Below are 72,089 nucleotides of genomic sequence, written 5' to 3' on the forward strand. Positions count from 1 at the left end.
AATACTTGGCCAATGACAAATTATATTTAATGCTTGATAGTAGCTTTACTAATTGGTAATAAATTTAAGGTTGTGCGAATTTCCATCATTATAGATTAGAGCTTCCATTTGCTTACTAATTAAAAAGAAAAATAATACATGGGAAAAATTATTAATAGATAAGACATACAAATACCAATCTAGTAAATCCTTACTTCTCTATGTACTATGGCCACTTTCACTTTATATTAAGAAAATACAAGTAATGAAAATATGGATGTATTAAACAATTAAGAGAAGCAATCCATCCTTTCTATATTATGAAATTTCAAATATCATGCAGTATGTGTAATCCTAAAATCAATTGTTTGAGCTTTAATATTGTTTTTGTCTTTCTTATGCTCAATTGTTTCTATCAATCTCAAATATGAAGCCTATGAGACCACATCACACATTCAGAGCAACAACACAAATAACTATAACAACAAATGAGCGTACATCTTCATCAAATTTCATCTTAGCTAAAAGTAATTAGGAACACATTCTTATCAAATACTAACATTCACATTCCTTTTAGCCAATTAATAGAGCCAATAAAATCGCATACATAATATTGCATTATTTTGAAAAACCATATGCTAGTATCTTTGCACAATACAAAAATTACAACATTGCTAGTATCATTGCACAAGTAAATACTACAAAAAAATATCTAACATGGTTAGACTAATCCTTGAACAATCACATTCTCAACAAAAGTAGATAATACAAAATAAATATCTAACATCAAGTTATCTTGAACAACCATGTGGTAGCATCCTTGTACTATACAAAAATTACATAATTAGATATTACTAATAACATTTAAGTATTATGTCAATTTAGAATTGATCCTTTTCAATATTTCCAAACGGCGTGGACAAATATATTCTTTTTGCTCGAAATCCATGTTACTTATATCTTTCTTAATAATTTCGTCTTCCACTTTCACCTTTTCTAATTTATTCTTTTCTTCCTTGATATCAATTAACTCTCTTTTTTCTTTTGATTCAATATGCATTAGATTTCGTTGTTCTTCTAGTGCAATACGTATACTTTCATTTTTCTCATCATACATTCTCCTCCTTTATTTCTTAATTTCATCCAATGGGGAGGAAAGTCTTGGGACCACATCATCGCTAGTTTTTCTTTTCTTCAATTTCTTCTTTTTCACCTTCTTGCCTATTGGTCTCTCCAAGTCTACAAATGAATTTATTTCATCACTGTCTTCATCTAGATTTATTGACCCTAGAAATGTAGGATAGGATGTTGCGACTAGATGACTTGCATAGACCTTCACATTATTTCTTAGATTCAATCATCCAGCTTCATACCCTAAAATATTCCAACTGAAATGAGGTTTCCTTCTACTTTTATACATAGTATTTGCATCATCAATCTACAAAATTAACAAATTGAAAATAATGAGTGCATTAAAAATTTTACTGCATTAATGTATAATACATAACAGATGCTGAATAGATATGTATTGTCGTGTTTAATTTTACCACTTTCATTCTGATTCTTAATTTGGGCCAAGAATCAACAAAACTTGTTGGTCTCTCGCTGAATCTTTGACCACCAGCTATTTAAAAAGTTATTTGAGTAGTTAAAGTTATTGTCATTGTGGAAATTGGACCAAATTCTATTCCAAAATGTTGTGTTTTTGGTCAATTAAGATCATGACATCTGAGCTAACATAGAGCCTCACCGACACTACCTTAATGTCTTCTTCTACGTTGAAGTTATTTTTCCGTTGACCTTTCATAATAGGTAATTGATATTGTTTCAATGTGGGGTGTAGATTATCCCATTTCAGCGTGGGGTGGAGATTGATGGAAATTTACGTTTGAATGTGGAGTGACTATCAAAAAATCATTGCAAAAACCTTGTTCCTCCTCCTATAAAATGTCCAAGAAGAAGGGATTTTGCAAGTCCATCACCTAAAAAAATCCAATTATACTAACAAATACATAGTACAATCATTAATCCAAATAAAGAACTCTTATAGGTGACTCTTACAATAGTACAATCAGTAACACAACTCTAACACTAACAAAAACTAATAATACTAACAACTATTAATAGTACCAAATTCGATACCATATGATATCCATTCATTTTATATAGTCAAAATATGTCAGTTGGAAAATTATAGTTTGAGAAAAGTTGTAAACTGTAATACCTATAAATTGGGGCGGAGCCACATGGCTAATTTTTTTTTTTTAGTGTACATAGAAAAAAGACATGGGACCCTCAAAAATAAATATCCAGCGCCCATATTATTCCCAAGACTTCTCTTAGTCCAATAAACATCTATTGTACTCAAATAAAATAAAAAAACTTGGCCCATTATATTACCTAAATATTTCAAAACAAAACTTCACTTTATCTACTTCATTCCCAATCTCAAGAAAGCTACGTTACTTTTTCTTTTCTTCTCTAAAGCACTACCAGATCAACCCTAAATCCCAACTCAAATAAAACATAAGTCTCATCAATCTCATGCCTCCCCACAGTTTGGAAAAGGAAAAAAAAAAATCTGACCTATTTTTTTTTTCTTCTCACGCAATCTACAGACTCAACACAATTGCACTGTGGTTCAATTTTATTGCCATTGCAATCGCCAGATTTTAGAATTGGAATTTGGTGAGTTTTTTTTTTTTTCTTCCTCTCTAGCTCAAAAACATTCATCATCCTTTAATATTGTTATTTGTTAACTCTTAATTAATCAATCAATCTTAGTGTCTTTTGTTGATTTTCTCAACTATCTAAAACCTAATATTCACATGCTCCTTAGTTTTTCATATATTTTTGGAAGAATATATGATTGAAACTTGAAAGCATGAGATTGTTTGTGGATTGTGGTGAATCTTGAAGAGATGATCTATATTTGTAGGTATTGTAGTACCCATCTTTGCACTTTGTGAAGACATTGTTTCCAAGGTAGAATTGTTTTGATCTCTTACCTACTTTTGATTAGTTAGACATCATGATTGTGAGTCAACACAATTGTCTTCAACCTCCATTTTCGATTTCTGTTTAATATAGTAGTGATATGGGTAGGACACCTTGTTTTTGAAGTCCTGTGCACGTGTCCATCATCTTCCTCAACACCATATGACCTCCCTCTATTACAGGCTAGGTTAATGTATATTACCAGTTTCATCATTCCCTAAAGTTCTCAATGTCCGAGCAAACCCTTTCATGTATGATTACCTAATGTAGAAATTTATTATGTGATCAGCTGAATCAAATTCCATCCCTTCTGCTGGGATGAAATCAACATTATCCTTGTCCTCAATTGTTTCCTCAATAACATTATTTACAGGTGTATGGAATTCGGTTGCCACAACCTCATTAACAATAATTTGCATATCAATTTCCATTTCACCATGCACACAAACTTGGAAATCAAATAACAAGGTAATAACAATCTCTTCAATTTCACATTCTATAATTACAAGCGCATAACACTATACAAATCAGGGGTCATATAAGCAATGTCCACATTATTCAGCAAAATTCAAATTTAACCTTCACAAATATATGTCCATGTATTGTTAAATTTCTCTACTCCAACATAAGTAAACAAAATTGCATTCACAGGTTCAGCCATTATAAATGACATATGAACTGCCAAAATCTATAACGGAATATTTGTATGCAATCCACACAAAGGATGTCCATATAAAGAATGACCAAAATTAACCATACAAGTCCGATGTAGAAGGGGTAGGAAGACCAATATGAACGATATAAGAAACAACATTTGTTTCACAACATCTCAGACTTAGAATTACCACATTAACCTTAACTAAATGACCACATTTTTTGCAAAACTAAATGCATAGACAACAATTTCTCATACAAGTAACAACAACTCATACAAAGAATTACAACATTTACCATAACTAAGTGACCATATTTTGCAAAACTAAATAACCATACAACGATTTCTCTTACAAGTAATAACATGTCATACATAGAATGACAACATTTTGCATAATTAAAGAACCATATTTACACAACTAAATAATCACATTTTCACTATACATTACCTCTGTAACCAGAGTATTTCTTCAATTGAAACCTAAACCACTAATCTAATAGAATCACACCGACCAAACTAAATATAAATCAGCACATTTTTCAATGGGTATCAGTCAGCTTCCATTTCAACGGGTGCCGGGAGCACCTTCTTCATTTGGAGCAGTATACAACAGAGTACATTCTTCTTAAAAAGCAAATTACAATAGAGTTCCTTCTCCTTCAAGAGAAAATCACAATAGAGTACCTTCTCCTTCAGCTATGCAGAGTAGAGCAGAGCAAAAAGTATATGCTTGAAGTGGATATGCTTTAAATTCTTCTTCCCACCAGCATGCGGTTCCCTATGTTTGGCCCATTTGGATACAAGTATTAGGGTAGCTGTAGTTGATTGGCTGAGAGGATAACACATTATTGACTTGGATGCCGCCTCATTGCACAAGCCAACTGGGTAAGCTCATTAATTCACTAGCACCCTCGCGCAAGCCGTGTCATAAGACACAACAAATTGATATAAACTTACATAAAAAAATATGATGTAAAGTAAACTTTTCCGTTAATTTTTTTTATTGTCCTAAAGGATCATTATTTGATTAAAGGTGTATTTATAATTCATGTAAGAATGAATTTTATATGATAATTTATTATATCTCTCTCCCAAGTTAGTTATCATTTTTTGAGTTTTTTTATTGGGGTTTGAAATTAGGTGACAAATAATGAGCAAATGATAAACAATTGAAGCATTATTTTAGAAAAAAGATATTAGTCATTTAGATCTTAGGACATCTATAGAAATAAATATTGATACTTCAATGCCCGATGAGCGTCCCTCCAAATGTTTAAGAATTCAATCTGAAGAGATAGACAGTGATGTAGGATCACATCAACAAACAAGATGAAATCTAACTTGCTTATCTCATAGACAATCTATATTAACCTAAAGATATAGAGTACTCATTCAAATTCCCAAATAATCATCATCATAGTTTCAAGCTTCATGGTTTGAATCACATTCGAATTGGTTGGAATACTCACCTTCAAAGGATGCAATTTATTGTCCGCCTTGCTACATTTTTGGTAAGAAACCAACATGTTGTCCTAGATCGGATGCATTCACTATAAAAGGTTCTAATAATTGGAAAATGTGAATGATGGAATGAATTATCTTTTAATTGGTCATGAGGGGAAAGATCCAAATTCACCACATAAAATTGTTGTGAAATGTTGTGAGGATTTAAAGAATTATTCACAACATATTGACAAGCTAGTTGAGAAACAAACATCAAAATAAATAGAGAATAATTGATTGCGGCTCAAGACCTTTCATAGTGTGCTCGATGGCTAGCATTCCCAGTTTTTGCTTTTAGAGGTCAAGATGAAAGCCTTGACTCAAAAAATAGAGGTAAATTTATTAAATTGATAAAACACACATCAACTTTCAATGACAAAGTAGCTAAAGTTGTTTTAGAAAATGCTCCATGGAATGCCAAATATACATCACCCAAAATTAAAAGGAGATCTTGCATATTCTTGCTAGTAAAGTGCAAAATGCTATTCGTAAAGAAATTGGGAATGCAAAATTTTGCATTCTAGTTGATGAAGCTCGGGATGAGTTGAAGAGAGAGCAAATGACCATTATTTTGTGGTTTGTTGATAAAGAAGGTTTCATTAATGAATATTTCTTTCATGTTGTATACGGTAGAGATATTACTGCATTGATCTTAAAGAAGAAGATATTTGTTGTTATTTCTCTTTACAATCTTCACATTAAAATAATCGAGGTAAAGGATATGATGGAGCTAGTAATATGTGTGGTGAATGGAATGGATTACAAGCTTTGTTCCTTAAAAATTTCTCATATGCTTATTATATACATTGCATGGCTCAAAGGTTGCAATTAGCTCTAGTTACAGCATCTAGAGAAGTAAAAGTTGTTCATTAATTCTTTGACTAATATTATCAATATTGTGGTTGGTTCTAGTAAGCGTAATGATGGATTACAATATGCTCAAACGGAACTAGTTGAGAATATGATCGCTTCTAATGAAATTAAGACAAGAAGAGGAGTAAACCAAATTGGTACTTTGCAACGAGCTAGAGAAACTAGGTGGAGATCTTATTTTCAATCTATTTGTAGTTTGATAAAAATGATTGATGCACTTGCAAATTTATCAACACTATCTATGAGGAAGGGGCTAACTATAAACAACATGGTGATGTCGAGGGAGCCTATCATGTATTAATATCATTTGAGTTTATTTTAATCTTGCATTAAATGAAAGATATAATGAGAATTATTAATATCCTTTGTCAAACTTTACAACAACATTCTCATGACCTTTAAAATGCCATGTATTTAGTTTCAACCATAAAATCACTTATTCATAAGTTGGGAAATAATGGATGGGAGCCTTTACTTGCTAGTGTTATATCATTTTATGAACAACACGAAATTGATATTCCTTATATGAATGCTAGTTGTGGGTGCAAGCACCCGCACCACACTTCCTTTTGGGTGAATACGCCTTGGCCTAGGATGGACCATGGTAAAGGGGTGTAAATGGAGTTGCCACCTAATTTAGGACTAGGAATTATAAATATAGCGTCCTTCGTGGAAGGACTGATCTTTACTAGAACACGTGGTCGGAGTTTAGGTATGGGAATGGAAAGGTGTTAGACACTCAACCCTACCCAACCTGTAGGTCGGCTTCCACTCATTATGTTAAAAATCTTAATGATAGACCACAAACTGAATGACCCCTTGTGATAGAAATTAATTAATTAATTAGTCAAGTTGTTAATTAATCAATTTATCATGCAAATGTGTGGTAGCACAAACAAATCACCAATAAACTAATAATGCAGCGGAAAATAAATAACACGGTGATTTGTTTACGAATGGGGAAAACCTAATGGCAAAAACCCCATCGGGTGATTTTCAGGTCACTACTCCCGAAACTCCACTATTATCACAATAAGCAATTACAAGTAAAGGAATCCAAGTACCTTACCAACCTACAGTTGAACCCTTATCCCAATACCCAATTGGACTTGTTCTGTAGTGACAGTTCCCCTTTCAGATGCACAACTCCCAGTATGTGACTAACCAATTGTGCGGATCCCAGTACGCGACTTCAATCACCAACTAAGAAGGTTGTTGGTTGCAAAGTTCTTCAGTCCATCCAAACGACGAAGATCAAGAAGATGCTTGGTCACAAAACCTTATGGTGCACATACACAGCAACTTCTTCTAAGAGAAAGAGATGAACTAGGGCAAGAACTTCGTCTCCAGTCACAATTTGCTTGAACAGAGTTTACTCAAAACTTGTGCAACTTGTGAACCATTTGACGGCCCTTAAATTGATCCTTTTATATGTCTAGGTTTTGGAGAAAAGAAGACCCAAAGACATATTCACGGATCCCAAGAAAATCATATTGAAATTCTGAAAATCTTAAATCTCAACAGGTAGCAGGTGTCGAGAAGTTGTCGAGCAGGTGTTGAGCACACCGAATGAAGAACAGCTTCCTTAAGCTCGATAGATGCAGTTGTCGACCAGCTATCGAGCTTTAATGATTTTGCACTTTGAACTTATTTTCTTGAACAGACTTGAAAGCTTCAATATGTGATCTTGAAATAAGGTTTCTTGAAGTATTTAAAACATCCTAAATCTACCCAAATACAAGTAAAGTGCGTTTTGTCAAAGGATAAGTTAATTACATAAAATCAAGACATATGTTCTTAACATGTGAAACACATATGTCCTAACACTTAATATCATTAAAGGCATATTTAATATGTTATTCTAACTCACACACACTCTAACATGCATCTAAAAACAAACAAACATGGCATAATCATCCCAAGCCTAGCATTCATCTATCATGGCATTTAGCATATATTACCAAGGGCAGAAACATCACAAGGTAGATCTAGATAACACATCTAAACATTAAAAAATCATGGGACTCAACCAAACATATTCATGTTCATCAACTATATCATACTCATTTTTGAAATTAAATGCATATTCATGTGATTATGCATGACCAGGGGCAGAGCCACTTGGCTCCTTGGCCCCCCAAAAAATTTCAAATTTCCACTAAACTATGTAAAAAAATTACATTGGCGCCCCCAAAATTTAAGATCCGGCCCCCCCATATTTTCCTCAAAAATTTTTCTAGAGTTCTAGACTTATAATCCAATACAACTTCAAGCCCCACCAGAAAACTTGGCCCATATCCAGCCCCACCAGTCAGCCCCAATTCCTTAAGCAAACAACTGAAACAAGTTATTCTTTTCTAAACCATAACACTTTTAGCCCAGCTTGAACCAAAATCTAAAATACCTAATTAAACACAAACAAAAGGCATTCAATCCTCACCGTCTGAACAATCTAAAAGAGAGAACAAATGAACAATCTTCATTCACGCTTATCACGCCTCATCTCATGCCTCTGCTTTGCCTTACGCCCTGTTGAGGTCTAAAAAAGATCACAGTGCCCAAGCCCAAAGAAGAGAGCCAAGCCTAAAAGAAAATAAGCCAAGCCCAAGGAAGCAGGTGCAAGGGGACCACGAAAGAGAAGAAGTGGCAGGCCTAAGAGGCTTGAAGCCTAAAAGAAGCATCAAGAAGGAAGAGAAGCCCACGTCAAGAGAATGAAGAAGAAATAGCCAGGATCCTTAACGACCACCAAGAGGCGCGGATCCTCCTAGGCGAATAAGCAAAGTCAAAGAAAGATTAAGATAGTTCGAAAGAAATGACAAAAAGAAAAATAAGAAACCGAGTAGAAACCACAAGCGCCAAGCGACGCAGCAAGAAAAGAAGAAAGAATCAGCGACCTCTCATGGTGTAAGTGAGAAGCACCTCAGGGAACCAGAATGGAGAAGTACGAAAAAGGGAATGGCAATAGACGACTTTCAAATCGGTAGAATGAGATTCCGCCTGGCTGGGAAAAAAGGCAAAAAGGAAGAACTGCAAAACGAAGGGATCGAGAAAGGCGTGACCTCAGCATATCCCGAAATAGGTAACCAGCCATGGACTTTCAAAGAAATTGAAGCTGAAAAGAAGGGAAGGATGAAAAACAGGGAATAGAACCTGTTGAGTGATGGGCACGGTACATGCCCTGTTAACTAGAGGACAAAACAGGGGAACCAATGGTTCGCCTGGGACTCCAAAATATCACTATAAAAGAGAGGGAAAGGTTGCGAAGAAGGCAGAGAGATTTTTAGAAGTGAAAGAGCTATTGATAAAATTCTGTAAAAGGAGAAAAAACTCAGGGAAAGTTAATAACATTACTTCCCGATATCCTATAAAAGCCACTATTGCACGTACTCGGATTCAAAAAGAATCAAACTTTGCAAGTCTTGAAGGTTGGAATAGCCATTCAAGACTATAATTTTTGAGCTTGCTTGAACCTTGTATCACGTCTTAGTGAGCGTACTGTAACCATAACAAAGAAAATTTCAATGAAATATTTCTCACTGATTTAAGGATCCTTATAACATTATTTTGTGCTTTTGTTATTCTGATCTTTGCATTTACTTTGCTGTTTTGATTTGTCTTTCAATACAAATATCCTTACTTGTCAGTTTACATGCTTCCTACAGTTTACATGTACTGTAGGAAGCATGCCCTGTGCACTACTTGATTCTTAAACAACTTGTTAGTTGCGGTGAATCAAAACCCGGTCCATCAAACCACAAACTACTCAGCTCGGGATCCTTGGGCCTGAGTGTCACAAAAAAAGGCACTCTCACACGCCCTTACGCCCCTGCTTAGTTTTTTACCTTCTTGCTTCTTAGTTCACGCCTCTGCCTGAGTCAGCCTGACTGCCTCACAGCCTCAGAAACCCCGCCAGCTCACCGTGACACCACTGCCTCCACCAGCTCACCGGGACGCCGCTGCCTCCTCAAGGTATCTCATTCATTCTTTACTTGACTTCTCTCCCTTTTTCTCTACTACTGAAGTGCTGAAGCTGAACTAAATATTGATACAATGATACTTGAATAGAAATATGAAAATATCAAATATGAAATATGTGTATGTCAGTATGTGATTAAAGTGATTTCTCTTTGCTGGCAATTTATACTTTGTCTTTTGTCTTTTGTCTTTTGTCTTTTTGTGTTTGTTGTTACTTGTTATTGTATTCTTTATTATTTGCATTGACTTTGAGACTCATACCACTAAGACCAATGGCCAGCCTTTTCCCTTTTGGCTTTTGTTTTGTGTTGTTTGTCTAATTGTCTTGTGACTCTTGTCCCTTGAGTGGGGGCCGAGTGGGGCTTGCCGACCTGCATTGTCATTGTGTAAGTAAATTAAAAAAATAAAAAAAAGATCTATGGAAGGAAATTGGAGTAGTGGGCCGTGAGTCAGAGTCTAGGTATTTGGTTTATGTTGTTTGTTTATGCTTTTGAGTGATTTGTTTATTTAGTTTTTTTTATCCTAAATGGTCATTAGTCATTACTTAACTACAAGTGTATTTTTTTTATTTAGTTGAATTGATTTTTTTTTTTTCTGGGATTGAAATTAGGTGTCAAACAATGAGCGCAAACGACAAACAATTGATGCATTCTTTAAGAAAAAAGATATTAGTCATTCAGAACTTAAGACTTCTGTAGAAACAAATGTTGATACTTCAATGCCCAACGAGCGTCCCTCCAAATGTTCAAGAATTGAATTTAAAGGGATAGACCGTGATCCATGATCACATAAACAAATATATGAATTCCTTGTCAATGAACAAGATGAAATTCGACGTACTTATCTCATAGCCGGTCCATATCAACCTAGAGACATAAAGTATCCATACAAAGGACCGAAAAATCATCGCCGTAGTTTTCAATCTTCGTGGTTTGATTCACATTGAAATTGGTTGGAATACTCACCTTCAACAGATTCAATCTATTGTCTACCTTGTTACCTTTTTTGTAAGAAACCAACAGGTCGTCCTGAATCAGATGCATTCACTAAAAAAGGTTTTAATAATTGGAAAAAGGTGAAGGATGGGATGAATTGTTCTTTAATTGGTCATGAGGGGAAAAAACCTAATACACCACATAAAATTGCTGAGAAATGTTGTGAGGATCTATTGAATTATTCAGGACATATTGACAAACTAGTTGAGAAACAAACATCAAAAGAAATGGAGAATAATCGATTGCGGCTCAAGACCTCAATAGAGTGTGCTCGATGGCTAGCATTCCAAGCTTGTGCTTTTAGAGGTTATAATGAAAGCCTTGATTCAAAAGATCGAGGTAACTTTATTGAATTGATAAAACACACATCAACTTTCAATGAAAATGTAGCTAGAGTTGTCTTGGAAAATGCTTCACGTAACGCCAAATATACGTCACCCACAATTCAAAAGAAGATTTTGCATATTCTAGCTAGTAAAGTGTGAAATGCTATTCGTGAAGAAATTGGGGATGCAAAATTTTGCATTCTAGTTGATGAGGCTCGAGATAAGTCGAAAAGAGAGCAAATGACCATCATTTTGAGGTTTGTTGATAAATAAGGTTTCATTAGGGAGCGTTTCTTTCATGTTGTGCATGCTAGAGACACTACTGCATTAACTTTAAAGAATGAGATATGTGCTGTCCTTTCTCATTACAACCTCCACATTGAAAATATTCGAGGTCAAGGATATGATGGGGCTAGTAACATGCATGGTGAATGGAATGGATTACAAGCTCTTTTTCTTAAAGATTGTCCATATGCTTATTATGTACATTGCATGGCTCATAGGTTGCAATTAGCTCTAGTTACAGCATCTAGAGAAGTAAAAAATGTTCATCAGTTCTTTGATCATTTGGTTAATATTATCAATATTGTTGTTGGTTCTAGTAAGCGTAATGATGAATTGCAACATGCTCAAGCAGAACAAGTTGAGAATATGATTGCTTTTAATGAAATTGAGACTGGAAGAGGTGCAAACTAGATTGGTACTTTGCAACGAGCTAGAGATACTAGGTGGGGATCTCATTTTCAATCTATTTGTAGTTTGATTAAAATGTTTGATGCTACTTGCAAAGTTATCAACACTATTTCTGAGGAAGGGACTAACTATAAACAACGCGGTGATGCCGAGGGAGCTTATCAAGTATTAACATCATTTGAATTTATTTTAAACTTGCATTTGATGAAAGAGATGATGAGAATTACTAATATGCTTTGTCAAGCTTTGCAACAACATTCTCAAGACCTTTTAAATGCCACGCATTTAGTTTTAACTACAGAATCACTTATTCAAAAGTTGAGAGATGATGGATGGGAGCCTTTACTTGCTAGAGTTATATAATTTTGTGAGTAACATGAAATTAATATTCCTGATATGAATGCTCATTACACTAAAGCTCGAGGTAGATATCTTCGTCAAGATGAAGATTTAACATGGAACATCATTTTAGAATTGGCATATTTACAGTTGCAATAGACTTTCAATTCCAAGAATTGAAAAGTAGATTTTGTGAGCTAACAACGGAACTTGTCATTCTTAGTTTAGCTTTAAATCCCAAGGATACTTTTAGATTATTCAAAATTGTTGATATATGCAATTTGGTTAAGAAATATTATCCTCAAGATTTCACTGAATAAGAACAAGAACTTTTGGAGTCTCAATTGCAACATTATGAGCTTGATGTGATAAAACATCCAGATTTTTAGAATATGAGTACAATTTCCGAGCTATGTAGGGGATTAAAAATTTTAGGAAAGTCTAAAATCTATTTTTTGATTAATAGACTTATTCATCTTGTGTTGACCCTTCTAGTTTCTACAGCAACTATAGAACGAGCTTTCTCAGCTATGAAGTTGTTGAAAACAAGACTTCGTAATAGAATGGAGGATGAGCTTTTGGCAAATAATATGATAGTTTATATAGAGAAGGAAATTGTAGGGAATTTCACTGTAGAGATGATAATGGATGAATTTTATTCCATGAACTTCAAGCATGATTTGATGTGAGTGTTCTTTTTTGTATGTCTATATTGAACTAGACAATTTTTCATGTTTATTAATGTTAAAGTATATGATGATATATGAAAGTTGATAATTTTGTATCCAACAAACTTAAAAATTATATTTAGTATATCTCTATTATAACTCGGCCCCCCCAAGTATTTATTCCTGGCTACACCCCTGTGCATGACTTGGCTCATTACATCACAACACTTATGCATCAATGCATGTTCATTGGTATATACATGCTCATGGTATTCAAATAATCTAAAACCCTAATAATCATCAAAGAGATAAAACAAACAAAGAAAAACCAAAACAAAGAAACAGAGACTTAAAAAAGGTAAACTAAGTTAAATAGAGACTAAAACACATAAAGAAAACAAAAGAAGAACAAACCAAAAAGTATTAGGGTTTCTAGGCACAAATGTGCATGCACATACATAGATCATGCATGAATAGCCCAACTGTATGCATACATACATCACGAGCATGCACACAACATGCGCACGCATACACTCCTAGAACACAAAACCCAGCAAACAGAAAGAAAACTACCAAACCAAAGAGCAAACAACCTAACATGCTTTATAACATGAACAAAAAATAAACCTAGACTATATAGGTATGTTATAAACACATAAACACATATATATGCACAAGAAAACAAAGAAAAGTGAAGAGCCAAAGTTAGAACCTTTACCTTAACACTAGAACTCTTTAGAGCTTGATTTTAATTGTTCCCCCCAATCAATCTATTCACAACCAAATCAACATGGGTTAGCAAACTATAGAACTCAAAGATCAAGACTAGAAAAATTTTCAATCAAACAAAACTTGGCTTGGGGAGGTTTTGTGAAAAACTCCCCATTTAATTCACTATTTTCTAGTGAATCTTATGTGTTTTTCCACCGTTTTCATCATTTCTTGAAAAAGTGCCTTTTATGGCTTTATATAGTTGAAAAATAGGGGTTTGGGGTAGCTCCCAGACGATGTAGAATTCGTTCCAAATCAAGTTTAATGCAGAAAAAGTTTTCCTCACATAGTTTTTGGAACCCCAGTTGTGTATGCATTCCCGTGCATGCAATAAGCATGCAAAAACATGGCTTGAGTGTGCGTACACATACGTGTGTATGCATGCGCACACTTAGAGTTTCCCACGGCCTTTCTTTTCCAAAAATAAGTTATATTTTCCATAAATACTTTCCTCAAGTCAATTTTCATCTAATTGGGCCCTAAACTAACCTTGGGCTTTAAAGTACTACCATCATTGGGGAACGAGGGTCTGAGTTGTAAGGGGTACAAGATGTAGTGTCTACACTAATTACACTAAAACTCAAGGTAGATACCGTTGTTAAGATGAAGATTTAATAATAGAATATCATTTTAAAATTGGCATATTTACAGTTGCGATAGACTTTCAATTGCAAGAATTGAAAAGTAGATTTTGTGAGCTAACAACGGAACTTGTCATTCTTAGTTAAGCTTTAAATCCCAAAAATGTTTTTAGATTATTCAACATTGTTGATATATGCAATTTGGTTCAAAAATATTATCCTCAAGATTTCACTGAGCAAGAACAAAACCGTTTAAAGTTTCAATTGCAACAATATGAGTTTGATTTGATAAAACATCTAGATTGTTTGAAGTTAAGCATGATTTGATGTCAAATGTTCTTTTTTGGATATTTTTGTATATGTTTACAATGAACTAGATAGTTTTTGTATGTTCATTAATGTTAAAGAAAATGATAATATATCAAAGTTGATAATTATGAATTATATTTATTATATCACTAGTACAAATCAACCCCTAGTGATAATTCCTAGCTAGCCCCTGTGTATAAGAAAACAAAATATACAAAAAATAAAAACCTAAAGAAAAAAAGAAAGAAAGAACGCACTTGTACAGTTACATACAACAAAAACAAAACAAAAAAGTCATGGTGAAAAAACTGAGAGTGAAAAGTGGAGAAGAAAAGCTGATAGTCTACTGGTACTAGGTTGAATACGCAAACAAAAAGGAAGACATAACATAGATTATTTATAAAAAAGAAAAATGAAGACAATATAAAATAACAAAAGTGAAGATAAAGATGAGAAGAAATTCAGAAGTGAGAAGTGTAGAAATCGAAGAGTTGGAGACTAAAAGTCGTGTGGCTAAGAAAATACAAAATAAAAGGGAAAGGAAGTGGTGGTATGAAACTAAAATATCGAAAAAGAGGCAAAGAGAGAAGTGGGAGGTAGGTAGGGATATTTAATGAAGTGCCATGTTTCACTTTTCCATTGGTTGATAGACTTTTTAAATATTTTTTCCATTCAATGTGTGTTGTCCTTATGGTGCCATGTTCTTTTCTTTTTTTTTGAAACAAACATACTGTTAAACATACACTTACTGTGCCACGTTGATTGCATCCAAGACAAGTTGTATTTAACTATTTATATGGTTATACTCTTTACCCGTTTGAATAAAAAAAAAAATCATTGGTATTATTTTTTTTTTTAAAACAAACATTAGCAATTTAGCATTTCATTTCATAAATTTATATATAGTTATAAATAACCAAATAATTATATCTTATATGGAAAATACATTTAATTGGATTATCTTAATCAATTTTTTTTAAATTTTTACTAATTTAATATATTTATTTATATTTTAAATAATTATTAAATTAATTACAACGTCATCATGGATCAACCTCAATCTGACCTTCAAAACCTTGAACCTCTTCTTTTAACGATTCATTAAATAGTTCAGGTCTGAAAACCATGACTGTAGCTAAGGCTAAAAAATATAGCATTTGGCACTTCTATAATGAAACATGTTTTTTGGTGTTGGTGTGCTAAATTTAGTAATGAGCACATCCAATGTTAGTTCTCCTAATGGGCTCATTGGCTTGAAAGTATTCTGAAAACGGTCCAAACCTATTTGCAAGCCCTGCCATCCTGCAAGAGTCAACTCCTTCCCTTTTCAATTTGGGCTTTCATGCAAAGCTTGGACTCTATGGTGGAAATAATCTTGGGCTCAACTGACCCAAGTGCTTCATGAAGAACAAGTTTGCGCTTTGGAATTTTCTATTCGTCTTGTTTTTATTTCATGTAGCTTGTCTATTTACATACCCATGTAGTTTCAGACTTAATCAATTATTTACCCGACATTTTACTCTTGCATAGAATAGAAGCAGAAGGTAAAACCGTTCCATCCGGTCTAGAATTGTTGAACCTCTAGTAGTTTTTTAAGCCAATGCAAATACAACTCTTTTTTCAAATTTTTTATTTTTAAAATAAAATATTTGGGTTATGTTAGTTCGGTCTAAATTTTTTCAAAACTAATCAACTTTGTTCCTAATTACCTTGGAAGAGAAGAAAAATGAATAGTAATTTAAGGTCTAAGTTCGGTTTAAAAACTAAGTTGACCAGTTTTGAAAAATTGTAAAGCGGACTGACATTAAGCCAAGCAGTAACAATATTAACACTATATTACTTTTTTTTTTTTTTTTAGTATTAATTTTTATAATACATTAAGTCCATTTAGTTGGCAATAATATTTTCCCAAAATAAATTTAAGATATATTTTAAAGATGGACCAGCAAACCAAACCTGCCAAATGAGAGAACTCTCACTTTCAGTTGAGACGAAAGTCTCAACTCTTGGCCTTATGGGAAACACAGTGCCCTCTGCAAGGTCGGCTAAGCCCATGGCTGTTGCGAGGACTGAGAAGCCAAACATGGGCGAGCCATTATAAGCGCAGCTGTAGCGTACAATAGCTGGTCTCCAACGAAAGCAAAGAATATATGACCACGAATGACACCTGCAAAAGACAAAGCCCATTGCAAAGTCCTTTTGTCCTTGTACGTAAAGAGGGCTTCCATCCCTCATGGCCTCATACAGTTTCCATGTTTCTTATCTCAAACAAAGACACGCGGAGTTCACATTCCTTTTTAGATTTGCCATCACGTGGTTTACACAGGTGTCAGGCAAAGGAATGCATGTGCATGTTTCGAGCGAGAGAGTATCGATGTACTACAAGAAGAAAAAAATTACGGGATTTATGAAAAGGCGTCCCTGTTTCACGATGCCCGTTTTGATTTTTTGCAGGTCTCTCCTTTTCATATTTTTATATAATCCCATAAAAAAGACGATGGCTCCGACAAAATAAACACATGTAAATATAAATGACGGAAAATATACTTTTGTTCATAATATTTTGGGTAATTTTTATTTTTATTTTTAAATTAATTATGTATCTACCCTAGTTCTTAAAAAAGAAAATCGTTTTCGTTTTTGTCCTTGCTATTAATTTACTAATAGAAAATTCCTACGTGGCATGTTCGATACTGACGTGATTAATAAAATAATATTAAAAAATTTTAGTTGGCGATTAAAAAAAATGTCTCCTTCAGCATTTTTCTTAAAAAAAAAAAAACCACACTAGAAAAACAATTAAAATTTTAAAATTTTTATTTTTTTTTATTTTTTTTAAAATCAAATCAAATCAAATAATTAATTTAATTTCTTTTTCTTTTCATTATATTTTTGGAAGAACATGTTCTTCTCATAACATGACTGGTTCCTGTTCTTGAAACCTAGCAAATCCATCAAAACAAAATATCAAAACAATGAAATCAAAACCAAAACAAAAGCCACCAATCTGAGATTAAATTGATCAAACCCATATGAAAAAAATATCAAAACCGATCAACCGATCAAACCCATATGAAACCAAAACCAAATCAAACCCTTCAAACCTATACGAAACCAAAACCAAGTCACACATAAATTTCATACCACTTTCCCTAAATATATATATATATATATATATATATATATGTATATATATATATACACACCACAGAAAAAAAAAAAAAAATACAATGTTAACTTCTTTTTCTTTGCTCTTTCTACGTGTAGACCAACTGTTAAAGCGTTAATTGATTATTGTTTAACGTTTATTGACTTTTGGCTTTTTAAAAATGATCTAGTTTGCTTAAAACATCATTACTTATTGGGAATTACAAAAAATATTCATAATTTTTTTATTTAAATCAAATAACAAAAAATGGTTTTTAAATTATTTTTAATTAGAGCCATGGCCAAATATGGAAATATTGATTAGTTTTTTACAAAATATTTTCAGTTGAAACAAATTCTGCATAAATTCTTATGAAAACCAAGTCAAGAACTCGTACCAAAATTTCAAAAACCACGTTTCAAATGAAATGACTTGTTTGACCCTTTCACATTGCCCATTGATTAGTAATAGAATATATATTCACACACATACTACAAGAGGAAATAAATATATATACATATAGATGTCCAAAATACATTCTATTGTCTTTTTTTTTTTTTTTAATAAAACTATAATTACAATGAAATGATTTGAAACTTGCATGTTTATTTTGAAAAAAACCAAAATATATCTTCTGAGTTAATCCTATTGTTAATCCTATACTAGAAGGAAGCATGCTAACTTGTTTAACTTCTTCTTCTTTCTTTGTTTATTTATTTATTTATATTTTTCTTATGAAGATATGAATGTGAAAACTTGTCTTACTTGAGCTATGTAGATGATTTTAAAATGAGGTTGCTCGTCACTCTCTCTCTCACACACATATGTGTGTAAGTATGTTTTTTGTGTGGATAATTCATTTAATAAAACTATAAAAAGGAAATTTAAATCCTAGACGTTTCAATTTGATATGCCCAATTCATCTAGCATGATTAATATTTATTTTATACAGTTGACATAGGAATACTACAAGATCAACATATATGATGTAAGAGATATGTTGTATATATCCCATGAATACTTTCTCCTCTTATAGAAAGGTAAACTAAATATAAAAAAAAGTGATAAAGTTTGAATGGACAGATGCATAAGATTTTTTTTTTTTTTTCCTTGATAGAGTAATCGCATCAGACAGTGGAAAATAGAAATAGAGACTAGTTTTACACATTTTACCCAAAAAAACACTCACATTAGTGTTTGCATAAGTTTCTACATATCCAAAAGTGCTATATATATATATATATATATGCACGGTTACTGTAACTTTCTATATATTATTTAAATATTTTTTCTCTCCCTTTACATTCCCTCTCTTCCCCTGACTCTCTCTCTACCCATAATCTCTACAACTAATCAACGCAACCCAGCACTGCCAACCACACATAGACCCAACACCACAACCTAACACCGCCAACAACCACCACCACAACACAGACACACCACAAAATCAACCAAAAATCAAACAAACCCACACACAAACACACCACAAAATCAACCTGTTGATGCTCACTTTTGACAAAGTGCCCAAAAGCAGAAGAAGCCCAACAATATAGAGAATGTGAGAAAGGGAAAATAGTAAAGGAATAAGAAAACATGCCCGACAGGTTGAAATGGCAGCATTGATGGTTGGAAAGCCCACAAGAATAAAAAGAGGTAAATAATGAGTAAATGGGCTGAGGAAACACAATGAATGAAGTAGTAAACTTATGGGAATAATAAGAGGTAAAAAAGAAGTAAATGGGTTGGGGAAGCTTGGGAAATGAATTGGTAAACTCATTGGATTGGCTTAAAGGCTAATAAGGCTGAAAAGTAATAAGAGATAAAGATGTGGTAATTGGGCTAAGGAAGCCCAAAGAATCTAGCAAAAAGCCTATGAGAGTAAAAGAGGTAAAGAAGAAGTAAATGAGCTGAGGAAGCCCGAGGAATGAAGTAGTGAAATGGGTTGGCACAGCAGGAATGTTGGCCAACAAAGCCCAAAAGAGGTAAAGATGTGGAAAGTGGGCCAACAAAGCCCTGAGCAAAAGATTGATGAAGAAGTGGGTTGGCACGACAAAAATATTAGCCCACAAGTTCACGGGGTAACATGAAGTAGAAGGGAAGGTAAAGTTCTAGCAGGCATGACAAAGTGATATGGCAGGATCAATAACCAAGAGGCCCACAGACACAAGAGAGGAAAGCATGGGCTCTGCAAAAAGATGAAGGCCTTTGCCCAAACAACGCCTAGTCCAAGAAGGGATAAAAGGTAGGGAATATGAACCTAAAAGCCCACATGCCCTTCATGCCATAAAAGATAAATACCAACCAGTACGTACAACAGAATAAAACAAACACGAAGGTAGTAGAAATGGTGTGAAGGCTAGAAAGAAATAAATTCGGGCGGAGTGGAGCATGCATAAAGGGCCATGGCACCACCTACTTATACCCAACCAATATATAGAAGGTGGGCCACAGGTCAAGGGTTTCAGAAGGTGTGGTTTGGAGGTGGGGAGAAAGATGATGCCTATTTTGTGGTTCTCGCTCAAACTTCTTTAGAGAGAAATGTCTTGTTGGAATGACATTTCACCCAAAAGAAGTAAGTGTGGGCTGGGACCACTTGATGCATGCCATAGAGGTAGGTGATAGAAAGGCTTAATCCTTATTCAGATTAGTGTAATGAAAAATTGAGAAAGGTAAGAAACAAGACAAGCAATTTTGTTTGGAAATGGGGAGTGGTGCAACCAACACATTTAGAGTAATGGTAGTAGTTGAGTAGCCGGCAGGCCAGTGGGCAGTCTTGGAAGGACATCTATAAGTAGCCAAAAGCAATTGAGGGATAAAAATGGTAAATCCTACCATGGTAGATGGTATAAAAAATGGTAGCTGTGAACAATAAAAGGGGGACGGAAGAGGTGAAAGGAAGAAGAGGCAGAGAAAGAAAAAAAAAAGAGAGAAAAGTAAAAGAACATACAAAAATTAGAGAGACACAAGTGTTAGGAATAGAGGCATGCATCAATAGATTACCATTTTTTTCTCCCTCTTGACAAACCCACTCTCTGAAAGATTAAAGATTGAAGCTTAAACCATTTAGGTCCTTTTTCGAAAGTGCGTAATTTCTATGGCAGAAGGCTTCCTTGAGGTTACTCACATTGGGGATTGGTTTCCTTCTTGGACTCATTTCTGTTGAGAAGCTAAGCCTACCTTTTTTGGCAGACAAGTTTTCTTTTTTGTTATTTACGCTTATTGGACGATAAGTTTACTGTTCAATCATTAAATTGTTTGTTGTAGCATTAGTTCCGTTTGTTGTATTATTCTGCCATAGCCTTATTAAGCTACTTTCCTTTATTTCGGTGTTAGTATCATTTGTTTAGTATTATAGTTATTCTGTCATACTGTATCCCTGTTATAATATCTGTAACAATTGTTCCTGCTGTGGGCACACCGTACACTCAATACCCCTGCCAGAATGCGTCTGTGTTGGGATGACTCGACTTGTGCACAAACTGGTCTAAAGTTTATTTCATTTAGGCTAGTCCCAACTTTCTTACCTCAGACCCACGAGCCGCAATGTAACAGGAGAGACCAAAGTCCACCTAAACAAAGAGGCCCACCACAAAACCAAAAATCAAACACACCCACATATGGACACACCAACAGAGACAAAGAGAGAACTGTTGTGAACATGTGGCTGTGGGTTGGTGCTTAGAAGTCGATTGGAATGAGTCTCCATGCTTGTGGAGGAGATCAGAGTTTTTGGGTCAACTGGAACGAATCTCTATGGATCGGTGCTTGTGAAAGAGAAGGTGTTTGTGGAGCGGTGCTTGTGACCAAGTTTCATCCATGGAGGCGACAGTGTCTTCAAGAATGGAGAGATAGAGAGTTTTTAGATGGGTTAAAAGGGAGTTGAGATGAATTATAAAAAAAAGTTAGGAAAATGATTATTTAAATAAAACAGATGGTAGAATAGACAAACTGATGTACGTGTTTTGTAAAAGTGGGTGTGTAAAATAGAAAAAGTATATATTTTTTGCAAAATTGATAGAAATTTTACATCCATTAATGCAATTGCTCTAACAGTGATATGTGTTTAAGTAATACAGAAACTGTCCTGTATAAAAAACTTGAATTCGGTCCCACTCCAATTCCAAACTTGCTTGACTGAACTTGAAGTATATCAGTAAAGTTTAAATATGATATTGTACTTAGTCAAGAAGGAAACAAAAAAAAAAAAAAAAAAAAAAAACTTGAAGTAGTTTAAATATGATAACTTTGCAATTCAATTTTTTTGATGCACCACTTTCTCTAACTAAATTCTTAACAACTGGATTTTTGGCTGAGCTAGTTTAGCAACTTGTTATAAACAACAATTTAAAGAAAATGACATTGTACTTTTTTTTTTTTTGTTTGAGGAGCAAATGACATTGTACTTTGTTGAACTAACAAGTTATTGAAGAATACCATGTTGTTTGTTACTCACCTAACAATTTTTTTTTTTTTTTGAGAATCGTTACTCACCTAACATTATTGCAAACGACATCTTAACCAAAAAAATAATTGCAAACGACATGACATTTTCTCGTAATTTTATAAACTAAATTGATAATATAACAAGAAGCCAGCCAGTTCTAAAACTTGGCTATATTTGGTAGACTCAGACCAACCAATCGGTGTGATATCTTACACATGGTGTGGGGAAAGATTTCGTGAGATAGTCCATGGTAAGACTGACTATAATAATATCATATACATACTTGCCTTTGGTACATTGTATTAAATTTATTGTGACGGTGACATATGTTCACTTTTAGTTAGATATTATTATCATAGTTTTAAAAATAAGTATGGTAAAAAAAAAAAAAAAACACTTTTATCTTTGGTTTTCAATTTTTACTAAATTTTGACCAATTTTAGGGGGTTTTATTGGACTAGATTATTGTTCGATTCTCAGTTCAACTAACGATTCGGTTCAATTTTTAAAAACTATGATCATTATTATAATGGGTTTAGTGCATTAATCCATTGCATTAGAGTCACTAAACCCAAGCTTTGCATATAATAATAATATAAGCCAGCAAATCCTAAAACTTGGTTAAATTGGGTACAGACTCAAACTAATCCATTGAGGGGTATCTCGTTATATACCACACATGTTGTGGGAGAATGATAGCATGTGACTATCTCATACTATAAAACTTTTTTATTTTTTTGCTGAATATCTCATACTATAATAATAGAACTCAATCATACCCAAATGGACTAATGAATAATATAAATCATACCCAAATGGACCAATAATCAATAAACAACATGCCAAAAGTGCAAGGGGGGAGATTCTCAAAAAAAAAAAAAAAAAAAAAAAAAAAAAAGTGCAAGGTGGGGGGGGGGTGAAATTGAAATTGCCATGTTCATACGTGGGTAATCACCAGATTCCCAAATGACCTAACACCCACATGGGGAATCCAATGACACACTGAGAAAAGCCCCCCACACCACACCCTCCTCAACGTACAAACTAATAGTCCATCGCACGTGCGAGAATCCGACCAAAGTCCCTCGCACGCTTGACCCTGGGTCCCCCCTTGTTTCTCTCTCTTTCACACCCACACACTAACGCACATTATAGTATACAGTGTGTCCAAAAAGTGAGTGTAGTAGCTTCTGTGTATATCTCGCACATATTCAGCAGATTCCCCCATCCGCTCCTAAAGCAAAAGCAAAGCCAAACACTCTCTCTTTCTCTCTCTTATCTCTTTTGATTATTTTCATTCCCAACAACCAACAAAAAATCAACTCCATTTCTTGGTTTGCTTCAACAAGAAGATGAACTCCGATGCAGTAATCGGTGTAGGTTTTCGGTGATTCTCTTCCATCACCGACAAGGTAAGTAACCTTAAAACAACCTTTCGGTTCCTTTTGAGTTGTCTTTGTCTCGTAGCTAACCGTATTGCATTAAAACCATGTTTGGTTGCCGAGAAAGTTTTGAGTAAAATGTAATGTAACCAAACATTTAATGTCGGTGTCGCTTTTGTCTTGGAAAGAAAAAACAACAAAGGAAACGCTAATTAAATAAACTAAGACTTCTGATAGATAAGTTTGATATGGATGTGTCATGTGTGTCGGTTTTTTTTTTTTCTTCCCTTTTCTATGTTCTGCATTTAATGAAGAACTCCAGCGGTTGATTTTTTTTATTTTTTATATATATTATTTTTGTTATTTAAAATTAATAAATTAATGTTTTCACATTTATTTTATCCGTATTTTCCTGCGTTTTCTCGGTAACCAAACACGGGATTTGGGAATGTCTGTGTTATCTGGTCACCGATCTAAAAAATTACAGGGTTGATTGTACTATTTGTGGTTTGTGACTCTGTTTGTTTTTTTGTTTTTGGTTGTTAACAGTGTTTCAAGCATTTAGATCTGAGGATTTCTCTTATAACAGTTTCCTAAAGGTAAGCTCATTATCTTCGTTTAAATTTTAAAAATTAGTTCCTACTTACTACTAAAAAGATCTAGGGTTCTCAACAACCACTCTGCATTTTGTTTTTTATTTTTATTTTTTTTATTTTTATATTGAATATTTAAAATCTGATTTCGTTTCCATTTTTGAAACCTTTGGTTTTCCGAAATGTTCGCTCTTAGCTTATCTGTTAAGTTAGCTATTTTAAAAAAATTTTCCTACACTTGATAGTCTTCTTAGTATTATTAATTATTATCGAAAAAAAAATTTAATAGTCTTAGGATTGTCCTAGTTTTGAGTTTATGGAATATTAATGTAACTTTTTGTTTAGTTTTTAGTATTGAGTAACGGCTACTTGACTCTGTCTTTTCCGATGCTTTAGGGGCCTTTCAATTAATTCAAAACTAAACTAACATCAAACTCTTCCACTTCAATTTTTCAGTTCTACCCATTACCAGGTGTCTCTGCTTTGTTTGATTCAAAATGATGCCGAGGGGGCCTCATCCACAGGAGGAATTTTTGTTGAAGGAGACCAGTCCCCATCTTGGAGGGGGAAGGCACACTGGAGACAAGCACACAAGCACATATGACCTTGTTGAGCAGATGCAGTATCTCTATGTCCGTGTTGTCAAGGCCAAGGACTTGCCAGCAAAAGATGTCACCGGTAGTTGTGACCCTTACGTTGAAGTTAAGCTTGGAAACTACAAGGGTACAACTCGGCATTTTGAGAAGAAGACGAATCCTGAGTGGAACCAGGTGTTCGCTTTCTCGAAAGATCGGCTTCAGGCTTCGACGCTTGAAGTTACTGTGAAGGATAAGGATCTTGTCAAGGATGATTTCATTGGTCGGGTTCAGTTCGATCTGAATGAGGTTCCGAAACGGGTTCCTCCCGATAGTCCATTGGCGCCACAGTGGTATAGGTTGGAGGATAGGAAGTCAGAAAAGGTTAGGGGAGAGCTGATGTTGGCTGTTTGGATGGGTACTCAAGCTGATGAAGCATTTCCTGAAGCATGGAATTCAGATGCCTCTGGTGTTACTGGTGCTGATGGTCTTGCCAATATTCGTTCAAAGGTATACCTCTCTCCTAAGCTCTGGTATTTGAGGGTCAATGTAATTGAAGCTCAGGACTTGCAACCGAGTGATAAGGGTAGGTTCCCAGAAGTGTTTGTGAAGGCTATCCTGGGAAATCAGGCTTTAAGAACCAGAATTTCTCCGAGCAGGAATATTAATCCTCTGTGGAATGAGGATTTAATGTTTGTAGCAGCAGAACCATTTGAGGAGCCCTTGATTTTAAGTGTAGAAGACAGAATTGCACCTAACAAGGAAGAAATTCTTGGGAGATGTGCAATTCTCTTGCAGTATGTTGATAGGAGGTTGGATCACAAACCTGTGAACACCAGATGGCATAATCTTGAGAGGCATGTTATTGTAGAAGGGGATAAGAAGAAGGAAACCAAATTTGCGAGCAGGATTCATATGAGGATCTGCTTGGAAGGTGGTTATCACGTCCTGGACGAATCAACACACTATAGCAGCGACCTTCGGCCAACAGCAAAACAGTTGTGGAAGACTGCCATTGGAATTCTGGAAGTGGGGATTTTAAATGCTCAGGGGCTTATGCCTATGAAGACAAAAGATGGGAGGGGAACGACAGATGCTTATTGTGTGGCAAAATATGGTCAGAAATGGGTTCGAACAAGGACGATTATAGATAGCTTTACACCCAAGTGGAATGAGCAATATACTTGGGAGGTGTTTGATCCTTGTACTGTCATTACAATTGGGGTCTTCGATAACTGTCATTTGCATGGAGGAGACAAGGCTACACAGACAAGAGATGCAAGAATTGGGAAGGTAAGGATTCGCCTTTCCACCCTTGAAACTGATCGGGTTTACACACACTCGTATCCACTTCTAGTTCTACACCCCAATGGGGTGAAAAAGATGGGTGAAATTCATTTGGCTGTAAGGTTCACTTGCTCCTCTTTGCTTAATATGATGCACATGTACTCACATCCGCTTTTGCCAAAAATGCACTATATTCATCCATTAACTGTTAGCCAGCTTGATAGCTTGAGGCACCAGGCAACTATAATTGTATCGATGAGGTTGAGCCGGGCTGAGCCACCGCTGAGGAAAGAGGTGGTGGAGTATATGTTGGATGTGGGCTCCCACATGTGGAGTATGAGAAGGAGCAAAGCAAACTTTTTCAGGATTATGGGAGTTTTGGGTGGGTTAATTGCTGTAGGAAAATGGTTTGATCAGATTTGCCACTGGAGAAACCCCATCACAACTGTATTGATTCACATATTGTTTATAATACTGGTCATGTACCCTGAGCTCATCTTACCAACCATATTCCTCTACCTTTTCTTGATTGGGGTCTGGTATTATAGATGGAGGCCAAGGCATCCTCCTCACATGGACACTCGACTTTCTCATGCAGATTCTGCACATCCTGATGAACTTGATGAAGAATTTGATACATTCCCAACTTCCCGGCCTTCCGACATTATAAGGATGAGATATGATCGGTTGAGAAGTATTGCGGGGAGGATTCAAACAGTGGTTGGTGACTTGGCTACTCAAGGGGAGAGGCTGCAATCTTTGTTGAGCTGGCGAGACCCAAGGGCAACAGCTCTGTTTGTGATTTTCTGTCTGGTTGCTGCTATTGTTCTCTATGTTACACCATTCCAAGTTGTGGCCCTTCTCACAGGATTTTATGTGTTGAGACATCCAAGGTTCCGTCATAAGCTTCCTTCTGTACCATTGAATTTCTTCAGGAGGTTGCCAGCAAGAACAGACTGTATGTTATGAGCAAGTCAGTTTTATCTGCAATTGCTTTTGAATGGGAATGATGCTCAGTTCCCCACACCACCAACACCCCCCCCCCCCCCCCCCCCTCCCCCCTCTTTCATGTTAAGTTAGCGGAAAAGATGCAGAAACAAATGGAGCTTTCAATGTTTGGCGGCCGATACTAGGCTGTGTGTGTAACCTTCCTATGAAGGTAGTAGATTTTGTGTTATTTAATATTTAATGCCATTTGATACTATTTCTGTTTGAAGCTTGGCTTTATGGTAATCATTGATTGTTAATCTGTAATTTTGTAGGTTGTGAATTACCCTTTGCTGAACCATCTTTACATTTAATCATATCTACTAGATTTTGCTTGATGGGACTTTTGACGTCCCAATCCTATATCTTTCCAGATGACATCTTTTTCTCGAAGAACTGATTAAATTATAACATGTTTTCTTATGCATTTGCCTGAATCTTAGTATTAACTAAAAATTGTGAATGTTCTGTCAAAGTTTTGCATATACTTTTGCATAATGCGATCAATACATGATAATTTCTTCCTAATTCTTTTAAATTTTTAGAATCTTTTGCTAGTTTGGCATCATCCCCTGGATAAATAGATCTAGTACATTTATAATTGGTCATCTGGAATGTTGACAGTGACATGTTAATATATAGTATTAACTACTTAGATGAATGAATGTGGACATTGTTGCTCCTGGACAGTGACAAAGATAAAATTTTTGCTATACTTAGCATCATGCCTTATTTAATTCAAGCTGGCTCTGTTTTACTTTGATTAAACATTTATGCAACTTGATAAAATTTTTGCTATACTTAGCATCATGCCTTATCTTGTTTACCACTGCGTTTCCAGCTCAGTTTGGTGGAAACCCGGTGCCTCATAAAGTAACATATGAGAGAGATTTTTTATTCATTTAATTTGTCTATTTTGTGTAGTAATGTTTCTGCTGATGGATTATAGTATTATTCCTCTTTGCAGCATCCACCTAGAATATCGTTTTTGGTGTTTAGATGCAAATAAATGCTTAGAAATTAGTATTTATTCATATTTTGTTTGATTTATTTGAATATGGATTTCCTTATTTTTTCCTATTAATTTTTTTAATGCTAATTAAAAAAAAAAAACAAAAAAAATTTTCACACATCCAATTGAGATCTACCCTCCACGAATTTATTGGTGAGTTTACCAAAATTTTATCTTATATTTTTGTTTTTGTGGGTTTGGTTCGAAATTGCCTTAAATAAGAGGACTTGAAACACAATAAAAAAAAAAAAAAAAATTCAAACAAACAAACAAGTATGGAGATTCACACTCAAAAGAATTAAAACTCACTTGCTTTAATCAGTACCAACTCGGCGAGAGGTCTCGATCCATCCTCTAATACAATACCCGACTAAGCTACTACCAATCATATGCCTAAGTTATTCCAAGGATAACAAACACACGTCTCTCTTCAATTGTGTTGTCCCTGCTCTATGTATGTATGTATGTGTAATATTACTTTTTGTTTTGATAATTATGTGTAATATTACTTTGTTATACTAATAATAGTATTTTTCCTCCTTAAAAAAGAAAAAAAAGTAATCATATTGTAAAGACTTTGACAAAAGAAAAACATTGGAAAGACAGCCCATACAGCTTCCTATCATATGTGTAATGTAGTGCAGCATCAAAAAGACCAAAAACGTAGCATTGAACACAGCCTCATCCAACCACCCTAACCACGCCACTGTGATGTTAACACCTAGAATAGAATGCCAAATGTGGGAGGTGAGAGACAACATGCAAGGGCAAAAGACGAGAGAGTAAAGAAAGCAAGTAAACAGGCTGTAAAGAGAAAAGAGCAGCAGAGATAGGTCCCCACATATCTAGAACAAAGAAGCGGCCACAGATTCCAAGAATCAACAAGAAGTTTTTTTTTTTTACCGTATTATTATTACCAGGCCTTTGGTATGTATGGTCCTTGCATTGCAGTCAAAATTTGCTGTGGAAAATCAGACAGGCTCCGCTGTTGAGGGGCACTTTAATCGATCTACTACAATAATAAGAAGCTGAGGTAAATTTGATTTACCACATCCACATGGGAGTCATTTGGTCATTTGGACGGTGCAGTACAAACAACCATACTTGCTTTTTGGTCATGTTTATGTATTCCCAAAATGCTTTTTAGAATTTAGAAAGGAACCGGTCCAGTGGACCGTGTGGATTCTGCGACCTACAACTGTTTCATAACATTTGAACACTTTGTAGTTTGTACATGAAGCCCTTCACGAACGACTTGTAGTTTACACGACCAGAACTTTTGACCAACTACAAAGAGTCCTTCCTTGAAAGTTTGAATAACGTTCGGTTCATAGGTTCTGTGGCTTCAACTTTTGATCACTAATATGCAACGATGCTTTTGGAATATTCGCCTTTTGAACTCATAGGTTGACCACGCTTTTAGGTTTAGATTCTCTCTCTGTAACATGTATGACAATAGCATCTCTAAACCTTAGAGCATTCACATCTGGGAATTCTATCTCATCCTATTTTACCATCCCAAAAAACTACTTTATCAACTATACCATACCATTTTACAATGCTCCCAGCATCTCATTTACATCGTCTATTCATTAAAATATTAATTTCACAACCTCTTTCTCTCTCTTCCTCTTCATTTTTCTGGGTCTAAAAGATCACCACCACAGTGAACACATTGCCACCCCCCATATATCCTAGCACCACCATCGGATCATCAAACCAAAAGCAAAACCACTTTAAAAAAAAAAACATCAGACCATCAAATCAAACCAAACCAAAATTGCCGCAAAAGGACCATTTGGCCTATTGTAGCGGCTCCTCTCACTAGCCTTGCACTGCCACTGTAAGGTTGAATTTTATCAACCATTTTGTTGGCTTTATTTTCTGCCAAATTTACTTGTATTTTAGCAATTAGTAACCTTGTATTTAGGTGCGAATCATGTAAGGGTAGTGAGTGAGAGAGTGTGAAGAAATGCTTAAGATTGTACAAGGATGCAGAGACTCGCGGTTGGAACTCGCGGGTGACTTGTGACTGGCAAGTCGCCAAAGTTGGCACAAGTGTGAAGCATGCAGGGAAGCTGAAGAGTCATGCCAGCTATTGCACTACAGGACAAAAGTCCCAGGCTGGCCAGGCCGTTAGCTCGCGGCTTGAACTCGCGACTCAGCCCAGTCGCGAGGCCAAGTTTCCAGACCACCATGTTTAGGAAAAAATGACTCTTCGCATTTCTTTCTCACCCTACTATATATAGACCCTTATACCCACGATATTTAGAGAGTTTCCAGAGAGAATTTTGAGAGAGAAATCCTAGAGAAAAACAAGATTGATTCATCCACAATCTTCACATAGAGACTCTTTAAATTCCTTTACTCTCTTTCTCTCCATTGTCAAATCCTTGAGAGGTATATTACCAAAATCTTTTCTCACCATACCCATATCTGTGAGAAGGCCATTTGGTATTTGGGAAGCAGTTAAGAAGGGGCCAATTTCATATTGATTGATGCTATGGTCAAGTAGCGGAATCTGGTAAGCTAAAGAAGAAATAGGTTCGGCGTAACCTTGTTGGAGTAGGAGCTTGGAGGGTTTAAGTACATTGGGTAGATTAGGCTTGGAGGATCTTCTGCTATTCACGTATCCCAACTATATTCTTTAGTGGATTGTTTACCGCTTGGAGGGTGGCGGAGAGGTTTTACGCCGAGGGCTTCGGTTTCCTCTTCGATAACACATTGTGTGTTGTCCTTGTGTTTGCATCTCTCTTCCCTTAATCTTTTCTATTTAATTTCTGCTGTGGATGTGATTTTATTTGGTTTAGATTGTTTATCAATTCTGTTTTAAGCTTATGTTCATATTCCGCACATTAATTATTTAAACTTGAATTGGTAATTTGTAAATTGGGGGTTCTAAACGTTCATAGTATTTTATACACTAATTGAATTTTCAGCCACAATAGTTCTATTGCGGTGGTAACAAAAAATGTCACTATAAATACCCCTTTTAGTGGCGTTTTTGGTTTTTTGCGGCGGGTAGAAAATCGATGCCATATGTTGTTAGAATTCGTGTAAATTGACTTTTAGCGGTGGGTAGAAATGCTGCTATATGTGTAAAACTTTAGCAGCGGGGCAAAAATGCTACTATAAGGTTTGAATCATAATATATACACCTTTAGCGGCGTTTTTTGATCGTCGCTATAGGTTTTTATTTTTTTTATTTTTATTATAAACCTATTACAAAGAACTTGTAATAGTTTTAGCTCTACTAACACAATACCACAAATGCAACTAATTAACAACACCACAAATGTCTCCAAACTAACGTAATATTAATATAAAAATATATTATCAAATACATATAATATTGTCTATAACCATTATCAAAGTTCCAAAGTATTTAAACAAATACTTCAACACTTTTGCAAGAAGATGCCCTTGGTACACTTTTGCAAGAAGAACTAGTAATCCCAACTCCACGCCTGCTAGTAATAGTATACTTAGTAGTGGTCACTCGTTTTGCAACTTTCTGCTTAAACCTGGCGAAAATAACAATACAGTGAGATCAGTATCTCATCAATAATCTGAGCAAAAATAAATAAATAAATAACTTAAAAAAAGAAGAACAAAAAAGGTAAGAAACATGGAACTTCCTCTTCAGTACAACCCTCTAATCGGTGCAAGCACCTCAAGCCACATAGGCTCTCGTTGTAAACTACAGTTAATGACTGTAAGGCCAAAGCCATCTAAAAGATTTGGATTAGTCTCTATCTTTTCAAATCTCATATGAGTGTTTTTCAGCAATGTGCAAGAAACAATTAAACAAAGCAGAGACTAATTACCTTAGCAATGTGCAAGAAACAAAGCAGAAACTAATTACTTAACTGTTGCAACAACTTCCACAACACCTGAGGCACCTAGTAGGTGGCCAGTCATGGATTTTGTAGAGTTCACTCTTAGCTGCAAGAATTAGAACTCAAACTAAGTAATCTCATATTGTAAATTTGATAATAAGAACTAGATAAATTTGATATTTAAGTAATCTCATATTGCTTGCTGTGTCTCATAGAAGAATAGCTGTATTTAATTTTGATGGATAGCTTATTTGACAACAAAAAACTATAGGAGAGGGGAAAATATATAGAAACAGTCAAAAGGAAAAGATGAGGCTAATACACAAGTACCAGCATTATCAAGCTCTTCTAAGAGTAATACACCAGCTCCATCTCCAATAACAAACCCATCCCTATTCTGTTCATATGCAAAATTATATCTCAAGTCATGACTTACAAGTAGGTCAAGATATGGGTGAAATCTAGAATTCTAAATTGGAGTTAATGGTAATGTGACACCGAATAATTCAAACCAATTCAGCAATTAGATGGGATATTTTCTTTTTATTTTATTTGTCTAAAATTATATATATTTTTTAGTTTTAAAAAGCTAACCTTCAAGAGGAAGAGCTAGTTGGCCTTGAGGTTGAGGACCATAGGCATCGTTTCCTACACAAGGAAGAAGAAAAGGGTCAAAAGTAGAATAGTATCTTATAAGAAACTAATGGCTAGCTTCAAAAGTTTGGTACTAGGGAGATAATTTCAAACAATTTTAAGGAGAAGAAACTAACCAGAGAGAGGTTTTGAAACTCTAAGACTCATCATCATTGGACTCATCATCATTAGACTCATAAACATCATTGCTAAGCTCTTCATCATTGATAAAGTCTTGTTCAAGCAATTCGTCCTCACTGATCAATGGTGTATCATAAATGGTTCCTTCTTCATTAACTCGAGCCCAAGCATGGTTGTCATTTGCATCATCACATGCATCATTAGTAGTTTTATTGTAAGGGACATTCTCAAGATATGTACCCACTTCATCATCATCATGTGAAGTATTAATACTAACATCAAACACCTTCCTAGGTTTTGTTTTGACCACCACCACCCAATCTTTAAGTCTCACATCTTCCACGTAAAACACTTGTGAAGCTTGAGATGCTAATACATAAGGCTCGTCAATCAATCGACTACCCGTGTGTATCAATTGTGAAAAATTGACAAGGGGAAATCCAAACTCATCTTTTTTGCATCCTCTCCCATTAATAACGTCAACCCATTGACATTTGAATAGTACATATCGATACTTGTCAAAGTAGTTCAACTTAATAATATCGATTAGTACACCATAATAAGTAGAATCACCTTCAGTAACAATACAAACTCCACTATTTTGAGTTTTCCTAGTTGCCTCAGAGTCTTTGGTGTGAAACTTCACACCATTTATAGCATAACGCTTGAATTGTTTCGCTTCATTATCTGGATATCGAGCAAGCCATATGACTTTATCAGAGAGTTTCTTTTTCTCGGATGCATCCATTGACATCACTTAATATAGACAATGACGTTTATTATAAGTATGTTATCTAAAGTGTTACAACCAAGTTTTATATACAGACATTGACATAGTTTTATATATATACTTTACTTACATAGTTCCTAAATCAGCCGCAAAATTTCTCCATGTGCTGCTTTTGAATAACATCATCGGTTACATGAAAAGGGAAATCAACCTTGATCTCTGCTATGTGTACACTATGTAGACAAACGTGTTAGTGTTAAGTTAGAATATTGTACTTGAATGCCATGAAAGGATACGTAATGACATATTACTTACTCGCGAAATGGAGTGATTTCTTCACAATTGAATAGCACATAAAGATGTGCTTGAATCCATGAATTTGAATCTAGTGTAATGCTCACCACCACACCCATGGATTCCTTGACATTCCTTACAGGCCGATTGAATGCAGTTTCAACAGATTTAAAATAATGTGAGTAGAATGCTAAGCATTCCTCTGCTATATACCCTTTTGTAATGGAGCCTTCTGGATAAGTTTTATTATATACATAAGATTTAAGTCTTGACAAGTACCTATTGAAAAACTCAAGATCAAAAACGGGAAATTGGTATGAAAAACAATTAATTAGATAGACAAAGTTACTATACATGTTACCTCTCTATGGGATACATCCAACAATAATGAACTTGGCCAACAATTTTGGCTTCGCTAAACAAATGCATGACTAGATGTACCATTATTGTAAAGAAAGAGGGAGAAAATATCATTTCCAACTTACACAATGTCATTGCAATTCTCTTCTCAAGAGCCCCAAGTTTATCCACATTTAGTACTTTGGAACATATCTCCCTAAAGAAATAAGATAAGCCAATTAAAGGCCTACTCACTTCGGGGGGCAATGATCCGCGTATTTCTATCAGAAAAAGTTGTTGCATTAAGATGTGATTATCATAACTCTTCATCCCACTAATCTTGCGTTCTTTGAGTTTAACGCAACATGAGATGTTTGAAGAATATCCATCTGGCACTCTTACATCCTTCAAAACTTGCAGAAAACCATCATTTTCACTGGCATTCATATGGTAGCAGGCATGTGGCATACGTGTCTTATCATTCCCAACCTTTTCCAAGTGAAGTTCACTTCTTATACCTATATCCTTTAAGTCTTGATGTGCCTTCAAGTTATCCTTTGTCTTGTCATCCAAGTTCAACAATGTGCCAATTATATAATCGACTATATTCTTTTCAATATGCATCACATCAAGATTGTGACGCAACACATGGTCCTCCCAATAAGGCAAGGTGAAAAATATACTTCTCTTCTTCCATACAGTTAAGGCTTCCTCCCATCTTTTTCTTTTATTGGGCAAATTAACTGTTTTATTCCCAAACACATGATCGACTACAGCATCCGTTTGTAACATGATTTCCCCTCTAGATACCATAATAGGAGCTGATCTCGTATCAACATGCCCATCAAATTATTGTTTTTGCTTACATAATTTATGATCACTATCCAAGAATCGCCTATGTCCAATGTAACTAAATATCCTTCCATATTTCAACCAACGAGACTGACTATCATAGTTACTAGGGGGACATGCAAGAGCACCTTTGGTACTCCAACCTGAGATATCACCATATGCAGGAAAATCATTTATGGTCCACAATAATGTAGCATGCATTTGGAATGATTTTTTGGAAGACACATCAAACATTTTACTCTAACATCTGATAACTCCTTCATGTTAGGACATATGTGATTTGATGTTAAAAACATATGTCAACATTTTATGTAATTGGCTAATCTTTTGACAAAACGCATTTTACTTGTAATTGGGTAGATCTAGGATGAGTTTAATGCTTTAAGGAACAAGATTTCAAGTTTAAGTGTTAAACCCATGCAAGTCTGTCGAAGAATCAAGCGAGAAAGTGCAGGATTTTAAAACTCGACAGCTAGCATCTATCGAGGTTTAAAAGCTGCTGAAGCCCGTGGCTCGACAGCTAGCTCGATAGATGGCTATCTATTGAGGTTTATGAAACTTAGTTTTTCAGGACTGTTTTTCATCCAATTCGTGAATGTATGTTTGAGCTTTCTTTTTTCACAACTCTAAACATATATAAGGATTATTTTAAAGGCTGTAAAAGGTGACACAAGTTGCACAAGAGCACAATTTCATAAGTGTGAAGAAAGTGTGACCGGAAACCTAGTTTGCCATAGTTCTTTCTTTTGAAGAAGCTGCTGTGTTTGTACACTATAGGGTTTTGTGACTAAGTAACTTCATGATCTTCATCGTGTGATGAATAGAAGAACTTTGCAGCCAACATCCTTCTTAAGTTGGTGATTAAATCGCGTACTGGGATCCGTGCAATTGGTTAGTCACATACTAGGAGCCGTGCATTGAAAAGGAGAGATTGTCACTACAGAACAAGTCCAATTGGATATTGGGGTAAGGGTTCAACTATAAGTTGGTATAAGGTACTGGGATTCCCTTACTTGCAACTGCTTGTTTTGATAATAGTGGATTCTTGGGAGTGGTGACCTTAAAATCACCCGATGGGGTTTTTGCCATGTAGGTTTTCCAAATTTCTAAACAAATCACCGTGTCAATTTATTTTTCGCTGCATATTTAGTTTAATTGGTGATTTGTTTGTGCTACCACGCATTTTGCATGTTAATTTGATTAATTAATAAACTTGGCTAATTAATCAATCAATTCATCACAAGGTTCAATACATTCTTGGCCTATCACTTCAGTTCTTCTACTAGGGGTTGTAAGTATACATCTATATCATTCTCGGGTGAGGTTGGACCGAAAATCAATAATGATAGCATGAAAGAAGACCTTTTCATGCACATCCATGAAGGGAGATTGTATGGGATCAAACTGACAGGCCATGTACTATAAGTACTACTCATATTTCCATATGGGTTGAATCCATCGGCTGCTAATCGAAGCCTCACATTACGAGGCTCAGATGAGAACTCTATGTACTTAGAGTCAAATGATTTCCAAACTTCAGAATCAGTAGGATGCCTCAGTAACCTGTGATTTGCATGACCTTTGGCATGCCACTTCATATGATTGGCTGTTTCAAAAGACATAAATAGTTGTTGCTATCTTGGCTTTAAGGGGAACCACTGTAGGATCTTTGCATGTTTCTTTTTTTTTTTTTTTCCTTGGAGAAAGCATTAGTACTTTGTTGACCTTTAGACTCATTACTTTTCCATCTTAAACGGTTATAGTTCGGGCAAGCTTCAAGATTGGCATTCTCCTTCCAATATAAAATACAATCTTTAGGACAAGCATGAATCTTCTCATAGCTCCACCCCAAATCCTTAATAATCTTCCTAGCCTCATAACAATCTTTTGGCAACTTAGCATTTGAAGGAAGAAAATCAAGCAAAAATTGCAGCAACATGGTAAATGATTTGTTGGTCCAACCATTAAGACACTCCATGTGGTACAAATGCACAATGGCTGACAATTTGCTAAAATGCTTACAACCTTCATAACAAGGTTGATTAGCATTTTCAAGCAATTTCATAAACTGAAGTGCATCTTCATTAGGACCTTCTGTAGGACCTTTTGTGGGTTGTTGCATAATAGGGACTTCTTCCATTGGCCCAGACGCCATATCTTGTATGGGGAACATGTCATGCAACATGTCACAAAGATCGGCATACTCTATCAGGTTTTATTGGACGTGACTATTAGGAATTTCATAAGAAGTTTGTGCAGATGATGATTCCCCATTAAAAACCTAAGGGTTATAACCCCTACAAATCCCTTTGACATGAAGTGAGCCCGTACGACATCTATAGGCCACTGATTTGTATGCACACATTGTTTACATGGACATGAAATCGTTCTATCTGGGTGTGCATGGTTAGATACAAAATTTAGAAACTATTGGACTCCATCTAAATATTCTCGTGACCTTCTATTTGTAAGTTCATCCAACTCTTATCCATTGCTATAAAGTGGTTTACAAGAAATACCTATAATGTCATTTCATGAAAGCACAAAGCAAGAGTTAACACACATTTCATTTACACAATTTCACTTTAATTTAATAAACAAATCATCTTTAATCATTCACTTTCAGTTATGTTCCTAACAAAACAATGAATTTATACGCATGGAGAAGTTATCAATACATTTCGTAACTATAACATCATTACTAGCAATAGCCTAAAATGAATTAATCAAATAAAAAAAACTCAACAAGAATCATCCAGTATTACACAAAAGAGTCAACACTCCCAATATCAAATAAAACCAACTTATTACTCCATGCAAGCCACCTGCTTGCCTTAATTCAACAACCCACCATAACCAGAGAGAGAGAGAGAGAGAGCACCTTAATTATTTCACCAATAGGGATTGAGATCTTGTATTTTCCCAATAGTACTACTACACTTTGCTCTTCTATATATGTCACCACTCGCCTGTAAAAAGCAAAGGAGACTTGACAATGACAAGACACTGTATAGATATCATATGATAGAATAGTGATTAATGACATAATCTGAGAAAGTTGAAGACTTGAGAAAAGATGAACATGGGAATAGAGTCCCGTATAGTGAATTCATTGCAAATTAAAATACTTAAACAGGTTACTTAACTAGTTGATATTATAGTGAACAATATATTCTAAACACAAGTAAAAGACTTTGTAACGCAAATCCTAGTTCTACATTTACTTTAGGAAGAGGAGAAAAGTTGGAAGACAGATTTACTAGATTTACTCCAATATTTATTTAGAGATATAAGTAAATTAAAGAAAAAGAACTTAGAGTTAACCACAACAGAGTTTTGATTTGAAGAAAACTGTTAGCTAAAACAACTACCATTACACTTATTAAGAAAACCACATTTTGAACAAAAGAAAAACCAAATCCAACTCCTCAAAATTCCATCTAGCAAGCTTATGATTTTAGCAAATGCAAAATAATTGAGGTAATGAGAAATACTGTTTTCATGCTGTACGTCTTTAGACCCTTTAAATACAAACAGATTAACCTTGTTGTTTAGCCAAGTGATTAACTTAGATAAATTATTCAAATCTAGGTTAACACAAGTAAATCATATCATTGAAATAGCACGGAAAATAAAGAACACAACGATATGATAACCTAGGAAAACCAAATCAGTAAAAAACCTGGGGAGGATTTAACCTAGTTATCCTCAAGATAAAATAGATCCACTATGAAAGAATTGAAGTTTTACAATAGTGACTTAGACCACTAACATCCTATTGCTACCTCGAGTAGAAAATTTACTACCACAACCATATGACAGCTCCAAGTCTATGGACTACTTCTTTTTTGGATTTACAACAACCACAAGTATTCCCATTTGTGTTCTCTTTAAGCTCTCTGTGCAGCAACTGAAATGATCACCAAGCTTTTGACATCAATCTTGATCTTGATAACCCTAAGTATGTATGAAGGTAAACACTTTTAGATCTCACAAGAGATTCATACATATAACATATCAACAACCTCTAAAACGTGGCTAGGTTTTCTTCCTTTTTATTTTTATTTTTTTTATTTATTTTTTTTAATACTAGAAGCAAAACATAAAACCCTATATGTCATATGAGCTTGGGCTGAGTTGGAAAATTTTGCAGAAAAACAATCTGCACGTGCTTCGATCGATCGAGTCTAATTTTTGATCGATCGAGCTTTGCAGATTTACACAATAAATCCTGTAGTATACTCGATTCCAACGTTACACATAAACACACTTTGAGCAGTCTAAATCTAGACTAAATGTTTTGATCATGGTTTGCCAACATTACACATTGAAGTTCTAATACATTAGTTCCTAATTCCTTAGAACCTAACAAATTCCTCCTTTGGCAATCCGTGACAAAACACATACCAAAACAAAATGTTCAAAGTTACAAAACAACCCATTACGATAAAATGCCCAAAACATTTCAACCTAACTACTATCTATCAGTTGCAAGTGTAGACAGTAGCACGACTGAATCAACTTGTATATTCCTATAACACTTAACAAACACATAAACGCATGTGTGGAAAATACAAGTAAAAACAAAGTAAATTCTTGATTTCACAAAATAGAAAATAAAAGACATATATCATGAATAACCTCATAATATAAATCAATAATCAATGTAGCACATGTGAAACAAGAAATAGAAATAAAGACATAATGTCTCCCCCTGACATATACAACTCATAAGAAAATAAATACATCACAAGAGAAAATAAATACATCACAAGCCAAAAACATATACAAAAAGCTCCTAGATACAATCTAAAGCTCCAAAAACATCAAAACTCCCCCTATCTATCAGAATGTACTCCCCCCTTTTGTGACTAATTGCCAAAGGGCAATCAAGACTCATCATTAAAAGGAGGCTGTTGAGAATGTCTAGAACTCGCCAAATTATCACGCAAAGCCTAAAGCTCCGTGAGAACATCCACCAAAATCTATCCTTGAGTCGCCTGAACGGTCATGACAGTCTCCAGCATACTTCGCAAAGAAGCATCGCTCGAGGAAGAAGTTGGTGGAGGATCAACAGCAGTTGTGGGATCGATATACTCCTCAGCTGTGGGGTCAGTAGAAGTAGGAGGCTGAGATGCAGCACCTGTAAAAGACTCGACTCGAGGGCGTTTAGAGCTCGCTCTCATCTGAGCAGCTCTCTACCTAAGGAAGGTGGCACCTATGGGAGCATTAATATGGACAGGCTCAGATGTAGGAAAATCCTCTAAACCTAGATGTAACAAAATCCTATGAATAAAATAAAGGAAAGAAAAGACCATGTTAGAACTACTCCTATGAACCCCAACCAAAGAACGAATGAAGAGGGTGGGAAAACTCATAGGAGCATCAGTCATAAGAGCATACAAAAATGCACATCTCTCAATAGGAATAGTGTGCAAATGAGAGATGGCCCAAAAGGAATGACAAGTAATCCAGAAAAACAGATAGTTAAGCTCTGTAAGCTCATGAGTAGTGATATGAGGATCGGAACCCCATCGAATGGAAGTACCGGTAATGTGAGACATGATCTCATCAAGTGGAGGGTCCTCATCATAAGGATAGACAGGCTGTTGTACCAAAGGTACACCAAGAGCAGAGGCCACTACCTGAGGAGTAATGACATACTCTTCTCCCCTTATCCAACTCTTCATAAACTAAATGTTGGATGAAGTGGAGTGGACAGAGAGGTTTGAGTAGAACTCTTTAATCAAAACAGCCGGAAGGGGATGAGAAATGTCCAAAAGAGGTAACCAACCCTGACTTTCAAAGTTCCTACGTATCTTAGGATCTAACTCATCAAGGATCACCTTACGCTTAGCCCACATCGATCTAAAGATATAGAGTTTCTCAAAATTCTCTTGGTGTTTCTTACTACGAAACCTCTTACTATCAAAAGCTAGAGTAGAGGTGGAGGTGTGGTTGTCCTGTGGGCTTTAGTTTTCCTAACCATGATACTAAGGATTTGGAAAGGATAGACAAAAAAAAAATCAAAGAAAGAAAACAAAGAAAACCCAAGGGCAGATTGCATCAGACAAGGTTAGAGTAAAAAAAAAGAAAAGAACAATCTAAATGATGCATGAACAATATAAACACATGATGCATGCTCTAATGCATTGAGAAGAGTTCAATGACACTTTAGAAACCAACAATTGACTTGGACATAGAGTTTTAGTAAAAAACCCAAATTTGAAAATACCCAATTTCAAAAATCAAACCAAATTGACCAATTAATCATTATACTAGTTAGATAACAGTATATAATGACTTAATTAATCAATTACACAAGTCAATTTTACCAAATTAAGCCCAATTGAACAAAATCCCCAATTTGATGTAGTTTCAAGCCCTAGAATTTCAAAATTTTCCCAAAACACAAATTCAATCAAATTAAAGCATGGGATTCATGTTTATATCATCTAAGAACAAAAACCCAGTGTTTTAATTTGAAAGAAAACAACTCAAAAATAAAAAACCCCAAAATCCAATAGGTCTGAAAATTACACCTAAAATCATGAAATATGTGAATAAAAAGAAAAAGAAGGGGTAAAAAGTACATACAGGCACTTGAAGACAAAATCCTTTGAGAAAAATTAGGAAGAAAACGACAAAAAAAGGTTTGAGGTGGATCGGTCGAAGAGAGAGAGAGAGAGAGCAAAAAGCTTTTTGAAAAGTTGAATAAAGTGAAGAATACGTCAGAGAAAAAGCTTTTTAAAAAACCTTCAGACCGAATTTCGATTGGTCGAAAATTAGGTTTGATCGATCGAAAATCAATTTCGATTGATCTATCACTAATCGAGCACTAATCGAGCCAGACAGATTGTAACCTAAATTTTTATCGCATTTTCGATTGGTCGAGCAACAGGTTCGATTGATCGAAAATCTGGAAAAAATAGTTTTTTGAAAAAAAGAGCATTTTAATGCAGAAACTCCTCAAAGCACATTGTTTTATGAATGAAATGTATGAGTATGAGATGAAAAGTTTTTCAAAAACTCTTGAATTGAACCTAGATCTTCCAAAAACAAGTTTTTCAATCAAATTGCCCTCAAAGCTCAAACATTAAAACATATTTTGCATCAAAATCAAGGAAATTTTAATCTTGGATGGCCACAACAAATTCACACACAGTATAATGTACCAAGTTTAACAAAGAATAACTTATATAGTGTGTGCAATTAGAATAGCTTGAAATACATGTGAGGTGATAAGTAGATAGAGATTGATCACAATTTCTACAAAATTCATCACATAAGTTTGAAAGTGACTATCACCTAAAGAGTTACATCATATAACTCCCACATCTATTAGAAAACAAGCTTGCAATCATGTAAGTTTCTTAATTTGCCTCATAATGTACACACCAATTTTATTTGATTTGAAACTTATTAAGATAGCCAAGATAATGTACACACCAATTTTATTTCAATTTGAATTTTATTATAAGTCGAGGCTATACTTTATGTTCTTTTTGTGCATGTGCTACACTTTCTCGAGCACAAAATCATATGATATGCACTAAGGTGTTCATAATTGGCTAGTAAACAATGGTGAGATGGTTATTTATGCCTTTCTCTTAGGATTTTTTAGTCCTTACAATCAAAAGCATGTGACTTCAAGATCAAGATCATGTGATAAAAAACTATAAACAATTCCCACACAACATGCACTACAAAGCTCAAACTAGTAAAGTACAATAAAATAAACCCATCTAAGCTAAACAAGGTACATAAACATGTTATGTAAAGATAATATGGTCAACCTTGATTTCAAATCCAAGAAAAATAATGCAAAACACATTTGTCTTTCCTTCTTTTATTTTTATTTTTGAAAATAATAACAAAAACATCCTAGTATGAAATGCTTGAATGTTATGCAATGCAAATCCTAGAGACAAAGAAAAAAAAAAAAAACAACAAAGAAGAATGGTCACAAAGAGTAGAGAGATGAAGCACAAGGACCATGTTAGAAAGACTCAATTAGATTGAGTCTTTTGCATCCAAAACTTTTTAGATGCAACTCTTACATTGGAGTTATTATTCATATTAGAATGCTCAGCAACTCCAGGATTGGAATAAAGGTTTAAAGCCTTTACCAATTCACCAATAAGTACCATGGGATCTTGTGCTTGAGGCACAAGTATTTTTGACTTATTTGCTTGCTTAGCAGTTTGCAACTTGAAATAGTTTTGACGAATATGCCCAGACTTTCCACAAAAATGACAAACCCACACAGGTCTATCATGCAACTTGTCCTTAGGAGGGTTAGGAGTCTTAAGTTTAGACTCTTTGAGATCAACCCTAATTTTCCTAGGAGGTGTGACTTCTGTTGGTTTGACAATCTCACTCACGAGAGGCTCAGAAGAAGAAACAAAGTTTGTGGAATGATTCTTAGGCACAGAGATGCTTTCTTCAAAACCTAGACCAGTTTTGTCTAAGGGAGACTTCTGAATACTCAACATGTGTTCAAGTTTATAACTAGCAAACCTATTTGTTTGTTCTCTAGCAATAGATAATTCAAGTTCCAAATTTTTAACTTTATCTAGCAACAACATGTTCTCAGTCTTCACCTTATCAAACAATTCATGAGCATCAAACAATTTCAAGAGCAAAATTTTCTTATCAAGTTCAAGAGAAGCAATTTTCTAAAAAACTAAATCAACATTCATAGCATTCTTTGCAGCAACCTTGCAAAGCTTATTATAGGCTTCTTGTAAATCAGCATTCTCAGAGAGTTCCCCATCAGAAGGGTTCTCATCAACCACGACACTTTCATCAACTATAGCAGTAGCTGTGAAAGCAATGAAGTTTCCATCCTCATCACTACCAGACTCATGATCAGATACTTCATTATCACTAAGGATTACAGCCATAGCTTTACCCTTTGATCTCAAGAATGTAGGACATTCTGACTTCACATGACCATACTCTTGACATCCAAAACATTGTTGACTCATAGAATTATTAGAGGTTTGACCTACTTTCTCTTTAGGTTTTTCAATATTGTTTACTTTAGTGGGATCATTCATCCTAAAATTTCTAGGTTCGGCATTGTTCCTCTTACCCTTCTGTTATTGTTCTTAAGAAAATTTCTAAAGTTCTTGGCAAGATAAGCAATCTTTGTAGCAGAGAGTTCATCATCAAATCCATTCCCTTCAACATCATCAACTGACTTAAGAGCCATTGATTTAGATTTGTTTGACTTGGGTAGGTCTAACTCATAGGACTGGAGAGATCCTACAAGTTCATCAACAGGGATGGAGTCCACATCCTTACTTTCAGTAATGACAGTCACTTTGGATCTAAAGCCCTTAGTCAAAGATCTAAGTATCTTCCTAACAATCTTAGGTTGATCATAGATTTCACTCAAATTATAAGTAGAATTAACAATATCATTAAGCTTAGCATAGAATTTATCAAAACTTTTATCAACAAACATTCTAATACTTTCAAATCTAGTTGTTAATTGCTGCAATTTATTGATCTTAACTGCCTTTGTGCCTTCATGCACAGTTTGGAGAATATTCCAAGCAGTATGAGCAACCTCAATATTTGAGATCCTCTTGAATTCCTCCATAGAAACAGCATTAAAAATAGCATTCATGGTTTTGCTATTAAAAGCAGTTGCTTCTTTTTGAGAAGTTTGCCACTCGCTTATAGGAGTAGTTGGCTTCTCCCATCTGTATTCAACGGAATTCCAAACTCTCTCATTAATAGATTTTAAGAATGCTTTCATCCTTACTTTCCAGTAGGCATAGTTGTTCCCATCAAAATGAGGTGGGATCACAAGAGAGTGATCGTATTCCATGACAATAGGGGTCAAGGATCAACTCTTAGATCAAAGGATCTAAATGCTAGAGCTAACTCGTTCTAATAACACTTGTACGTTTTTAGACCCCTTAAACACAAACAGATTAACCTAGTTGTTTATCCAAGTGATTAACTTAGGTAAATTATTCAAATTTAGGTTAACACAAGTAAATCATATCATTGAAACAGTACAGAAAATAAAGAACACAACGACATGAATACCTAAGAAAACCAAACCGGTAAAAAACCTGGGGAGGATTTAACTTAGCTATCCTCAAGGTAAAACAAATCCACTATGAAAGAATTGAAGTTTTACAATAGCGACTTAGACCACTAACATCCTATTGTTACCTCTAGTAGAAAACTTCCTACCACGACTACGTGGCAGCTCTGAGTCCACGGACTACTTCTTTCTTGGATTCACAGCAACCACAAGTACTCCCACTTGTGTTCTCTTTAAGCTCTTTATGCAGCAACTGAAATGATCACCAAGCTCTTGACATCAATCTTGATCTTGATAACCTTAAGTATGTATGAAGGCAAACACCCTAGATCTCACAAGAGATTCATACACATAGCATATCAGTAACCTCTAAAATGTGGCTAGGGTTTTTCTTTTTATACTAGAAGCAAAACATAAAACCCTACACATCATATAGGCTTGGGCTTAGTTGAAAAATTCTGCAGAAAAACAATTTGCATGAGCTTCGATCGCTCGAGTCTAATTTTTGATTGATCGAGCTTTGTAGATTTACATAATAAATCCTGCAGTATACTCAATTCTAATGTTACACATAAACACACTTTGAGCAGTCTAAATCTAGACTAAATGTTTTGATCATGGTTTGCCAATATTACACATTGAAATTCTAATACATTTGTTCCTAATTCCTTAGAACCTAACACATGTGTACCAAGTAATAGAAGTTTCTGGATATGCTTTTTAGCTTTAACTTCTTACTTAATTCTCTTTCCAAGTAATAGAAGACGCACCCGTCAAGCTTGGCTAGAAGTCAAATGAAACCAAAAAAAAAAAAAAAAATGATTTTAGGACATCAGGACTACTTGAGGAAATCGTTAAATCAAAAAACTAGTATATATTTTTATCCAACTTGTTATATAATGATAGCTCAAGTGAGATCACAAGTCACGATACAATCAGCTAGCTATATAGTGTTATATTTTTATCCAACTTGTAACAAGATTGTAAAAGTGAGATTATAGAATATGGGATGAATCACCAAACACATAGTCAAGTTTCATAAGAAACACTACCAATTAAGACAACATAGATAGGCACCACTACAAACAAAAGATTACAAATTTAAAACAAATTGGTTCACTTAGCATAAGAAAATGAACTTTCTTCTATTCCATATAGTCAAAATCAAATTCACAAGAAATACAATCCCAAATGCTATAACCCCATATACAATCAAACCCAGAAATCTTTTTTCATTTGTTTAAAAAAAAATCATATACAACCTCAAAATGGGTACCTAGGATTTTGGCAAACCAAGTTAGATTTCATGGTTTTCTTAGCATCAAAATATTGCAAATCTCAAACGGCATCAAGAAGAAGAAGATAGATGCATACCTGAAGAAGAAGAGGCTGACTCTAACTCTGTCCATGACTTAGATTCTGCAATTGCACAATATATGTCACAAAGAGTCAATACACCTAATAAAAAAACACTTAATTACTCTACATTTTCTGCATTGCCTCATCAACCAGGAACCACCAATATATCTACTGCTCTTCTTATGAAAGAAACCGCACATATATCTACCGCTTTTCCTTATGAAAAGAAAAAAGATTTCTAATGGAAATTGAACTGCCTCATTGTATTATAAATAAATGTGCAAACCTATCACACTAACAGAGTCACAGAAAAATGTTTCACACTATCACACATATAATCTAAGAAGCACAGACATTGACACAGGTATGTGTACAACATGACGACATAAGCAACTTCTGGAAAAATTATAACATGAAACAGCCGATTCGACACCGGTATAACATGAGTATGACATGGGGACAGCACCCTAAATGAAGTGTCCTTGCTTCCTATCATATAATGGTGAAATTATGAAATTGGTGGAATTTCACAAGACCCTCGAAAACTTATCCCCAAACTGTCAATACTACAAATGTCTCCAAGGCCCCATAAATAAAGAACTCTCACTGTTACTTTATGTAAGACACAATTGTTTTAATCCTAATGTCAACCAAACAACCAAACATCAACATTGGTTGAGTATTATTTACAAATAGTTGCACAAGGAGACAGAAACCCAAATCCCACATATAAACACTAACTACCAAAGAATTAGCAAAAAACTACCAAACTAAGGACACCAACTAAATTGAACCCAAAAAAGACCAAAACTTTATCAACCTTTAACATCATTAGCAACACAAATACAGAAAATACTAAGAAATAAAGGATTAGCCACAACAAGTGAATTACATAAAATAGTGACATATGTTCCTAACAAGTGCGTTTTGTCAAGAAAATACAAAAGATAGTGACATATAGAAAATACTAAGAAACATTGGTTAAGTAAATTGCGTTTTGTCAATAGATTAGCCAATTACATAAAATAGTGACATATAGAAAATATTAAGAAACATTGGTTAAGTAAAGTGCGTTTTGTCAAAGGATTAGCCAATTACATAAAATAGTGACATTTGTTTCTAACAAGTGAATCACATATGTCCTAACATAAATTAACCAAAAACACAATAATTTAAGCAAAACCAGCACATACCTGATCAGTTCACTCTTTCTTAATAGCCAATCTTAATAGTTTCGTCAAACTTCTTTGTGGCACTAGCTTGAAAAATAACCAGAAACATCACAAAGATTATAGCAATAACGTTTTTTTTTAATGAATTAAAATGAAACACTTATGATCAAATTAGTTGCAACAATTATTAAATATTCTCAAAAAACCAAATACAAAAGGAATCCAAAAAAAAATAACTCCTAACTAACATTTCCTACATTTCTGAAATGAAAAAAAGATTAGAAGCTTATTGTGGGATGGAACCGAGAGAGAGGGAGAGTACCTTTGGATTGGGAGATGGATGTAGAAGTAGGATTCCTTGCACAATAAGTATAGATCAATCAACAAAAAAAAAAAAAAAGTAAAAAACAAAATAAAAAAAAACTTACGGATCAGAATGATGTTGGCGACGGAGGGTGGTTTTGTTGAGCTTTGGGATGGAGTGGAGGGTGGAGATGTTGGTGGTGGAGCGAAGCAGAGCTTGGCGAGGATTTGGGATTGAGAGTTTGGAGAGAGTGAGAGTGAGAATGATAAGTGGGAAAAGTGAAAACCTAAGAGGGAAGATGAAAATAACAGAGGGAAATTTTGGGGCTAGAAATTTAAAGGTTTATAGCGGCGGTCTAACCCGCCATTATAACTAAGGAAAAACGCGGCAAAAAGGAGTCCCTATTGCGGCAGTCATACAAAATGCCGCTATAGCTCACATATTATGGCGTTTTTCTCTACTGCTGCTATAGCATCTGTGCAAAATGGTGTATTTATTGCGGCGGGTTTCAGGAGTGTTGCTATATCTACGTTATTGTCTCTAAAACATATATATGATGGTGGTTTTATGTCCAGCCGCTATAGGATGTCGCAAAAGACTATACCTATAGCAACGGTCCCAAAAAGCGCTGCAATAGGCGACATATAGTAGCATTTTTTTGCACCTGCCACAAAAAAACCTCTGTAATAGTCCAGTTTTTTTGTAGTGATATCAAAATCAATGATAGTTACCAAAAAAAATTACATAAACCAATAAACAACTCCTATAAGCTTCCCTTAACAATAGCATTTAGAACATACAATTTCCCTAACAAACACATCACTCCCCTTCACATTTACAACAACATTATCCCCCATTTTTTTTTTCACGAATGACAAGGGATACTAAATTGTTGGCAGCCATAGGGAATTGGCTCTCTAGGTGAGTCAACTAAGTGCAGATATCAACCACATCATTGACAAGGGCATGCTGGGTCACCAAAAGCTCATGCAAACAATCCATACCAAGAATGGATGAAGCAGCTCGAGATGATGATCATCTGCTTCAGCATCATCAATATCTTCGGAATCATCATTGCAGTGTTCACCTTTTTACCTTGTTCAAGAACACCGCAGTTTTTCTATCAAGCATAAGGGTATTTTTAACATACAGTTGTGAGAGTGCACGCATATAAGCCTTTCTCTTTAGAGTTTCTAGTGAATGGCTAGATATAATGCAAAGACATACTAGTTACAACGTCGATTGCCTACCAGATACACACACTTGTGGCAAAACTTAGCTCAACTAATTAGTGCATATAGATCTAAGGCCAAGCTACAAATAGCACACATGATAGGCCAAGAATGTATTGACCCCTTGTGATGAATTAATTGATTAATTAGCCAAGTTTATTAATTAATCAAATTAACATGCAATGTACGTGGCAGCACAAACAAATCACCAATTAAAATAAGTATGCAGTGGAAAATAAATTGCCACAGTGATTTGTTTACGAATGGGGAAAACCTACATGGCAAAAATCCCACTGGGTGATTTTAAGGTCATCACTCCCGAGAATCCACTATTATCAAAACAAGCGGTTACAAGTAAAGGAATCCCAGTACCTTATACCAACCTACAGTTGAACCCTTACCCCAATACCCAATTGAACTTGTTCTGTAGTGACAATCTCTCCTTGTAATGCATGGTTCTCAGTACGTGACTAACCAATTGTGCGGATCCCAGTACGTGACTTCAATCACCAACTAGAGAAGGTTGTTGGTTGCAAAGTTCTTCAGTTCATCACATGATGAAGATCAAGAAGCTCCTTGGTTACAAAACCCTATGGTGCACAAACACAGTAGCTTCTTCACAAGAAAGTTGAACTAGGGCAAATTCTGTCTTCAGTCACAATTTGCTTGAACAAATTTTGCTTAACACTTGTGCAACTTACTCCACCTTTGACGACTATTAAAATAATCCTTTTATATGTCTAGGGTTGTGAGAAAAGAAAGCCCAAATATACAATTACGGATTGGAGCCAAAACAAACCTGAAACTCTGTTTTTCATAAACCTCGACAGATGCCTATCTGTTGAGCTGCTGTCGAGCCATGGGCTAGAACAGCTCTTCAAGGCTCGATAGATGGCTAGCTGTCGAGTTTTAATGAACAACACTTTTTGCACCTGAATCTTGGACAGAGTTTCATGGCTTTAGTACTTGAACTTGAAATGAGTTTTCTTGAAACATTAAACACATCTTAAATCTACCCAAATACAGGTAAAGTGCATTTTGTCAAAGGATTAGCCAATTACATAAAATAGTGACATATATTCCTAACAAGTGAATCACATATGTCCTAACAACACGGATTTAGTGTACTTTGGCCACACAAGGTTACAAGTAGTGTACACTTTCTTTTTGGATACTTAAATTTTCATTCTTTTGTTATTTTTATTTTGAATTATAAATATATAAATAACAAAAGAAAAAAAAACACACAAACCAAATTAAACTAAAGGAGAAAATCAAATAAACAAATGAAATAAAATGCCAAACCGCGTAAACTAATATACACCGACTCTTAGTATGAAAAATTTAGAATGATGTGTAACCTAGAGAGTCAAGAAAAGAATACATCCAACAACAAAAGAGAAGTCTTAAAAAAGAGACTTGAAAAACAATATTTAATTTTTGGAATCATTCTTCACCCACATAACATGAGTCTTGGGTTGTGAAGTTGAAGAGGTTTTGGTCCTAGAGCGTTTACAGATGGATTGAAAAGAAAATGCATTCCCCTAAATTGAGGGAAAAATAAAAAACACTCACCAAGCAAAGGCACAAGGTCTTGTGCCTTGGTCTTAGACACTTTCTTAATCGCTTGTTACTTAACAATTTGGATAAGTACGTATTTCAATTTTCAAGTAGCACCACAATGGTGACAAAAATAAGAAGATTGAAGGACATTACGCTTCCTAGGTGGTGGTCAAAAGTAGTTTGCGAGTTATGATCTGTACCTATGGGATTTTTTTGCCTTTGTCTTTTGAATCTCTGTGCATCCTATCCGGTCTAATAAAAACTAGGCTTCTAAGAACTTAAGACTTTATTAAGATTAACACTAGACACTCTCTCTAATTGAGTTCTATCTTGACCTAACTCACATTCTAGACCCTTCATTTTCTCTTATAAAGAAGCTTTCTCAAACTTAAAACACTTCCACCAACTTGGTGACTTCATCTAGCTTCGTTTCAGGCTCCTCCTTTTCAACCTCCACCTTGTTTAGCATCTTAAGGGCTGAAAATTCTTAGATACTCCAAGAGCATGAAGAAATGGTGCTCTCTTCTTTCACATTCATGGTGGATCCCATCATGAATTTAATGAGTAGACCCTACCATGAATGTGAGAGAAGGGAGTACAATTCTCCGTTCTCTGAGAGTATCTAAGAAAATTACTCCTTAAGGGCTAATCTAGAGGTCATTCGAACTTTGACACACTCTTTATAGAGTTTGTTATAGGCTTCTTGCAGGAGTGAGATCCTCACTTATTCATCCTTAGATGAGCTACTATGCTGATCACACTCACTCACTACCTTATCATTACCAACTCAGACAACAAAAGCTATAAACTTTCCTCAATCACCCTCTGAGTCTCTGACTAGCTAATGCTCTCAGACTCATTAGCACCTCGGGTGACATTCATAGACTTAGGATGGGTTTGGATTGCATTGAAAAGCTACGTTTAGGCGTTTGGCCTTTTTTTGTGTGGGTCCCGTGCACTGTTCACGGGACCTACATGTATGAATTTCAGTAAATTTTTCTTTAAAATTGGGTCCCAGGCACTATTCACACATTTAAAAATTATTTTACTATAATGTTTTCAGTTTTCAGCAATAAGCGATATCCAAACAGACCCTTATTACATTGACCTTTTAAAAAGGCATATGACCATACCCTGAACATTCATGACACTGAACAAGCATTCTTTTCTTTCTTAGCCTAACTTCTCTCTAGACTCTTTCTCCGGTAGATAAAAAATTTTCCAGGTTTTATACTTGATTTAAAATTTTTTAAAAATTGTTTAATAGGATAGGCTATTTCTTCACCATTCATTTTATCATAAGAGGAATCAGATTCCTCTTCTTTGATAGTTTTGAGGCCATTTATATCATTTGGGTCATATTAAAGAAGTGTATCATCTTGGATGTCGTTTATATCATAAAAAATATTCATGTTTTAAGAGGGATATTAAAATTTTTGGGAAAGCCGAGCCCTCAAGGCCAGTGGATTATCTTAATTTAAGAATTAAAAAAAAGAAGTAATACTTAGGTACTTTTAGAGTATAGAAAATGATGCTCATTCTTCTCACATTTGTGGTGGTCATATTCATGATAGTGTTAATTTATTTAATTTATAATAAAGTTTACCATGAATGTAAGAGAAGTGAGAATCATTTATTAATTCTTCGGGAGTATTTAAGAATTTCAAAAAATAAAAAAGAGGGGTCTGTCAAGTCAAAACAGATAACTTAGAAAAATGAAGTGGTTGATATCAGCTGAAACCAAAATCTCAGCAAAAAGCTCCCATCAAGATCAAGTTCCTATATTTAGAAACTGGAAAAGAAATCTCATTGGCCCCACTTGGAAAATTGGACCATATTGATGAGAGAGGAATTTTTTTTTTTTTTTTGATAGGAGAGGAATTATTAAGAGGTAATAAGGACCCATCAAATTGCAAACAAAGAAAATAAAGTATATGGCAAAATTGTTTTCTCCCCCACCTGAAAATTAATGTATATTCAATCTTACACAGAGTGTAAGGTTGAATTTATTCAACCATATAATTGGCTTTATTCCGTGCCAAATTTGCTTGTAAATCAGCATTTAGTAACCCTGTATTTAGGTGGGATTGTTGTAAGGGTAGTGAGTGAGATAGTGTGAAGATTGCTCAAGAGTGTGCAAGAAAACAGAGTGTCGCGGCTGGGACTCGCGGCTGGACTCGCGGCTTCAACCCGCCAGAATCTGCACACGTGCCAAGCATGCTGGAAGATGAACAGTCATGCTAGCTGGAGCACTACAGGACAAAACAGGACAACTGGCCATACGGTTATCTCGCGACTGGAACTCGCGACTTAGTCAAGCCGCGAGGTCAAGCCGCGAGCCACCCCTGTTTTGGAAAAACCTGACGTTTCGCATTCCTCTTCACTCCAGTATAAATACCCTTTTAACCCACGATTGAAAGAGAGCTTCCAGAGAGAATTTTGAGAGAGAAACCCTAAAGAAAAACCAGATTGTTTCACCCACAATCTCTACCTTAGAGTCTCATCAAATTCCCTCACTCTCTTCCTCTCCATTGTCAAATCCTTGAGAGGCATTATACCAAACCTGGTTCTCACCATTATCATCCCTGTGAGACAGACGTTTGGAGTTCTGGGAAGCAGTTAGGAAGGAGCCAATATTCATTGGTTGATGCTACGGTGTAGTAGCGGAATCCGGAAAGTTAGAAAAGAAAAAGGTTCGGCGCAACCTCGTTGGAGCAAGAAGCTTGGAGGGCTTAGGTGCATTGGGTAGATTAGGCTTGGAGGGTCTATTGCTGTCCTTGTATCCCAACTGTATTTTCTAGTGGATTGATTACCGCTTGGAGGGCGGCGGAGAGGTTTTTCGCCGAGGTCTTCGGTTTCCTCTTCGATAACATATCTGGTGTTATCGCTGTGTTTGCATCTTCCTTCCTCTCTATCTCTGCCTTTACATTATCTGCTGTGGTTTATTTTGTTGTGGCTTAGATAGTTGTTTAATCAATTCCATGTTATAGCATATGTTAAGTTTCCGCACACTAGTTGTTTAACATATTGCGTGTGTTGATTAAATTGGTTTTTGGGGGTCTAAACGTTCAAAAGTGTTTTTGTACACGTTTTTGAACTTTCAATTGGTATCAGAGCCGGTACACATCTGTTTGGTTTCATTACCATTGTGTGATCCTTGACTCCCTTTTTGAGATGGATAGGTCTCAATCCCTTAATGCACCTCCATATTTTGATGGAAGTAATTATGCATTTTGGAAGGTTCGTATGAGAGCCTTTTTATGCTCTATTGATGAATCCGTGTGGGATGCTGTTGAGATTGGTTGGGCCAAACCTGAGGCAGCCAAATCCACATGGGATAAGGCAGCACTTGCTGCATCTAATGCTAACAGTAAAATACTAAATGCTATTTTCTGTGGTGTGTCTCCAGATGAATTTCACAGGATTTCTCACATTACTATTGCCAAAGATGCATGGGAGATTCTGGAAACAACTTATGAAGGCACGAAGAAGGTGGAAGATCAAGGCTCATCGAGAGAAGATATGGTGGACAAAGATGTAGCCTATCTTGTTAAAAATTTCAGAAAGTTTTTGAAATTCAAAAACAATGGAAAATTTGATGATAAGAGAAAATTCCAAAATTCTGGAAGGGAGAAGAGGGATTTCAACAGGAAAGATGGAAAAGAATCCCCATCCACACAAGGTGTCACTTGTTTTGAATGCAACGGGCATGGACACTTTAAGAGGGAATGTCCGAATTATTTGAAGTCAAAAGGCAAGGTGTATGCCACGACCCTGAGTGACTCAGATTCGTCCGACTCAGAATCTGAAGAGAGCTGTGATGGAGAAGGGAACTATTCAGCTTTCATGACGATTGCTCATGTTGAGTCTTCGGATGAATTGAATTTGCTTGTTCAAGACCTTGGAGAACATAGTGAGGATGACTCACTAGGAATTGTTGAAGAATCAGAAGCTGAAGAAGAAGAAAGCACAGCTACTCTTCAAGAAAATTACAACTCACTTTTGGAGAAATCTGGTGAATACACAAGGGTGGCCAAGGCTGCTGTGAGAAAGATGAAGAAGGCTGAGGAGGACTACAAAAGTCTCCTAATCCGGTATAGGGAGGCCAAATGCGAGATTGAAACTCTGAATGGTGAGCTGTCCGAAACTTACACTAAAGTGAGATTTCTTGAAAGTGAGGTTGTTCAAGCAAATGCAAAAATAGAGAGGGTCACCACCAAGAAGCTTGACGATGTTATATCTTCTCAAAAGAGCTTCTCAGACAAATCCGGACTGGGATATAGCGGAGGAAGTAGTTCAACTGGAAATGTCACCAAAGAAGTGAAGTTTGTCAAAGCCAAAGATCCAGTTGCAGCTGACCCTATTGGTGTGAAGCTCGAGGTGGAGGAGAAGAAGAATGTGGTGGACCAACGGATGCTGAATCATCGTAATCAGTATGTGGGCAGGTCTGAATCTCGTGTCAAGTCACGTCCTCGACCACAAAGAGGACCTAGAGGAATGTATGTGTGCCATTATTGTGGACTTCAAGGGCACACTCGACCAAATTGCCAAAAGCTGAGAGCAAAGAACAGTGCTACTCCTCAAAGGTCAGGAGGACCAAGAATTGATAGGAGAACTTGGGCAGGGGATCAACCTAGAGAGCAAAATGGAGATCCCGCAATGATGGACGTGATGAAGATGATTGGTGCATTCACCAACTGCTTGGAAAGCTTCTCACGAAGGTTTGAAAGCCCTAACTCCCGTACCCAATCCTTTAAGGAAATCACCCCAAACGCAAGTGACGTGTGGGTGAAAAGGGGTACTCATGCATAAGCATTACAACATGTCCATGCACTAATACTTCCTATGCTTTATGACTATGTTTGTGTGGTATGCTTGGTGTTTTTGTTTTTGGTTGTTTGCTTATCTTCTTGTGAATAATTCTTAATTGTGTTTTATCAATTTTTTGTTTTTTTTTTGAGTCAAAAATCCAAAAATTACATAAAAATTTGAAAATCAAAAAGTTTGATTGACTTTGTTGAGTTTTGTCTTAAAACTTGTTTTGCCTTGTACCTTTGTGCTAATGGCTTTGTGCATTTTCGAGCATTGCTTGTTTTCATGCACTCATATCACTATGGGAAAAATCTTGAAATCTATGTGACTGTTGTAAATAGATCTTCAAACTTGTCATGAATGATTAGTGAATGGTTATGTTGATCTTGAAACATGCATAGACTTGTGTCTATATCTCTTCCCACTTTTTATTTTTTTTGCTAAAAAGAGCTCATCAAATGTAAATCTCCAAATGAAAAGAGATATTGAGCTGCAAAAGCCTGTCGCACATTCTAGTATTTGACTAGGAAAAAGGGTAAGCGACCTTGTATTAAAAGTGAAATTTCTTTCAACAAGGCCAAAGGCCTGTTCTTCAAAGGAGAAATGTTATATATCCCTCTCACAATGAGAGATGATTGCCTCAAAAGATCAAATGTTATGGCAGAAAGTGGAGTCAAATGAAAAGCTCCAAGTTATGTTATCAAGTTATGTGGGAGGTCATATATTCATATTTCTATAATTGAGATTGGTCACATGATCTAGTGCTAATTGTGTATGCCTTGGTTGAATTGATCATTGAAGCTTCACATTAGACAAAGGACTATCTCATTGTTGATATCCACACACAACACACAAGTTTATGTTCAATAAATGCCTTATTCATTTGTGTGATTGTACTTGATAAAATGTGTTTTCACATGCTCAATCTTTGTTAATTCAAGCACAAAAAGATTTTTGAGTGTTTTAGGTGTTTTTGGAAAGTGTTTTGTTGGAAAAATCTGAAAATTTCAAAAATACAGTTTTGCCCTATTTTGGCGGCTCAGTCGCGGGTATGCCAAGTCGCGAGCCTCAGTCGCATCTTCGCTGGTCATGTTTGGTGACTTGTTCGCGAGTGGAAGGTCCAGTCGCGAGGATCACTCAGAGATTTTCGCGGCTCAGCTCGCGACTCACTCGCGGGTAGACCTTCCAGTCGCGAAAAACACTTAGAAAAATTTTTCAAAATTTTGTTCTTGAGTGCTTTGGCGGCTTGATCTGGCGACTGTGTGGCGACTTAATCCAGTCGCGAAAAACGCGTGTTTTGCAGAAACAGGAGCAGTTTTTAAACTTTTTCAGTTTTTCCCTCGAATTTTTGTGACTGTTCATCTTCTCTCTAAACACTCTCCCTCCCAAACACTCCGTGCTCCCTTTTCCAATCTCTTGTGTTACACTCTTTTAGCTCAAAATCGTCAAGTTACAGGTATGGGTTTTCTGTTTTACCCTCTTTTCTACTTGATTTTGTACTTTTACCCTTGATTTTTCGCATTTGATTGTGTTTTTGAAATGGGTTTGAGTTTCGGTCTCTGCTTCTTGTTCTTGCTTAGCTTGTGGATGCTATTGCTATAGTTTGTCTTAAATGATTGTCATATGCTTATTGCTCTTCATCTTGTGCTTAGCTAAGTGTTTATTTTATTTCAATCTGATCTTTGAGCTGTTGAGTGATTTCTATTGGTTCTGTTTGAGGTTGTGAGTTTTACTGTGCTAGATCTGCATGTTTTAGTGTGTTAATCTGTGGGAAGCTTCTGTTTGGATCATTATATTGTTTGAGTGTCATATTTTCCATTATCTGTCTCAATGTCATTTATCTGCCTTCAGGATAGTTTCATCATGTAGTTCATGTGTTTCCTATCCTAGGCTTGGTTTATCCATATGTTTGAACTAAATAGCTTGCTGTTTAAGTGTTTGAAGTTCACTTGTTTGGTTGATATCTCTCTCTGTTTACTACATGGTTCTGACTGGTTCTGCACATATATTGCTATATGTTGTTGTGGCCTTTTCTGATTGTTCACAGATGGCACCTTCACCTCAGAAGAAGAAATCTACTGCGAAGAAGGTTGACAAAAGACTTAAGATGGATTCTAGATTGTTTAGGTCAGTCCACCACTTTGAGAGATACAAGGATAACTTCTTGAATGCAGGAATCATTCAAGAGAGATTTGTGGATTTGGAGGATTTAAGGCAAACTTTTATTCCCAGTTGTTTTGAAGGAAGGGGATGGGAAAAGCTTTTGGGTGGTTTCCCTGTTGTGTGTGAACCCTTAATTAGGGAATTCTACTCAAATGCTGTGATAAAGGACAATGAATTGAGTTGCTGGGTGAGGGGTAAAGAGTTTGTCTTAGATGCTCATGTCATAGATGATGCATTAGGGCTTGAAGGATTAGATGATGAAGAATTTATCAATTACAAGGATAGGAGTGTGTCTATTGAAACAATTCAACAAAGGATAGGTGGGCAGAGAGAAGGGAAATGTTTGAATACCACTGCCTTTCCAGTGGACATGAGGTGCCTTACCATAATCATGATGTTTAGCCTCTATCCCATTAGGAAATTGACTACAATCAACTGTGCTAGAGCAGTCTTTCTGATGGATCTCAAGGACAAGAACTTCATAGACATAAGTTCCCACATTTATGACACCATTGTGGATGAGACCAGAACAACCTCTAGGCCTAAATTGATCTTTCCAAGTTTGCTTATGAGGATTTTTAGGAGTAAAGGAGTTCCAATCCCTCAAGACATCAGTCCCATGTCTACACCCTCTGCAATCAACAAGCTTACCTGCAAAAGGATAAGTGTTAGGCTTCCAGGAGAAGAAGATGAAGGTGATGAAGGAGAGGCTGCTCCAATGGAGACTGAAGCAGAAGCAGCTGGACTTGCATCAACTTCAACACCTAGGAGAAGTGGCAAAAGACATAGAGCTTCAACCTCTGCAGACACACCTCCAGATGCTTTCCAGATCATTCTGGAAAGGCTTGATGGGATCAGGGCAGTCCAGACTGAGCATTCTGACAGGATGAGAGCCATGCAAGACCAGATTGATGTCTTGGCTGCTACACTTGACAGCTTCACAACTCAGCATGACAAGTGACCCTTTGGCCATTCCATGTCAAAAAGGGGGAGAAGTTCATTGATAATTGAGAAGCAGAAAAGCAGCTCTTAAGGGGGAGTAATTTGTTGAGGGGGAGTAATTAGTGTTTTTTTTTTTTGGTTTTTATGGTTTTAATACACTGGGTTTTGGTGTATAACTGTTTCTAACACTTTTTCATATACTCTTGGTTTAAACTTTAATATATGTTTGATGATGTTATTCAGGTATTTGTTGGTTTGTACCCATATGCTTATGTAAGCTTTTAGGGTTATTGTTTTATGCATAGTTTGTAGGCTTTATGGTATGTACCATGCTTAAGTGCAGCCTCTATGCTATGTTGAAATCAGTACTTTAATCTAAATGTTCTGCATTGTGATTGTTGTACTGTCACTCTTGTGCCCTTGTAGGATTGTTCCTAGATGCATATGCCTTGTGTGCTATGCATTGGTTGAGTGTTGAACATACAAGTGTCTTGCCTTGTGCTTGTTAACTTGTATGTCCTTGTGTTCATTCCAAGTGTGAATGAACAATGTGATCACTACCTTGTGGTGTTCACTTGGTTGATCAAGCCATGGTTTGTTTATTAACTCCATCTTTGCTTGATCTCATATTGCCTGCTTCATATGCATTTATAATTTTCTGCTTACAATGATCATGGTGTATTGTTGTGTTTCAGGAGTTTATGTTCATATGATTCAAGTGCTTCACAGCTTCTAGAGTTAGGTGTGAGTGAGTTTTGATCAACTGTTCCCAACTCACATGTTAAGTCTAGAGTCTGTTTTAGGGTTTTGTTACGGAATAGCCAAAGGGGGAGATTGTAAGGTTGAATTTATTCAACCATCTAATTGGCTTTATTCCGTGCCAAATTTGCTTGTAAATCAGCATTTAGTAACCCTGTATTTAGGTGGGATTGTTGTAAGGGTAGTGAGTGAGATAGTGTGAAGATTGCTCAAGAGTGTGCAAGAAAACAGAGTGTCGCGGCTGGGACTCGCGGCTGGACTCGCGGCTTCAACCCGCCAGAATCTGCACACGTGCCAAGCATGCTGGAAGATGAACAGTCATGCTAGCTGGAGCACTACAGGACAAAACAGGACAACTGGCCATACGGTTATCTCGCGACTGGAACTCGCGACTTAGTCAAGCCGCGAGGTCAAGCCGCGAGCCACCCCTGTTTTGGAAAAACCTGACGTTTCGCATTCCTCTTCACTCCAGTATAAATACCCTTTTAACCCACGATTGAAAGAGAGCTTCCAGAGAGAATTTTGAGAGAGAAACCCTAAAGAAAAACCAGATTGTTTCACCCACAATCTCTACCTTAGAGTCTCATCAAATTCCCTCACTCTCTTCCTCTCCATTGTCAAATCCTTGAGAGGCATTATACCAAACCTGGTTCTCACCATTATCATCCCTGTGAGACAGACGTTTGGAGTTCTGGGAAGCAGTTAGGAAGGAGCCAATATTCATTGGTTGATGCTACGGTGTAGTAGCGGAATCCAGAAAGCTAGAAAAGAAAAAGGTTCGGCGCAACCTCGTTGGAGCAAGAAGCTTGGAGGGCTTAGGTGCATTGGGTAGATTAGGCTTGGAGGGTCTATTGCTGTCCTTATATCCCAACTGTATTTTCTAGTGGATTGATTACCGCTTGGAGGGCGGCGGAGAGGTTTTTCGCCGAGGTCTTCGGTTTCCTCTTCGATAACATATCTGGTGTTATCGCTGTGTTTGCATCTTCCTTCCTCTCTATCTCTGCCTTTACATTATCTGCTGTGGTTTATTTTGTTGTGGCTTAGATAGTTGTTTAATCAATTCCATGTTATAACATATGTTAAGTTTCCGCACACTAGTTGTTTAACATATTGCGTGTGTTGATTAAATTGGTTTTTGGGGGTCTAAACGTTCAAAAGTGTTTTTGTACACGTTTTTGAACTTTCACAGAGGTCCCATGGGCCAGGTGATCCCTCGCCGAAACCTTTTGCTCATTTTGGATAAGAACGAACATCTTTGGTTCGGATGTGTCCACTCCAAGCACCGTCTATCTCATGCTTTAGAAAGGTGGCCGATTACAAAGTTTAGTTCCTTCCAAACCCATAATATTCCTTATCGTCATTCTTTTCTTTTTTTTTTGGGAGAAAGTTACCGTTATTCTTTCTATTTATTATATTTGGAAACAATTGCATACAATATCTCTTTTAAGAAAAATTATTGTGTACTACCGGAGTACCATAAATGGGTACTCTCTCCTCTTATATAAATGGTGGGTCATACTAATTAAATTCATGGTAGTATCCACCATTCATGTGAGGGAGGGAGTATGCATTTATGGTACTCCGGGAGTACCTAATAATTTTCCTCTTTTAAGAGCATCCATAGCAATGGAGTTATATTTTTAGTTATTTGGCATTACAAAAAGCTACTTTATTTATTTTACCTACTCATTTTACAAAACATCCAACAGCAGTGAATCTATTTTAATTTTCAACACAATAAAATAATATAAATATCACAATAAAATAATGTATCTACTATAACAAAATAATACATCCCACTAAAAATAAAAAACACCACAAACCTATCAAAGGCACAATCCACAACCACTACCAACCAAGAACAACCACCCATAACCACCTAACAACAACTAGCAAGCCAAGAACAAACACCCACAATCGCTGCCAAAAATCCAAATTAGCCAAAAACTACTACACAAATCAACCATCAACATAGAGACGGAGAAACCCACGAAACCATCAACCACGAAACCAATGATGGACCTATCATGGAGCTGGGGGGGGGGGGGGGGGGGGCGGCATGGGCCCCCTCAATTTAAAAAAAAAAAAAATTAGTATATAAATTTACAAAAAATTTTAGATCTTGACCCTTAATATTTATTCTTGGCCCCCTCCCACAAAAGTTTTACAAATTGACAAATGAAAACAAAAAAAAAATTTATTTGACCGTTCCTTTTGCCCAGTTGTACTAAGAATATATACCAACATAAACCTTTAGGTAAACCAAAACACCAGCAAACAATTCATAAATCTACATAATAATGAAAACCTTTAGACAAACCCAAATTATCAACAAACAAATAACATATTTGGTCTATAACAACAACAAAATACTAATAAATAATTACAAATCACAAATCCCTAACCAAATAAATTACAAACGCTCCAGCCTTCTTCCTTGGGTCCATTGGTGACTCCACAATTGGCTGAGGTATGGTTTCTTGATTTGTAGATTATGAGAAAGTATAGTTTTTTTTCAAAAAAAGAAAAGAAAAAAGAAAAACCAATAATGATATTGTCACCTTGCCTTCTCTAGCATTGATATCCCAATTTCTAAATTCCTCAAACAAAAGACTTTGGCTCCCCCCCCCCCCCCCCTAGTTCGAGTCCTGGTTCCATCCCTGCACGAAACCAAAGAAACCCAACCACCATTCATCAACCATCATCAAAATCAAAACCCATTCATCAAAATAAAAATAGAACCCATCAACATAAAACCCAGTCACGACGACAATGCCATTTTGTCAATCATGGCAACAAAATCAAAACCCAGCATCGGTGATCATGGGTCTTGGTGTTTGAGACAGAGAAAGATTGAGAGACAGAGTAGAGGAAAAATGAGATAGCAGAGAGATAGGGGCGGAGAACGAAGAGATCAATTGGCATTGTCGGCGTTGGGCAGGGGCTTGGGTCGGCGGCGAGTGGAGGAATTGAACCTTGCAACGGGAAGAAATGAAGAGTGTGAGGACCGACTGAGGGGAGAGAGGAGCAACGGGTAGAAATGGGGAAGGAGGAGAAAGAAAAAAAAAAATCAAAATATTCTAACCATCAGTGTGAACACAAAATTAAATAATAAATATATTTTTTTTACCTTTGAGCTACAGTGCACAACTATCTTTAGCTGTGCACTGTAGCTGAGAAGCCGATTTTTTTGGCTATAGCTCCACTGCTGCAACTCCAATTTTAAGTATTAGTGGTGCTACAAGTAGCAATATAGCTATTTAACACCACTATTGCTAATGCTCTAAATGATCAAAAACCTCACAAGCGGTTGATTCATCCCTTGCAAGAGAGTTTTTACTCCCTAATAGCGTGGGAAAACAATCCTTTCCATTTTAAATAGATTCATTTTATGATTTAGATTAAATTTATAAATATAAAGGTGCATAAACTGTTTTGTCATTCAAAATTATAAATTACGTAGTAGTTTATACATCGTTAGATTCATAATATAAAATTTAAAAGGTGTAATAGATGAAATGAAGAGGATCTTATTTCATATGTCAGAGTCTCACACACACATACATATATATATATATATATATATAAAATAAATAAGCAGAACCCATATATTCTTAAAGAGTTTTTACATTCAGAGGCTCTACAAGACACAATCCCCTTTAAAGAAGATAGTATTTCTTCCTTCGATCCCTTCAAACACCTAAAATTAAACCACTCATGTCTATATTCCTAAACATTGGAAAAAAATAAATAAATAAAGCCACCATGTATATGATACGACCCTTATGCTCCATGGTATGGTGATTGAACACAGTATTTAGAGGAAGCTGGAGAGAATCAGAGAGTTTTTTATGTCCTCATTCCTACTTCTACTTCGACCATGCCTTATAAGCCAATTTGAATATCTTTTACCATGTTTTAGAATCAGGCTCAACATTTTTACCATGTGATTACCTTCAGCCTTTTGTAGTATTGTCCATCCAATTTCTAATGCACATTCCTACGAGTAATTATTAACCACAAACTATTCAGCAAAAAAATTATTAACCGCAAATTAACTACGAGTCTACAGTTTTGTATGTTATGGTACGCGCTTATTATGACAAATATATCATAGAAAGGGGGAAAATGAGGTTTTCCCCTTAATTATTAAACTATACAGCAATTTGTCCCTCTTTTAAAACTATGTAGTGATATGTCCCTATTTTGAAACTTGAATTTTAGAAAATCGAGTTCAGCCTATTGTCGGGGGATTTTTTTTTCGTCGCCAATATGATATTTGGGAAGTCAAGAGGGATGGCCATGGGTCAGGTATGGATAGGGTATACCCATACCCGACTTGAAAATTTTACCCATGGATACTCGATTATCAATACCAGTTAATATCCATACCCGAATCTTACCCGAATATATTATCTATGGATATCCATACTCTACCGGAAACCCGAAACCCATTTAAATTTTTTTTTTTTTTTTAATTCAAAACATTTTAACATAAAAACTAACCAATCTTAAAAAAGAAAAAACTAATCAATAAAAAACCAATCTTTCTTTTTTCTTTTTTTTGAGATAGAGATAGAAATTTTATTAGATAAAAAATAAAATAAAATAAAGAAGCAACATTTTCCTCTGCCTCTTCAGTTGTTTGTCAAGCAAATGGCAACTCCTAAAATAAATTTTACAAAATCAAGGTCAATGTAACAATAATAAAAGTCACTTTCAGGCTTTTCAGTGTAAAATATTTCCACTGGATGAACACACCTATTTAGTACACCAAAATGCAATTCAAAGAAGGGAAGCCTCGAGAGAATGCAATAACATCTCTATGTGGTTAATATATGACGACTTAAAGGTGGGCAAGAAGGTTGTTTATCTAAAATCATGGAAAGCAAACCAAAGGGCTTTTGTACAAGTTCTTCAACTAACACACAGCATCCATACATTGTTGAATCATTAGCAACCTATTAAAAAAATGCACAGGTATGCGTTAGTTAGAAAACAAAAAAGAAATGGATCACATAATTAAACTGGAAGGAAAATAGAAAAACATGTCATGCAAATAATCTAAATCTATTAAAGTAAAACTGAGATTATAGCTCAAATAGGCCACATAAGCAGCAAATACAGCAAGTATTTAAGTGCATACCCCTACCAAAGGTAATAAAAACTAAAAACTAACAGTACATAATTGTCTCAGTTCTTGCTTGTCTTCAAGGAATTCTTCCTCCTTGGGCATAAAACACAACTCCAAACAATCTTTAAATGACATAACTCAATATACCAATTCATTACAAAATGAGAAACTTCAAACATGCTTCCTTAGTAAATTAATAGTTATTTCCCAAAATATATCAGCCAACACTTGAGATCTGTGTCTCTGACTCTAGCATCAAATATGGAATTTCTTGGGGAGGCCGGTGTTCAGATACTGTTGGGGGTCCTCATGGAATGCGCCCAAGAAAAAAAATAATTCATTTCTTAACTATATTATGATCAGAATGCTACTCAGAAAAGGGGCAGTACTGGGTTTTTCCACAGTCTTGTTTAAACTATGGTTGGTGCAATTTTACAATTGAGTGCTCAAATCATGAATCATCAGCTACTATAATATTCAACCCCAAAAAGTGTACCATTATGGCATTCCACTCAGACTTTCATTACTAGAAAGAGCTCTTAAAAAAAAAGCAGCAGAGAATACACAAACACACACAGTGATACAACACAATAAACACATAAACAGAAAATTCACAATACCCAAATATTGTTTCATATTCACATACGCAAACACAAATCATTTCATGAAAATCTTACAATATACATGGGCCCTTCAATCATTTCATTGTTAAATATACTATGAATGTAAGGTTAAAGGCCAAAATGGCCAAATGGCCATAAAATCTTAACTATATAGTTAGTAGTTCTAGTTACCAAACTATATTATTTACTAGCATCTCGAGTCTAAAAGACTCGATTTTGGCCTATAAATCGAATGTTAGAGACTCGATTTTCATGGTCTAATCATTTCTGATGTGGCATATTTTTCCACGTGGTGACCACATGAAAATTGAGTCTCTAAGACTCGATTTACAAACCTTATAAAGGTCAAAGAAGAACCCAGACCCAAAAGAACCTAGAGTAAAAAAAAAAAAAAAAAACTAGAAACAGAGAGTACCTAGGCCAAAAACAGAGAAGAACCCAGGCTGCGCTGCTTGCCGTGCAAGACCCACGCCGTGCGCGGCCTGGCCTGGGTCACGCACGGGCTAAGCTGCGTGTGCCATGCGTGACCCAGGCCAGGCCGCGCACGGTGTGGGTCTCGCACGGCGAGCTGCGCGGCCTGGGTTCTTCTCTCTGTTTCTGGTTTTTTTTTTTCTCTGGGTTCTTCTCTGATATGTTCTGGGAAGGTCGCCTCTCCGATCTGATTTGATTCTTTCTCCCTTTGATCTGATTGTTGTGTTTTTGGATTTCTTAATTTTTTTTTTTGTGCATTTTGGCTTGTACGAGAGACTTGAGAGTTAGAATTTTTTTAAATTTTTTTGGTTTATTGAAAGTTCAAAAACGTGTACAAAACACCTTTGAACGTTTAGACCCCCAAAATACAACTTAACCAATACAAGCAATATGTCAAACAACTAGTGTGCGGAAACTTAACACATGCTATAATACGAAATTGGTTAAAGACTATCTAAGCCATAACAAAATAAAACCACAGCAAATAATATAAAGGCAAAGATAGAGAGGAAGGAAGATGCAAACACAAAGACAACACGCGATGTGTTATCGAAGAGGAAAACGAAGTCCTCGACGAAAAACCTCTCTGCCGCCCTCCAAGCGGTAATCAATCCACTAGAAAATACAGTTGGGATACAAGGACAGCAATAGACCCTCCAAACCTAATCTACCCAGTGCACCTAAGCCCTCCAAGCTTCTTGCTCCAACGAGGTTGCGCCGAACCTTTTTCTTTTCTAGCTTCCCGGATTCTGCTACTAGACCGTAGCATCAACCAATGAAGATTGGTTCCTTCCTAACTGCTTCCCAGAAATCCAAACAACTGTCTCACAGTGATGATGATGGTGAGAACCAGGTTTGGTATAATGCCTCTCAAGGATTTGACAATGGAGAGGAAGAGAGTAGGGGAATTTGAAGAGACTCTAAGGTAGAGATTGTGGGTGAAGCAATCTGGTTTTTCTTTAGGGTTTCTCTCTCAAAATTCTCTCTGGAAGCTCTCATTCAATCGTGGGTAAAAGGGGTATTTATACTGGAGTGGGAGAGGAATGTGAAACGTCAGGTTTTACAAAACAGGGGTGGCTCGCTGCTTGACCTCGCGGCTTGACTAAGTCGCGAGATCCAGTCGCGAGTTAACCGTATGGCCAGTTGTCCTGTTTTGTCCTGTAGTGCTCCAGCTAGCATGACTGTTCATCTTCCAGCATGCTAGGCACGTGTGCTGCTTCTGGCGGCTTGCAACCGCGAGTCACCCGCGAGTCTCAGCTGCGAGTCTCTGTTTTCTTGCACACTCTTGAGCAATCTTCACTCACTACCCTTACAACAAACCCACCTAAATACAGGGTTACTAAATGCTGAATTACAAGCAAATTTGGCACGGAATAAAGCCAATTAGATGGTTGAATAAATTCAACCTTACATTTATAAATCGAGCCTTATAGACTCGATTTCCAAGTAGGAAAAAAATGCCACATCAGACCATGGAAATCGAGTCTTTGAGACTCGATTTATAGGCCAAAATCGAGTCTTTTAGACTTGAGATGCTAGTAAATAATATAGTTTAGTAACCAGAACCACTAACTATATAGTTAGAATTTTATGGCCATTTGGCCATTTTGGCCGTTAATTTGTGGTTTATCAAAAGCAACACAAAAACTGCACAATCGCATTAAAGTGGTCCAATTTGATTTCTTTTCAAATGTGTACAGAGTAAAAACTATTAGTGTTTAAAGAAAGGTTCAGCCATTAAACAAGAAATTGAGAACACCTTAATGAAATCAAAAACCAAGTCTTACATGCTCTGTTTGTGAAAAAACTTGGACAGATTCACTCCTCTCTATAAATAGACATATCCCCATATAGAATCAAACACCTTAATGCAATCAAAAACCAAATCTAATACATACCCAGTTGATAAAATTCAATCAAAAACCAAATTTGACACATACCCAGCTGAATTCAAACTCTAAAATCAAAATCTAACACACACCTAGACGATAAATTCAACAAGACAACACAAGTAAACAACATGCAAAGAACAAAAAACTCACCAGTTGACAAATTCAGTCTAGAAAAGGAAACAAAAGCTAATTATCAACAGAATCCTCCCAAAACGTCAAACCCAGATACCCACATAAAAGAATTTTCTTTTGAAGCCAAACTAGCAAAAGGGGGAAAAAGATTGAGTCATTTACTTGAGGAAAAAGAGTGGTAGGAAGACCCAGTTGATTCACAGAGATGAGGAACGAGAATCAAGCAAAAAATCGATGCCAAAACCAATAACTGTGGGTATATGCGAGAGACAGAACCTTCCCAAAATGTCAAACCCAGAAACCAATAGAGCAGAAGCGGTGAGGAGAGACGAGAGAGAGAATGACGGTGAGGAGAGGCGGAGACTGGAGATCTCTAAGAGGGAGAGAGTGATGGTGAGGATGAAGGCTCAGGTGAGAGAGAGTGTGTGTGTGAGTGAAAGTGAGAGACTTAGGTTTTTTTATTTTATTTTATTTTTTATTTTTTTATAATATATATGGGTCGGGTATGGATAATATCCATACCCTACCCGAACTATTTAAGTAATATCCATACCTTACCCGTTTAGATTCTACCCATGAAGAATCGGGTATTACCCAATACATTTGAATTGGGTAGGGTAGGATATCCATTACCCAATGGGTATGGCCATCCCTAGTCAAGACCGAGACTCGACTTTGGGCTCGGAATATGGCCCAAAGGCTATCGGTGAAGTGTCAAAGGCCCATTTTTGCTCAAAGTTTGGGTTGCATCCAACAAAGATTACAATAAGGCTCCAAAAATATCTTTTGCAAAGATAAGTTAGCACAAAGGATGGCCCACCACATTAAGTGTTTAAATAATAGTCTAGCGGTAAAAATAAAAACGTCCAGTGGTAGATGCTTGACAAATTAATTAGTATATTCCTACAATAAAAATTATGCATTTCCTTCGTAGTCAGTAAATATAAAAGTGGGTATGTTATAATAAATACATAAGAGGAAAAATGGTCCAGCAGTGAATATGACAGACCTCCAGCGTTAACATCTGATTAGTTAATAAATGTGTTTACATGATAAAAATCATATATTTTCCTTATTATTATTAAGTCAACATGAGGGAAAACTTCCATAGTTTCCAAGACATTATGGCCTTCATTATAATAGCAATAAACAAGGATTAAAGGCTTTATAATTACAAGTAAAAGAGGAAAAAATAGGATTAAATGAAGGGAGAGAAAAGAGTGTCCATCTAGTGCAATAAATGTTTAAATAAGATCTCTATGTGCCATATCATGCCCATAATAATGAATATGTGTATAGTAAGTGGTGGGAATTACTTTATGGAAAGTATGAGTGAATATATGGAAATATGAAAGAGAGATGAAGTGGCGTTTATCCATTTTCAGGTATGGTGTAAAGAGGGGCTGTTTATGACTATTTTAAGGTGTTGATATTTTCTGAGGAGATGGAATTGGATGTTTATGTGAAAGTTTACATGGGTATTTATGGGTCAAAAGCTGATTTATGAACTAAAGGACTGATTTATGAGCTGAAAATAGCATGATGGGTGAGGAGTTTTATGAGACCATCTTGTCCCCCTTTGATGAGTTGATGGTAGTTCCTTTTATAGTAGAGCTTAAGGGATTGATTAGCAAAATTTAGAAGGGACCAAGTCTAATAGTAGTGAAATCTCAGAATATCTCTTCTCAAATTTGGCCCAAAATGGCGAGACTTGCTTTTAGAGTGTTTTGCTTATTTGGGTAATGCAGCTGGATGCTGAGATGCTCCTAATCTAGGCATTAAAAGCTGGGATTTGGAGATTAATTTCATCCAATAGGATTAGGGCAAGTATGAGGACTAGAGATCTTGCTTGTTGCAATTAGGATCAGAGCTTAAGAGGGTTGGTTGACACTCCAAGCTAGGTGTCAACCATTGACGCCTCTTCTAGAGCTTCTGTTGGACACCCACTTATGCCCTCCAAACCACTTTTTCCCTTTTAGGATTCATGGGCTTGGTTCATGAATCAATTACATACATTTTAATAATAAACTAAACTATTTAGTTGAGGATATCATGAGCTTGGAAGTTTTGGTTATGGCTTCCTTAAGTTCTGACCAAAACTTGGAGAAGAAGGGTATTTATTACCCATTAGCTTTTAGGTGTCAGCCTAGCTTCTAGTGCTGTTCACGTCAGAATTGGTAGTGGCATAGAAGCTTATGGGACAGATGGCCAGCTCCTAATTTGGTTTGGGAGCTTGGTTTCTTCTTGGGGTGATCTTCAGCGGAAGGCAAAACTGAAGGGAGTTCTCTAGCCGGGTTAGTTTGCACACATAGTTGTTTGGCTGAAATTTCATGTTGGACTTGGCCCTGAGGGTTGAGTATTTTGGTGGGCCTCTGAGTTGGTGGTTCTCTCCACTTAGGCCTATCCTCTTGTTTTCTCATTGTGAGCCTTACAAAATTGATAAAACTACCATATACTACCATGGATTTTTATTTCACTTAGGCTTTAGTTGTTAGTAAAAATAAAATGTATTCATGAGTTTTAATAAATATTTATCATATGTTTTGGGTATTAATTTCCATGGGCTTTAAATAACAACTTTTATAGTTTTCTCATAATTTTTGCCTTGGATTATTTTGTAAATGACATTTTCTTTGGGGCTTTTAAATAGTAATCTCAAATGTTTCTTGTGAATAATATTTACCATGGGTCTAAGATAAATAATCATAACTTTCCATGGGTTTTTATAAGATGATTGCCATGGGTTTTGAAAATAGATAATTGCCATAGATTTCATGGGCTTGTAATATTATAGTAAGAGGTTGAAGAACTTAAAACATTGTTTATCATTGGACTTTAAGTGAAATACTTACGACATAGTATTTTGCCAAGTATTAATAACCTTGGGTTTTTGATAAAATAGTGCCAAGTAGTTAGCTTGGGCTCTTAATAGTGGTAACGTAAATTGGGCTTTTGATATTGCCAATTGATAAGCCACAAACTGAATGACCCCTCGTGATAGAAATTAATTAATTAATTAGCCAAGTTATTAATTAATCAATTTATCATGCAAACGCGTGGTAGCACAAACAAATCACCAATAAACTAAATATGCAGCAGAAAATAAATAACACGGTGATTTGTTTACGAATGGGAAAAACCTAAAGGCAAAGGCCCCACCGGGTGATTTTCAGGTCACCACTCCTGAAACTCCACTATTATCACAACAAGCAGTTACAAGTAAAGGAATCCCAGTACCTTACCAACTTACAGTTGAACCCTTACCCCAATACCCAATTGGACTTGTTCAGTAGTGACAGTTCCCCTTTTAGATGCATGACTCCTAGTACGTGACTAACCAATTGCGTGGATCCCAGTATGCGACTTCAATCACCAACTAAGAAGGTTGTTGGTTGCAAAGTTCTTCAGTTCATCCAAACGATGAAGATCAAGAAGATGCTTGGTCACAAAACCCTACGGTGCACATACACAACAACTTCTTTAAGAGAAAGAGATGAACTAGGGCAAGAACTTCGTCTCCAGTCACAATTTTCTTGAACAGAGTTTGCTCAAAGCTTGTGCAACTTGTGAACACTTTGACGGCCCTTAAACTGATCCTTTTATATGTCTAGGGTTAGGAGAAAAGAAAGCCCAAATACACATTCACGGATCCCAAGAAAATCAGATTGAAATTCTGAAAATCTTAAACCTCGACAGATAGCAGGTATTGAGCAGCTATTGAGTAGGTGTCGAGCACACCGAATGAAGAACAGCTTCCTTAAGCTCGATAGATGCAGCTGTCGAGCTTTAATGATTTTGCACTCTGAACTTGTTTTCTTGAACAGACTTGAAAGTTTCAATACTTAATCTTGAAATAAGGTTTCTTGAAGTATTTAAAACATCCTAAATCTACTCAAATACAAGTAAAGTGCATTTTGTCAAAGGATAAGCCAATTATATAAAATCATGACATTTGTTCTTAACAAGTGAAACACATATATCCTAACAATCTCCCCCTTTGGCAATCCGTGACAAAACCACAACAAATAAATGAACATATGAGAGAAGTCATAAATCACTTAACTCATATTCACTTGTTGAATACAATAAAATCTATCCTAACACAAACTGTAGAAAACTTTGCAAGAAGAGAGTTTATGGCAAGTAGACTTTGACAACCTGTATTTCTGAAACACTTTAAACAAAACTCATCAAGGCATCTTTGTGTGAAACAGAAATAATAGATTGCATACAAGTATAAGAAACATGTGTATAAAGAGAGAAAAGAAACAACGAATGAAAGGGTAGGTGAAAGAAAAACATACATCAATATAAATAAAGAGATAAGTACAATGTATGTCTATAAATGATCACAAGACCTCATGTACAAGATTAATGTATCTAAAAAGAAAGAAAAGAAAAGATACATACTATCCTCACTACATCCCTCAAAATGTATCAACACTCCCCCTAACAAAATGATCCTATACTAACTCTCCCCCTAAGATGGACACTCTCATACGAAAACTACTCCCCCTTTTTGTCACGACTGACAAAGGGTAAGAG

At 35.8% G+C, this 72,089-nt stretch overlaps 1 protein-coding gene across 2 annotated transcripts; it reads left to right on the top strand.

Annotated features, from left to right (window-relative positions):
* Nucleotides 1-23,432: 23,432 nt before the first annotated feature.
* On the top strand, nucleotides 23,433-27,443 carry LOC126692941 (FT-interacting protein 3). 2 transcript variants are annotated; one of them, XM_050388757.1, is made up of 3 exons: nucleotides 23,434-23,668; nucleotides 24,188-24,237; nucleotides 24,688-27,443. In XM_050388757.1, the coding sequence occupies exon 3, from the start codon at nucleotides 24,729-24,731 to the stop codon at nucleotides 27,060-27,062; it is 2,334 nt and encodes a 777-aa protein (XP_050244714.1). In that variant the 5' UTR covers nucleotides 23,434-23,668; nucleotides 24,188-24,237; nucleotides 24,688-24,728; the 3' UTR covers nucleotides 27,063-27,443. The 2 variants fall into 2 exon arrangements, with proteins under 2 accessions (XP_050244715.1, XP_050244714.1); XM_050388758.1 differs by lacking the exon at nucleotides 24,188-24,237 and having other exon boundaries at nucleotides 23,433-23,668.
* The last annotated feature ends 44,646 nt before the right edge of the window (nucleotides 27,444-72,089 follow it).

The sequence above is a fragment of the Quercus robur genome, chromosome 7 (assembly GCF_932294415.1).
Source record: "Quercus robur chromosome 7, dhQueRobu3.1, whole genome shotgun sequence".
In the NCBI taxonomy this organism is placed as follows: Eukaryota; Viridiplantae; Streptophyta; class Magnoliopsida; order Fagales; family Fagaceae; genus Quercus; species Quercus robur.

What these genes read in the sequence shown, in the direction of transcription:
- LOC126692941 (XM_050388758.1), top strand. Translation starts at nt 24,729, where the DNA reads ATGATGCCGAGGGGGCCTCATCCACAGGAGGAATTTTTGTTGAAGGAG.